Source organism: Chenopodium album, chromosome 2 (assembly GCF_948465745.1).
Source record: "Chenopodium album chromosome 2, dcCheAlbu1.1, whole genome shotgun sequence".
In the NCBI taxonomy this organism is placed as follows: Eukaryota; Viridiplantae; Streptophyta; class Magnoliopsida; order Caryophyllales; family Amaranthaceae; genus Chenopodium; species Chenopodium album.
The window spans coordinates 18,523,488-18,595,576 of record NC_137835.1 but is presented as its reverse complement, the minus strand read 5'-3'; the positions used below and the strand labels follow the sequence as shown (position 1 = coordinate 18,595,576).

The window sequence follows — 72,089 nt, the reverse complement described above, 5'->3', positions numbered from 1 at the left end:
TGGTGGCGTGTGGGTGGTGTTGTGGTGTGTTCGTGGCTCAAATCTCTGTTGAAGGTCGATTGAAGTGTTCAATCACAACTAACTAGCATTAGTGGAGGTTTAATCCATGCTCGTGGACTAAGTAGAGGAATCACGCTTGGGGTTCTTTATCTCCCATTGTTCTTGCTCGATCGCACGTGGAATCGCGCTTCAAAGGTACGATTATATGTTCTTTATGTGTTATGCATTAGATCTTGGGATTAGGTACTGTATGAATATGATTCATGTTTTTCCGCTACGTAGTACCTATAAATCCCTACACCTTCAACCATATTCGTATACAAAGGCCTATTATGTGGGCTATAAATCACAGTATATCCCTGGGATTCGAATGCCTCCATTTGAGATTGGATGCGCCTAGTAGCCACATAATCTGAGCAGAAGCAAAATTCTGAGTAATGGCCTACGCACCCGCACTTCTTGCAAAATTTAAACACGCCCTCATACCTAAAATAAATCCATATGGGATCAACTTCCCCAGGAATGAAACAACCAGGAACTAAGGGTTTAGAGAGGTCAACTAAAATTTGGCCACGAAATTCTGGTTCCTCAAGGAGGCCATTTCCATCATAATCAAGAATCTCAACCAAACGATGCAAGAGTTAGCCCTTTATTTTTCTTTGTAGCTCTATCTCTTGTGTTTGTAGGTCCAACATCCCCAAAAGCAATAGAACTTGAGGTTGAAGCAATTGCAGTCTCTTGAAGAAATACCCATTCCATCAATGTACTAAACAACCATAAACACGGAGAAAGAGGGGGTGGGGTCACTGGCTTCAGGGAATGGGTGGGGAAGGGTCACAGGCGCTGGGGGATGGGAGGGGGAGGGTGGTCGCCGGCTGCCGACAAGTGGCTAGGTAGTGGCAGTGGCAATGGGTGGGGGAATGGGTGTGTGTATTATAAACCGGACTTACGTGAAACAGTCTCGCGTAAAACCTTTTCTAAGAAAAATAATTTTGTTTGGGCCTAGTCAATGTCCTAAGCCCACTATAGCTGAAATGCCGAAAATACCCTCCATAATCCATCTCGTCATCTTTAACCATCCATTAATTACCATAAAGTACAGATTTACCCGGCCTAATTTGTCCAATCTATAAATTAATTAATTAAAGTAACAATCATTGATGTTATCATTATCTATGTGTCACTTTCTTATTAAACTAGGTTAGGTCTCGTGTCATGCACGGTATATTTTAATTTTCATTATTAAATTAGCATTAAATTTAATTAAAAATTTTCTAAAACAATTGTAAACAATTTTTTTTACCAAAATCTAGTTATTTTCTCCTTATTTCATGTCTTTAAAAAAATTTAAATATTGAATATCACGTGAAAGAGTTGTTTAATACTTTAGTCGAATGAATAATTTAAAATTATGTCGAATGACTAATTTTTAAAACGGGCGGTAATTAGCGACTGTTTTTAAAACCATTCGCTGATATTTCATTTTACCGACTGATTTGACACCCGTCGGTAATATTGATCGCTAAAAACGCGTTTTCTTGTATGGTCTTTGATCGTATGGGTAATTTTGAGTTTTCAAAGACAAAATTGATGTATCCTTTTTTATTTCTTACTATAAATCAAAGAAGTATTTATAAATTAGGAAAAATTGCTCCCATTAATCTGAACTTTTTTCCTCGTCCGCCCAAATTAATCCCAACTTTGGATTATCATATATCACTCTCAACTTTAGGGGGTATTAATTTCTATTGCACCCAACTTACCTGCAACAGGTTAATCTGGTCAACATTTGTGTGTTAGATTTTTTTTAGACACGTGTCACTACATGAATGGTCAAATAAAAAAACAACATTAACAAAAACAAATTAAAAAAAAAAAAAAAACCCCAGCCAACCAAAACAGCAGCCACCTGTAGACACCCATTTGTGTCTCCCCAAAACCAAACCCAATGATGAGTACCTTTTCACATCGAATTATAATCGAATGAGGTGAAAGTGTGGAAAGTCTAGTGTTGCGGATAGTTTTTAATTCTTTTCTTTCTCTCTGTTTTTGAAAACCAATTTAAGAAAACAGCCAATCCAGTTTGTTTTGGACCATAGCAAGGGTTCAATAGTAGTGTAGTTGGGTCGGGTTCGAAAAGAGCTTTCCAAAAATATATTATAAGCCCAATTCCGATGAATAATGAGGAAGTTATGACCAAATTACTAAACTGGACCCGTTTTGATATTTATATACGGCCCAATGATCAAGAGGAGGGCCTAATATTGATTTATCATTCCTAATACAATTAGAATTGATTATAGTCTTTTAGATTCTTCTAAAAGGTTCTTTTCATTCCTAATTTAATTAGCATTAATAAATTGACTTTAGTTGACTTTTTAGAGTTTTTATCAGAATAAAAGAAGTGTTTTTAAGGAAAATACGATTTTGCCCTTCTGTACGGCTAAAATTTATCAAATTAAGAAAACGCGTGGAAACTATTTTCTAGCGTCTGGCGTCAAGCTTGGCAACTAGCGCTAGCCCTGGCGTCTGGCGCCAATTTGTTTTGTTCTCTTCGAAACTCTGATTTAATTTTTATCACATCCGGCTGATTTTCTCTATAAATAGCCTCCTAAAACCTCCGTTTTCAATCATCAGTTTCTATCAACAACAATCAATTCTCAATTCTCTCTCTCTCCAACTCTCATCAAGAATCTCTTGATTACTCTCTCTCTTTCTCTTTTCTAAACTAGCCTTTTGCATACAAAATTCCGCATTCACAAGATCTACACACACTTAGCATTATTCGAAGTTGCCTTCTCCCTAAACGTGAAAGGTTTTAATTTCTAAGGGTTTGGTCCCAAATCTCTATTTCAATTATTTTATTTAATTCTTTAATTTTATTATTTTCCTTGAAGTTACTAACGCGTGTTTTTTGTTATTAAAAAGAGATACGAGGCATCCAAGTAAATACTTTAAATTGATTTATTGATATTATGATTTAGAAATCATGTCTAGGTTCCTATTTTGATTCCTAGTGTCATCTTAGGGCGTTTTGATCTTCCTAGTATCATGTTTAGGGTAAAGAATAAGTTCCTTAGATCAATTATGATTTCTATGATGCCTTTTATTGTCTTTCTTGATATCATGTTAGTATCATGTTAGGGCTAAAGCTTTGATTTTTATTGTTTAGTGACATGCTAGGGTTTGTTACTAATCTTGTTAGTATCATGCTTAGAATCTTGCTATTATTATTCTTTAACATGAATATTATGATTATAATTATTATGATGATTATGATCATGATTATGATGATTATTATTGTAATTGTAATTGTAATTGTTTTTATGATTATTATTATGTTGCTCGATGCTTATTATTGTTATTGCTTGATCACACCTTTTATGCATGTTTAAAGGGAATTCGTACTTGTAATCACGCTTTATAAGATAACTAATAATCTTGTTTAGGGTTAATATGATTATAATTCAAGTGATCGCCAATAGTAGTTTTATTTGTGCATTAATATTCAACCAACATAGATTAAACAGGTTTAGGGTTATTCCTATTGATTGCATGTCAGTCAGAAAGCGCACATGAATACGATCAGAATAAAGTAGAGTCCTATTATTAGGGCAGGTTCAATCTCTTTTAGGTTGCATTTGTACCTTCATCCCCGAACTACCAGTCATGGTTCCAGACTTATTGGAGTTAACAATCTCCTGGACCGTTAAGGGGTGTAACCTTCACCTCGTGAACGGTTTACAAGTTCCTAAAACTTGTTGGCGACTCTTTTTCTCTATCTTCTTTCCCTTTGGACGCCACCGTACTTTAGTGTATGATCACAGTGGGGTTCAATTTTGGGGTATTGCTTGAAATATTCCCTACACCACCCCTTAACGACAGCCACCGTTAATGGCAGCGGGATTGGCAGAGGATAAAGGAAGGGAGGCCGGATTTGGGTCGGAAACAAAGGGGAACGGGGCAAAAACGACGGAGAGGGGGAAACGGCGAAAACGAAGGGGAAGGGGATTCGGGTCGGAAACGAAAGGGAAGGGGACTTTAAACGGCGGGGGGGAGTGGCGGAGAAAACAGGGGTGGGGGAGGGGTTTTCGGGGGTGGGGAAAGGGAAAGGGTGAGTTTTGAGGGAAGTGGGAGGGTTGTGCGGCGGTTTTCGGGAGCGAGGGAGGGGTTTTCGGGGGTGGGGGAGGGGTTTTTGGGGGTGGGGGAAGGGAAGGGGTGGGTTTCGAGGAAGGGGGAAGGCTGGGCGGCAATTTCCGGCAGCAGGGGAGGGGTTTTTCGGGGGTGAAGGTGATTTTCTGGTGGGGTGAGGGTGGGGTGTGGTGGAAGCCGCTTGGCATGGGTGGTTTGTGGGGTTTTTTTTTAAAAAAAAAATTAAGTCAATCATACACTGACACGTGTCTAGGTAACCTGCTACATCATGTTGGATGACATGTTAGGTGCAACAAAAATTAATACCCCCTAAAGTTAGGAGTGATTGATAATAAACGAAAGTTGAGATTATTTTCGGCGGACGAGGCAAAGTTCAGATTAATGGGGGCAATTTTTTCTATAAATTATATATGTATGCTTTTTTTTCCCTAATTCAGTAATTATTATTCTTGTCAAGTATATGAAGATTATATATTCTTAAAAAAAGATTCTCAAAGATTGCCTTTTTTAAGTAATTATATGTGCCAAAACACATACCTATAGTAGTTGTATATCCATCTATAGAATGTAAAAGATATTTTACTTATTTTATACAGTTAACTATGACAATTATTATTGTATTTAATAATTTCATATAATATAAAAGATTTTTTTAATTAAATAAAAAAACTAAGGACACACCAGAAATTGACATGTGTCATTGATAATGTGTTTTAGATTAGATGTACAAATAGAATTATAATTTTATTCAAAAAAAATTATTAGATTATAATTCTTAAAAATTATAATATAAATTTATTTTTTATATCATAATATTTTTTGGAGCGATGGAAGTAGTTCAAAGCATAAAACATCCATTTATAATATATACTAATAAGTTAAAATAATGTACTTCTTAATCTAATAGAATTTTGTTACTATGTAGACCTGTCAATAGGGTCGGGTCATGAGTCATCTTGGATTAGTTCACTTCAAGAATGTTCAACTCTTGCCCAAAGTTTTGGGTTCGGGTCAACCCAATGGGCTTTGAACATTTATTTTATTTAATTTATTTTTTGCTGATTTTATTTAAAAGTATTAAATCGAATATTTCCACCAACATTATTATTAGTCATTACATGCCTGCTAGATAGAAAATCATCAAAAAAGCACATCAATTTATAATTAATTTTGTATCATTAGTATATTTTTAAATTGGAAAAATGGAAATTAAAAATCCAACCTTTGCGCGGTCTGACAAATAAAAATCCAACCTTCGTTTAATCTAAGAAAAATCCAACCTTTATACCCCACCTTTATCTAAAGATTCATTACATGTTGATGACTAATTTTTGTAAGTTATATGCCACGTGTCAGCTACTAATAGGTCAATTGTTTTTTTAATTATTAAAAAAAATTAAAACAAAAATAATAAAAAAAAAATTCAGATCCCCTTTTCCACCACCACCACCTTCCCCTGCCACCACTACCACCTTCCCCTACCACCACTCCCTCTCCACCTCCCCCCCCCCCCCCGCGCAACCTCCCCTCCCTTCCCGGCGTACAACTCCCCTTCCCCCGCGTGAGCAACGCGAGCCACCCATCTTACCCACCGTCAAATTCCAATCGTCGGCAACCCTAAACCAACCCTAATCCTCTACCCTGTCTCGACCCTTTCTCCACCTCGACCCTAAACCGACCCTCAACCCCTACCCACGGCCTGTCCCGACTCTTTTTATACCTCGACCACCACCTGAAACCGCATTCCGCCTGAAAACCGTAACCCATCCCATCCACTTTTGCTGAAACCTGTAACACCCAAAATTAGCCATTTACATGGGTTTTAATCCAATTTCAACAACTAACAACAACAACAACAAAAAAAAAACCAAACTTTACACAAATTAATTCATGGGAGGAGGGGTGGTCGAATTTTGCAAGGGACGGGGAGGGATGGTCGGATTTTGTAGGGGAGGGGTTAGGGTGGTCGATTTGGGGATTAGGGTGGTTGGGTTTTCATGGGAGAGGGGGTTGGGGTGGTCGGTTTTCATGGGGTAGGGGTTAGGGTGGCTTTAAAATTTAAAGGTTGGATTTTTCTTTTCCACTTGTCCTTTAAAATTTTACATATAGATTATAATAGGTTAAACCCCGTGCCAATGCACGATTATTGAATAATTATGATAATAATATAGTTACATAAAAATTAATGAATCGATTCATCAGGTATTAAAGTGCATGAAATATATTAAAACAATTAAAACATGTGAGAGAAAATATTTATAGTTATAATGTGCAAGTTGATAATTTAGAAATTTTATTTTAGAATTTATATAAAAAAAAAGTCATAACTAAATGCAATCTTTATTTTTATATAATAACAATTTTTTTAGAAAGTAATTTTGGCGGGAATTTTTTTTAATAATATGTTACCAAGTGTTCCTTCAGATTCGCTTTTAGTAGTATGTAATTGATAATTGATTGATTTTATCTCAAAATTCAATAAACAACCCGGGCATCACACGGGGCACAAAACTAGTATTAATATTATTTGCGATATTTCTGATATATTATAATCACATGATTTTAATTTATAATAGGAAATAAAAAAAATTACTTTATATTGCATCAAATTGACTTTAACACAAAAATCTATAACCATAACTATATATTTTTACTAGTTTTGTGTCCGTACGATGCCCGAGTTGTTTATCGTATTTTATTTTATAACTTTTAATCTAAAATGTATATGTTATTTGAATTTTCTACACATGAATTAATAATAACTTGACAATCATACTTGTCCGTTTATTTGTATTAATAATGTACTACAAAAAATGAACGGTCATCTGAAGTTGTGTTCACTTTTCATTTTCTCTAAATATCTTGGGAAAAACTGATTACCTGTTAAGACTTAAAGGAACGGTTATATATAATCATAGGTCTTTGATTTTTTTTTTTTCGTTTTGTACATCTCAAGATTTGTCATTTGTATAGAAATATTGGTATTTTATTGAAAATAAAATTCTAAACTAAAACTTTATTGAAAACAAAACTCTACGGGCTCGTTAACATTGTTGTGGTTTTCATTTTTTTGGTTTTTTGTATTTTAAAATTGTATGATATATGTCATATAATGAATCAAAAATTAGTCAAACTTATTAAAATCATGCTAATTTTGAAAATCTGACAACAGAATAAAAAAAACACCTTTTTCTTGTTTCTTGTTTCCTGTTTTTGGTTTTTTGTTTTCAAAAAACTGAAAACTGAAAGCAAAAAACAATGTCAAACAAGCTATAAACTAAATTTTTATCCTAATAATATAAATCCATCCAAATTCTATTGAAAATAAAATTCTAAAATAACTTTTTTATCCTACTGAACCTATTGAACTTTTTTTTATAAAATTCTTCAAAAAAATATATTCAAATAAATCCTACTTGTCATATGAATAATTAATTGTTGCCTATGTGGCCCGACACTTGGCGAAAAGTTGGAATGACAAGTGTTGTTGTCTTGTGGCCCGGCATTGGTATTCCAACTTTTCTCCAAGTGTCGAGCCACATTAGATATTTTTAGATAGATTTCATAGGATAAAAAAATTAGTTTAGAATTCTATATTCAATCAAATTTGGAGAATTTTAGGATAAAGTTGTTAGTTTAGAGTTTTATTTTTGATAAAATATAAATATTTCAGATGTGCAAATTGAATGATAATTTTATTCAAAACAAATTAAGATTATAATTCTAAAAAATAAACATATAAATTTATTTTTTATATCATAACATTTTTTGGAGCGAAGGAAGTAGTTCAAACCGTAAAACATCCATTTTTAATATATGATAATCAGTTAAAATAATATACTTCACAATCTAATATAATTTTATTACTATGTTGATAAATCTATTTTATACATTTTTTTACCCCCGTCCCTTGGTCATAATTGGTAGTGTTTTTGGCTCTTTAGAGCCTGTATATTACTAATAATTGGTGTTTTCTAGTGTTTTCAAAGTTTTGGTTGAGTTTTGTAGGGATTTGCACATTTGGAGCATTTTTCCAGGATTATATGAAGTCACTACGAGCATTGGAGGAGCACGACCACTATACCTAGGCATTTGGACCAAGAAGTCAAGCCCCAAGGAGGAAACCTGGATTAGGTAGAAGGATTGGAGCCCAATCAAAGTCCAAAGTTGCCCAAGTGGCCTTGCCCGGTGTAAACACCCATTTGTGTCTCCCCAAAACCAAACCCGGTGATGAGTACCTTTCGCGTCGAATCATAATCGAATGAAGTGAAAGTGTGGAATGTTTAGCGTTGCAGATAGTTTTAATTTCTTTTCTCTTCTCTCTGTTTTTGAAAACTTATTTTAAGAAAATAGCCAATCCAGTTTGGTTAGTCCATGATATGGGTCCAATAGTAGTGTAGTTGGATGGGGCTTGACAAGACCTTTCCAACGATATATTATAAGCGCAATTCCGATGAATATTGAGGAAGTTATGGCCAAATTACTGAATTGGGCCCGATTTGAGCCTTATATGCGGCCCAATGATCTAGAGGAGGGCCTCATACGGATTTATCATTCCTAATGCAATTAGGAATGGTTTTAGTCTTCTAGATTCTTCTAGAAAGTTCTTTTCATTCCTAATTCAATTAGCATTGATAAATTGACTTTTGTTGACTTTTCAGAGTTTTAATTAAAATCAAAGAACGTTTTTTGAGGAAGATATGATTTTATCCTCCTATACGGCAATTTTTATCTGATTTTAAGAAAACGCGTGGATTTCTGAGTCAGCGCCAAACGCCACCTATAGCGCCTGACGCTACGATTGGCGACTAGCGCTAGACTTGGCGCCTGGCGCCAATCTTAGTGTCTGGCGCCAACTCAGTTTTTTGCGTCAGAACTCTGTTTTGATATTTTATCTTTTTGGTTGATTTTCTTTATAAATAACGTCGTAAAAACTCCATTTTCAATCACCCACAATCATCAGTTTTCACCTACAACCACCGATTCTCTCTATTTTCACCAACTCTCATCAAAATTCTCTTGATTATTCTCTCTCTCTCTTTTCTAAATTAGCCTTCTCTCATATACAAAATTCCGCATTCATTAGATCTAGAAACACCTAGCCAAATTCGAAGTTGCCTTCGCCCTAGACGTGAAAGGTTTTAATTTATGAGGGTTTGGTCCCAAATCTCTCTTTCAATTATTTAATTTAATTATTGTTTTGTTTATTATTTTCCTTGAAGTTACTAACGCGTGTATTTTGTTATTAGAAAGAGGTACGAGGCATCATAGTAAGTATTTTGATGGTTTTTATTGATGTTATGATGTAGAAATCATGTTTAGGTTGTTATTGTTTTGATTCCTAGTATCATGTTTATGGTAATTTCTAATATCAAGCATGATTAAAAGTATGATGCCTTTTATGTTCTTCCTAATATTTATTGATGTTAGTATCATGTTAGGGTTAAAGATTTGATTTTTATTGCTTAGTGGCATGCTAGGGTTTGTTATTAATCTTGTTAGTATCATGTCTAGGATCTTGCTATTAATATTATGCTTTAATATGATTTTGATTATTATTATAATTGTTATGATTATTTTAATTATTATTATTATGATGATTATTGTTATGATTATTATTATATTGCTTGATGATTATTTATTTCTTGATCACGCCTTTTTATGCATGTTTAAAGGGAATTTGTACTTGTAATCACGCTTAATGAGATAATTAATAATCTTGTTTAGGGTTAATTTGATTATAATTCAAGTGATCGTCAATAATAGATTTATTTGTGCATTAAATTTAACCAACATAGATAAACAGGTTTAGGGTTAATCTTAATGATTGCATGTTAATCAGAAAGCGCACATGAATACGATCTGAATAAAGTAGAGGCCTATTATTAGGGCAGGTTCAATCTCTTTTAGGTTGGATTTGTACCTTCATCCCCGAACCCTATTTGGTTCAAGACCTTATGGAGTTGACGATCTCTTGGATCGTTAAGGGGTGTAACCTTCACCTCGTGAACGGTTTACAAGTTCCTAAAAAACTTGTTGGCGACTCTTTTGCTCTATCTTCTTTCCCTTTGGACGCCACCGTACTTTAGTGTATGATCACAGTGGGGTTCAAGCTAGAGGGTCGTTAACGCTTGAAATATTCCCTATAGTGTGTATTTTGTTATTAGAAAGAGGTACGAGGCATCCAAGTAAGTGCTTTAATTGATTTATTGTTATTATGATGTAGAAATCATGCTTAGGCTGTTATAATTTCTATTATCATGTCTAGGGTAACTTTAATATCAAATATAACAATTATGATGCTTCCTATGTTCTTCCTAATATTTACGATGTTAGTATCATATTAGGGTTAAAGATTTGATTTTTATATGTTTAGTGACATGCTAGGGTTTGTTGTTAATCTTGTTAGTATCATGCCTAGGATCTTGCTATTATTATGCTTTAACACGATGATGATGATTATGATTATTTTAATTGTTATTATTGATTATTATTATGTTGCTTGATTATATTTATTTTCATTGCTTGATCACACCTTTTATGCATGTTTAAAGGGAATTTGTACTTGTAATCACGCTTAATAAGATAATTAATAATCTTGTTTAGGGTTAATATGATTATAATTCAAGTGATCGCCAATAATAGTTTTATTTGTGCATTATATTCAACCAACATAGATAAACAGGTTTAGGGTAATCCTATTGATTGCATGTTAGTCAGAAAGCGCACATGAATACGATCAGAATAAAGTAGAGGCCTATTATTACGGCAGGTTCAATCTCTTTTAGGTTGGATTTGTACCTTCATCCCCGAACTACCAGTCATGGTTCCGATCCATACCTAATGGAGTTGACGATCTCTTAGATCGTTAAGGGGTGTAACTTTCACCCTGTGAACGGTTTACAAGTTCCTAAAACTTGTTGGCGACTCTTTTGCTCTATCTTTTTCCCTTTGGACGCCACCGTACTTTAGTGTATGATCACAGTGGGGTTCAAGCAAGGGGATTAACGCTTGAAATTTATTCCCCACAACTACCTCCGTTTCTTTTTAGTTGACATGCATTCCATTTTGGGAAAGTTTTTTTAATTGACACGTTCCTTTTGGGGTAACTTTTTTCTTGCATTTACAAGTTACCCCAAAAGGAACGTGTCAATTAAAAAAACTTTCCCAAAATGGAATGCATGTCAACTAAAAAGAAACGGAGGTAGTTGTGGGGAATAAATTTCAAGCGTTAATCCCCTTGCTTGAACCCCACTGTGATCATACACTAAAGTACGGTGGCGTTCAAAGGGAAAGAAGATAGAGCAAAAGAGTCGCCAACAAGTTTTAGGAACTTGTAAACCGTTCACAGGGTGAAAGTTACACCCCTTAACGATCCAAGAGATCGTCAACTTCATAAGGTCTAGAACCAAATAAGGGTTCGGGGATGAAGGTACAAATCCAACCTAAAAGAGATTGAACCTGCTCTAATAATAGGCCTCTACTTTATTCTGATCGTATTCATGTGCGCTTTGTGATTAACATGCAATCAATAGGATTACCCTAAACCTGTTTATCTATGTTGGTTGAATATTAATGCACAAATAAACTATTATGGGCGATCACTTGAAATATAATCACATTAACCCTAAACAAGATTATTAATTATCTTATTAAGCGTGATTACAAAAACAAATTCCCTTTAAACATGCATAAAAGGCGTGATCAAGCAATAACAAATAAATATATATATCAAGCAACATAATAATAATAATAATAAATATCATGATAATAACAATCATCATAACAATAATCAAAATAATAATCATAATCATAATCATAACAATAATCACCATAATAACAATCATATTAATCATAATAATAATCATGTAAATCATAATAATAATAATTATAGCAATACTAAAATTATAATCATAATCAAAACAATTATAAAAATAATCATAAATCATATTAAAGCATAATAATAGCAAGATCCTAGGCATGATACTAACAAGATTAATAACAAACCCTAGCATGTCACTAACCAATAAAAATCAAAGCTTTAGCCCTAACATGATACTAACAATCATAAATATTAGGAAGAACATAGGAAGCATCGTAACAATCATATTTGACATTAAAATTACCCTAGACATGATACTAGGAATATCATAATAACAACCTAAACATGATTTCTACATCATAACATCAATAAATCAATTAAAGTACTTACTTTGATGCCTCGTACCTCTTTCTAATAACAAAATACACACGTTAGTAACTTCAAGGAAAATAATAAACAAACAATTAAATTAAATAATTGAAAGAGAGATTTGGGACCAAACCCTCAGAAATATCAAACCTTTCACGTCTAGGGCGAAGACAACTTCGAATATGGCTAGGTGTTTCTAGATCTAATGAATGCAGAATTTTGTATTTGAAAAGCAAGTTCAGAAAAGAGAGAGAGAAAGATGGTGAATGATTAAAGAGAATGAGAGAATTGATGATTGAAAACTGGTTGTAAGTGAATGAAAACGGAGTTTTTACGACGTTATTTATAGAGAAAATCAGCCAAAAAGATAAAATTAACAAAACAGAGCATTGGCGCACAGAAAACCGAACCAGCGCCAACGCTGGCTGTTGGCGCCAGGGGCCAACACTAGCGCCAGGCGCTACAGCTGGCGTTTGGCGCGCTGATTTCAGAAATTCACGTGTTTTCTAAAATCAGATAAAAATTACCGTACAGGAGGATAAAATCGTATTTTCCTCAAAAATGCTCTTTGATTTAAATTAAATCTCTAAAAAGTCAACAAAAGTCAATTTATCAATGCTAATTGAATTAGGAATGAAAAGAACTTTCTAGAAGAATCTAGAAGACTAAAACCATTCCTAATTACATTAGGAATGATAAATCATATTAGGCTCTCCCCTAGATCATTGGGCCGCATATAAAGCTCAAACCGGGCCCAGTTTAGTAATTTGGCCATAACTTCCTCAATATTCATCGGAATTGGGCTTATAATATATCGTTGGAAAGGTCTTGTCAAGCCCCATCCAACTACACTATTATTGGACCCATATCATGGACCAACCAAACTGGATTGGCTGTTTTCTTAAAATAAGTTTTCAAAAACAGAGAAAAGAGAAAAGAAATTAAAACTATCCGCAACACTAGACTTTCCACACTTTCTCTTCATTCGATTATGGTTCGACGTGAAAGGTACTCATCACTGGGTTTGGTTTTGGGGAGACACAAATGGGTGTCTACAGTAGTAATACTTTTGTTCCTTCATTTGACTTTGTGACGTAATCATAATTATTTTATTAATCGTGCATGTAATACTTCCATTATATTTTCTTTAGAATGATATAATTTTATTTTTATTTTGTAGTTACGAATTTTTATCATATCTTGCAATATGATAATCATATTAAATATAGTGTTAAACTAATACTCCATAAATAGTGAAATTTACTGCATAGCACGGAATCTAATCTAGTTTAAACTAAATCAGACCACACAGATGAAATTAAACTGCATAGCACAGATCCTAATCTAGTTTAAACTAAATCGGACCACACAGATGAAATTATATCGGAGGTGATTAGTCTTTAGCAACATCAATACCTCCCCTTTTCCCTTACAAAGAACATTAACGGGGAACGGGACACTTCCAATCATGGAAAAAAAATGTGGTGGTGGTCGTGTTTGCGATAACGGTTGCGTTTTCGCGAAAACGGCTTATAACGGTTAAATAGAACGGATCGCGGATTTCGCGACGTGAATTTTTTTAAAAAAACACACAAGTATAATTTTTAGCTTGTTAATTCACGTGTTTTGTATTTATACCATATTATGCCCAAAACTATTACAAACATTAAAATTTCAATTCGGAGTAGAAAGCCCACATACGTTTTTTTATAAAAAGGGTAGAGAGGGGTAGTTAATGGGTCACAACTCACCATAAAAGGTAAAATAAATAAATGGGTAAAAAAATGATGGAACAAAGCTGTCACAAGTCTCACAACTGCAGTAAAAATGTTGAAAAAAGACAAAAAGTGGAGCAGCATGTGACTCTTTGACTCAACTTTTTTACTTATTTTTTCATAAAAAAATGTACTTCCTTCAACTTCCGTTCTTCAACCCCCGGTCCCCTGCTCCCTCACTTCTCTTCTTTCTCCATAGCCATGCTAGCACTGATACAAAGAAATGGAAGGCTGTTTCCGAGCATTTCAGCATGCCTAAACCGATAACTCACTAATGTAACGGTTTCAGAACGGTGTTCTACCGTTACGGAACGGCCAACTCGCCGATTTGGATGTGAATTTCAACTCAGCATTATATAACAGTCTTTTTTAGAACGACAAGTCTAAAACCCGTTACAAAACGGGCGTTACATAACGGAACGACTGAGTTTTTTTTTTTTTTTCCATGCTTCCAATCCAATTTGGTGAACTAGTTCCACACACAAAATTTGGAGGAAAAGTTCAGTTGATGCAAAAATTAAAATCAGTGTATTAGTTGTGGTAGTAGTGTGCAACTTGTCCGTAACCCAAAAACAAAAGAACCGCCAAAGATATTCCCTCTCGATCCTATTCTTTTGGTGCTCCCAATTTCATAATCTTCACGCTCTTCAATATCATTTAGCCACACAAATTCATTTGTTCTTCTCTCTAAATTCATCATTTACAGATATCATTTATGTACTAATTCTTCACTATCATTTGCCTTTTGCTTAAATTTCAGGTAATCAATTTATTTCCCTGAATTTGATTTTCTTGCTTTATGTTACATTTGGTTATCTATTTTCAATTGTTTTAGTTGAATTCGAACTTTAATTTCAAATTCATGCTCTTATTTTGATCATTTTTATCGCACCCATTTCGAATCTTCATGAAGTTGTTTTTTTTTTTTTTTTTTTTTTTTTTTTTTTGCTGAAAATCAATTTTTACGAATTTAGGGATTTAATTGGTTGTTTGATTTCATTTTTTAGGGTAATTTGTTGAAAAATGGATCGTCTTAGTTCACCAGCACGGCTAATGATAGTTTCAGATCTTGATCATACAATGGTAAGGCAGGCAGTTTAATGTAATCACTTAAAAAAATTATCAAATTTGGAGTTTTTGATCTGAAAATGAGTAATTTCTGCATTTTAGGTTGATCATCATGATGCTGAGAATCTCTCTCTTTTGAGGTTCAATGCTTTGTGGGAATCAAATTATCGCCACGATTCGTTGTTGGTGTTTTCAACTGGAAGATCTTTAACCCTTTACAAGGAGTTGAGGAAGGAGAAACCCATGTTGACTCCAGATATCACAATTATGTCAGTAGGCACTGAGATTACATATGGTAAATCTATGGTGCCGGATGTCGGTTGGTTCGATATTTTGAGTCAGAAATGGGATAGGAATATAGTTATTGAAGAGGCCAAGAAGTTTTCTGAGCTCAAGCCTCAGGTATATAGTTATGCTTATGATTTGTAGTCTTGTATTAGTTGTTTAAGCTTGGTGAATTTGCCTTCTTGAATGCAACAACAACAGCAACATAGACTTAGTCCCAAAGTGATTTGAGGTCGGCTAACATGAATTGTCATAAGAACCGTAAAGTGTAAGTGGATGGGTTATAGGGAAGTAAATTCATCTTCAAATGTTATTTGTAAATCAAGAGTATTTTTTGTATTAGTTTTATTATAGGGAAGTATCATAGTTTAGTCTATGTGCGGTTGAGGTTGAGTGTATTGGCTGGGAAGTGTTTTGACGTTGGAGAATAATGATCGTGTCTGAAATCTGATTGTTATTTCAATAGAGCAATGTTCCAGTCAGACCATTTCATGTAGTTAGCTATGTAGGGAAAGTAGCGTAAGTGAAATGGAAGAGTCTTTCTCTGCTCTAATTATTTCATGATCGTATTATATGATTTACTTTTCTGTATTTCTTAGCTTTTGAGTCGATGCAGGCTGAAACAGAGCAACGGCCACACAAAATTAGCTTTTACGTTGAGAAAGAGAAAGCGCAACAAGTGACTAAGGATCTTTCCGAGAGATTGGAAAAGCGTGGGGTAATAGCCTCTTATTATTGTAAAACAAGGTTTGATTTAGTTTTGGATTCTTATTTTTCATCTCTGGAACTTAAATCTCTCTTGTTTCTGAAATTGGTGGCTTTGATTAATTTCCAGTTGGATGCAAAGATAATATACAGTGGAGGGATTGACTTGGATATATTGCCACAAGGGGCTGGAAAAGGACAAGCACTTGCTTATTTACATAAGAAGTTTAAGTCCGAGGGTAAACTACCCATCAATACCCTTGTATGTGGTGATTCTGGAAATGATGCTGAGCTCTTCAGCATTCCAGACGTTCATGGTGTCATGGTTGGTTGCTAGATTACTTATTTATCACAGTTTCATATTTATTAAGGCAGATGTGGTAACTTTTTATGTAGTGAATGTATTGCAGGTTAGCAATGCTCAAGAGGAATTGCTGCAATGGCATGCACAAAATGCAAAAGGAAATCCCAAAATTATCCATGCAACTGAAAGATGTGCTGCTGGAATAATACAGGCTATTAGTCACTTAAACCTTGGTCCCAGCATCTCTCCTAGAGATGTTATGGATTTTACTGAATGTCAACTGGAGCATGTGAACCCGGGTCATGAAATCGTTAAATTTTACTTGTTTTATGAGAGATGGAGACGTGGTGAAGTTGAAAACTCTGAGTCGTACTATGCAAGCCTCAAAGCAGTTTGTGTATGTTACGATTTACCTTCACTATCCTCCTTTTGAATGTTTATTTTGCAATTACCCATGATTGCAATGCATGTCTTTTTTTAACATTAAATAATCTAAGTCTTTTTTTTAACATTAAATACTCTAAAGAGTCTTTTTTTCTTTCCTATGTGTCGTGTTCTTTCCTGAGACAATTCACTGACTTTACACTGTAGCTCTTTTCCTTATTCCACCTATTTAATAAAAGTATGCTTTGTATTGTGTTTTACATAATATCTTTCACCAATTCTCACTTATTGTGCTGTTGTTTTAGCCGACTGGATTTCTTGAGAATCATGTAGTTTCATTCTTTCCTAATATAGAGCATGATTATATTCTTATAACAAAAGGACATTTTTCTTTTATTGATCACCATCTTAAAGTTGAATTGAGACTTGACAACTAGCCAAAATTTTGAGTATTTGGTAGATTTTAATACTCCGGTATTTTTTTTTTAATTGAAGTTTCATGGTTGATGATGTAATCTACATTTAATGAATAAAACCAAAAAAAACTTTTAATGCTTTTGTTTAGTTCAGTGGAATTGGTTATGTTTTCTTTTACTTGAAAGTTTTTTTTTTCTTATGCAGTGATTTCAAAAATGTATTTTGCAAAAGCAGTGGTGGACTGTCCCATTTTAGTCCAAAGTTGGATAGCTTTGTAAATTGTATTAGGTTGAGAAGGTTTTGCAAGTTGATTCATTTATTTTTATGTTTGTTATTAATATTTCTTAGATCACAAAATCCGTGTTATGAAATGCTGTCTTTTTAAGGTACCCAATTTCCCAATTTTTCTGATACTTAGCTTGTTACCCTTGGAGAAAAATGAATGCTTACATGGTATACTCTTATGGTGCTTATCCCTGTTGAATATGCATTTGTTGTCTTTCTAAATATAAAGCCTTTTTCCTGTTTGCATTTGGTGGGTTGTGGAAGATATATTGAGAAAATCTTAATGAATTTACCATCTTTCTTTCTGATACATCTATAATCAATTTTCGTCTGTCTTCTATTTTGATCTGGGACAGCACTTGGTCAGTTGGTCTATGGATTATGTAACAGCTAAATGTAACCATATCGTTGGATTCTATCTTAATAGCATAGTGGATAGTACTTTGTTTCGTTGTGTTATTATTGTACTTACTAATATTCAAATCTTTGAGCTACGTATATTACTCATAAATTATTCTTGTTTCATTTCCATCATAACAGCATCCTTCAGGGGTTTTCATCCATCCATCTGGGGAGGAGCTCTCTCTTCATGACAGCATAGATAAACTTAAAAAATGCTATGGAGATCGTCAGGGAACAAAGTACCGAGTTTGGATTGATCGCCTTTTGCCAACAAGGATAAGTAATGATGCATGGCTAGTGAGTTTTGATAAATGGGAATCGACTGGTAAGGACCTTTTTTTAAAAAAAATTAATAAATTAAATTCACTAACCTTACTTTCATGCTGTATTAATTTTGCTCTGTTTTCATGGTATATTGTAGTGATATTAAGTTGTTTTCTACCCTAGAAACTTGTTGTCCTTTGGTTAGTTTTAAGGAAAGTAAAAATGGCTGGAACCGTGAACAAGACATTGACATTCTATGTATTTGATGCAAACTTAGATGATTTTTTATTCTTAACATGTGAATTGTGACAGAGTATCTGGTTAAAAATTCTGTCAGATCTGCTTTAGGACCAGTAATTTTCAGTTTGGATCTTTATTGTGAGTGATTATCCCAAATATGTAAAAGACAAGCCATCACTTATTCTGGAACAATAGCCAAAAGATAAGACATCACTCATAAAAAGAGAGGGAATTTCTTGCTCTAAGGCACTGATTGGTTTGAAGTTAAATATTTTCAATAAAGAACGAGTTTCATGGAAAACCACAATCGCAATTAGTTTCCTTCATTTAATGGTTCCTTACAAGAAAAGTTATAGAGATTAAAAGTAGGAGTGGAAAGGTGAGGATGTATGAGATGAAAGTAAAGAGGATGGAGGAAAATGTGCCTTCCCTTGTTTTGTAAAGGAAAATGTTTTCCAATATAGAGATTAATTTTCCACCCATTCACAAACCAAACAAAGGAAAATGCGGAAAAATCAGTTTCCATGAAAACATTATACATCAAACCAAACACACCCTAAACTGAACAAAGAGAGAAGAGAAGGTAATTTAATAGAATAAAGAGTGCTACAAGAGAGAAGGTATAGGAGATAGAAGAAAAGGAAAAGACAATTGATAAGTTTCAAGTGTGTAAATCCTACAAGTGAGAATATAAAGGAACTAGAAGGAGCTAGTTGGGTTGACCCCTTATTTATCTGCTGTTTAGGTTTGGTAAAATTTGGACATGGAGTTAAAGTTTTATGTTCCAAATTTATAAAACCAGTTGTTTTTCTGCTCATTGTCAAGACGAATAAAATCTAGTCAGGACTAGAAAGGACAAGTCCATGAAGTACCTTGAATCTTATTGCCGTTTTACTTGTCTTATGATATTGATGACTTGAGATGTCGAGTGGGAAGTTGCTGTGAATGATATTTCCATTGGAGCACGTGCTGTGAATCTGTGATTCTGTGAAGAACAAATGAAATGTTTGCAGCTTAACACAACTTTATCTGATTTCTGTTCTGAACGTTAATGTTTTTAATATTGATTATGAGAGAAACATCCATTTGGTTGTTGATGATTGATCGGGCTTCTATGGTGATTGACTTTATATATAAAGTAAGACACTGCAACAACCCAACCTTAATAATATTAATACCAATTGAATCGATAAAGGTAATTTTCATTTGGACGGACATGTACACCAAGAAATAACCCTTTTAAATCCTGACTTGAGGTCATTTGATGTTAGGCTTCAGCTTTTTATTTTATCTTCTGGATCTCTTCGTTTAACCAAAACAGTTCATCCATGAAAAGATTTTTGATTTGTTTTGCATGTAATTAACATTTGGCTTATGCTTTCAGGCGAAGAGTGCCAATGTGGTGTCGTCACAACTCTATTGAGATCTAAGGCAAGTGCAAGACTCTAATATATGTGTCCATTCGCGCTCTGTGTAAGGTTCTTTGAGTTTGACCATTTATTGTGCAGGTTGCCAACTCCTTAAGTGACCTGTTATGGGAGCATGTGCATCAAACATGGTTGGATGGGTATGCTGCGAAGGATCAGAACTCATGGATGTTGTAGATTTTCCCACCTTGTGCTGGATGGAGTGTTGATCCAAGGGGTGTATTTTTGTAAAACTTCAATACTGTTTTAGTTGTTGGGATGTTATCATCCTCGTAATAAACCAAAATGCTTTGCGACATGTTCAATTGCTTTCAACGCTCAAACAGATCAAATATAGCATTTTCTGTTTTGAGAAATAATTCGTGCATATAACAAATTAACAAACGTACTCGGATTTATCAGCTCCCTTTTCTGCATTCTCTCTAGTGAAGTTTGCCGAGGTAATAGTTTCAGCCTATTGAGATTTGAGACTATAGTGCTAGCCCACAAGCCTAGAGATTTCACGCTTCCACAATTCCACGACACAGTAGAGTTAGCTTTCATTGCATTTTTAATACAGGAAGACTTAAACAGGTAGGCTTCATATATTCTTTGAGTTTGACATGTATAGCACAGTTGACACCACCATTGTTGAAACTTGAAAGTACACTCTAGCATACGAAGTAATTTGTTTTTTTTTTTTTTTTGGACATGTAGTTGGGCATACAAATTATCATTATTTTACTTTTGTTTAATAAAAGTTGCTTGTAAGAACTAGTAGAGCTCATTTTAGTAGCTTCGTTTGCGCTAGGGTGATAAGCGCCCCTAGTAGCTCAAGTTGCGTTAGTTTGTTGTATTTTGTGTACTTTGTTTTTTTTTTTTTGGTGCACACGAGGGGCAAGCCCCTAAAACGAGAGAAAACTAGTACAAACTAAAAAAGAAAAAGCACGAAATAAAAAGACAGAAAAGAAAACACAAAAGCAAAGAAAACAACTATAACTAAACCAGATGGACACCAAGCCTACTAGCTGCCATTGGAAGGCACCATCCTTGGCCTCCTAAATCCTCCAATAAAACGACACAAAGATCCTCCGGGACCGCTTCAAAGAAAATTAGTTTCTCATTAGACACCACACCAATGTTAGTTAATTTATCTGCCACTTGATTAGTCTTCCTATAGCAATGTCCAATGGTCACCTTCCAGCCACTACGTGTGATTAGAGCTTTGAACCTACAAATCAAATGAATAAAAGGAGAGTTGGGAGGAGTAGGCTCCACCAACATTCGGATTATAGTCTCAGAATTGACTGTAACTTGCACCAATCTGTGCCCCCCATTCCAAGCAATAGCTAGGCAACGCATAACACCCAAGAGTTCAACTTTGGTACACTAGCAAATTCTACAGTTCATGGCAAACATCTCATGAAGTTCTCCTCGATGCCCAAGGATAACATCACTTGCCCCTACTGGCCCTAGGTTCCCTTTGAAGCCCCGTCAGTATTGAGATGCACCCAACCCTCCCTTGGAAATTCCCAACGCACAAGAACATCACTATACTTTCTTTTTCCTAGCACATTTCCCAAGAGATTACTATCAAAATCTCGCTTGATTTCCCTTACCCGAGCCATAATAAAACTATTTTGGTCGATTGGGATGGAAACATCTCTAGTAAAAGTGCGCTCGTTGCGCCAACGCCACAGCCACCAGCAGGTAGTAGTAAAAATTAAGGACCAATCATCATTAGCACCAGCCTCCTTTGAAATCAAATTGTCTTTTATCCACTGCCAGGTCGAGGCAGTTTGCCACTCAACATCAAATTGAATGCCAAAATCTTGTCCAAACCATTGTAGCAGTTGGACATTCACGCAATAAATGGCTTACATTTTCCTCAACAAACCGGCACATAAAACACCTTGGGTCTCCTGTCAAGTGTCAAAGAAAACGGGTGCATTTGTCATTAATTTTCCATGGCTAGCCAACCATAAGAAAAAACGAATTCTCTGCGGAGCTCTCAATTGCCAAATATGCTTCCACCTTGCTTTGTCTTCGGTCACATTATCCTGGCAATTGCGCTTTATTTGGATAGCCGACTTAATAGAGAATCCCCTAGAAGGAGTGCCCTTCCAAGAAATATTATTGATCGATTCCTCATCTACCATTAACTCATGGGATTCAATGACCTTTAAGACGTCACTTGGCAGAAAATCAGCAAAGAGTTCTAGCTTCCACCCCCTATTTTCATCCCACATATTGTTCACCTTATAATCAAGGATATCTTCCGGAGGTCTAGCCACTGTATACTCAATCAAGGGGTCATTTGTAGCCCATTTGTGCCACCAAAAATCTGTGGCAAACCCATTTCCAATAGCTAACTTAATCCCCTTCTTGAGAATATCAATATTCGATCTCCACAATCCCTCGCCACGCGTTCGATGCATCTTGTTTATGAGAGAACATGTCCACATCACATCGACCCTTACAATACTTGCTATGCAAAACTCTAGACCAAAGAGATTGCGGCTTCGTGAAAAGGCGCCACCCCAATTTACAGAGAAAAACATAGTTTACTTGTCTCATGGATTTGAAGCCAAGAACACCTTGATTTTTTTTGGTATAGTAGCTATTTCCCAATTCACCAAGTGTATCCTCTCCTTCTCATCAGAGCCGCCCTAAAGAAAACTCCTAGCTTTGCTATTAATTTTATCACATACACCCCGAGGAACACACGTAGATTGCATTGCATAATAGGGGATAGAAGATAGGGAAGATTGTACCAAGGTAGCCCTCCCAGCCAAGGAAAGAGTCTTCGATTTCCAGCCTTCAAGTTTCAAGTTGACTCTCTCTACCAAAAATTAATAATTCTCATTAGTAACGCGACCATTAATAGTGGGTACTCCTAAGTATTTGCCGAAATCTTCAGTTTCTTCCATGCCAAGGTCACTACACATTTCACCTCTAGACTCTAGTTTCGTATTTTTTAAGAAATAAATACGACTCTTGCTAACACTCGCTTTACTCCCCGAGGCTTGACAAAATTTCTCAAGACAACCCTTCATCAAATCGGCTTGCTCCTAGTAGCTTCACAAAATAGAATTAAATCGTCGGCAAAAGTGAGATTCAAAATTGGAGGACCGTTTCTACTAGCTCTCACCGGTTTCCAAGTGCCAAGTCTACACTCTTTATCAATCAAGTGGGCTAGACGTTCCACGAAAATAACATATAAATAAGGAGATAATGGATCCCCTTGTCTTATCCTTCTTGACGATATTATATCAACAAAATTGTCCAATACACTACCACGAGTTAAGTTACGGATTCTATGCATTCCATATTGAATGAAGCATTGAAAATTTGAACCAATGAGTTATGTGATTTATATTGACTTAATTCTATATAATAACTTAAAGGCAGACAAATTTGTTAAAAAAAAAAACTTTTAAATGCATCATTTTGTGAAAAAAAAACCTTTTAAAAGCTTTATCGTAAAAGAAAACCCGAAATTATTATTTTTTGTTTAAAACAACCTTGTAGCACTAATCCAAATAATTAACATCTAATTTCTTCGAATTACTCTATAACTTCTACTTAACTATTTAATAATTAAATTATTTTATAAATTAAAAAATAAAATAGAAAACCACCACCCTGCCATCAGACAGCCACCCTTTCCCCTCCCCTTGCAGTAGCCCCCACCCTCGGTGACCCAACTTCACCGCTGGCCGATTCCTCTCCCTGTCTACTTTCCCCCGTTGCAACCCTCCCTCTCCCTAAACCCTGGCAACTGCCCCCAATCACCATAACCGTCGCACATAACCCAATTCCATGTCTTCTTCGCCACAATCGCGACCACAAAAGAAGTAGAAAATCGTTGGGGTGTTCTTATGCACTTAGTTTCTCTCTCCTCGAGGTATATTCTTACCCTTCACTATTCTACAAAAAATTGAGGCTCTTGATAACAGAGAATCAGAGATGGTGGTTTTCATGGCTGAGGTGGTGCGTAATTGGAGGATTAGGGTTTAGGGATTTCGGTAGAAAGGGTTGGGAAAGGGGAGAGTGAAGGGATTGTGGAAGTAGCCGCCCTTGTTGAAGGCATTGAAGATTGAGGAAAGAGAAAAAGAAAGAGATTGAAGAAGAAGAAGAAGAAGAAGAAGAAGAAGAAGAAGAAGAAGAAGGGGGCTGGTGTTCGATTTAGGGAGAGGGGAGGTGGGTCGCCGGGTGTGGGGGTTGCTGCCAAGGGAGGGGGAAGGGGTGGTTGATTGGTGGTGGAGTGGTGGTTTTCTATTTTTTTTTAAAAAAATTTATAATTTAATTAAATTATTAAATAATTAATAAAGAGTTATAGAAAGACAAGGGTTTTTCGACCTCCTTCGAAAGACAAGGTTTATTTGCTCTTTTCGGGGGAGAGATTTCTTAGTTTTGAATCCATGATATTAGATCTAATGGAGACAGATGAATCAGAAGAAAAGCATCCTCACGGCTACAAAAGATCGTTAGATTGTCTCTCCAACAAGGATGTATTTTCCAGCAATATAAGCGGGAGATGTTCCAATGATCGTAGTTTTTATGAAGGAAAAATTTATTTGATTCAATATCTTATGTATTTGTTAACGTCGAATCTTATATTGTAGATGTCGTATGACTTTTAATTAACGAAATATTTTTGCTATTCAAAAAAAAAAAAAAAAAAAAAAAATAAATTAAGTGAATTAGTGCTACTAGGTCGCTTAAAAAAAAATAACTACGGGTTTTCTTTTATGATAAAGCTTTTAAGAGTTTTTTTTATCGTAAAATGATGTTTTTAAGGTTTTTTTTTTTTAACAAATTTGCCTAACATAAACGATGTCATTGTTAATAATGTTTGTATGGGTTGACTTGTATTGAAATTCTAAATAAATGTCGTAGTAATTGCGCACTATGTTATTTTCTTTAGAGCTGTTTTGGTGAAATCTGCTATGCTATGTCTTGCCCTCCCTGCGTATAACTCAAAAGAACCGGGCTAAGAGTATCATCAACACTGGGAGAGCAGCCTCTCCAAATATACTCTACCTCTCCTTTTTTTGGGCTTTTCACCATTAAAAAAGGAAAAGGCCTCCATTCCTACCTCTCTCTGAGTTATTTCATTGAAGCTCACTCAACGTTCTCCATTGAATAGCTCTCCGATGAATCCTGCATCCCCCATTGAAGCAGCTTCTAAGGTAAGTTGTTTGTTGTTGTTATCGTCATATCAATTTCACAATCTAATTTAATCATCAGTGCTTTAAGTTTAGGGTTCGTAAATTCTTAGATTATCAAACATCATAACCAAAATTATGAGATTATTGAATCAAATATCCCTAAAATTATTGAATTTAAAGTTGAATCTCTTTTCCCTGTGCGTAGGGCAAGCACAAGGGTAAACACGACAAGGACAAGCCATGGGATGACCCCAGTATTGACCATTGGAAAATTGAAAAATTCGACCCTTCTTGGAACGAATCCGGCTTGCTCGATGTCAGCTCTTTCTCTACTATTTTCCCCCAATATCGAGGTTTGAAATTTATTTTATTTCTTGTACAATTGTATGAATGAGTTACTAAGCTAATTTTTAAATTTAATCTAGGCCTATTTTCATGTTAATTTATACCACAAGTTGAAGTTACTGAGAAAATTTTGATTCAATGCTTTCATCAACTTATGGAGTATGCCCTTTGTAATTTTGTTTCAGCAAATTTGTGTCTGTAAGATACCATGACTGATATGGCTAGTGTGGTGTACCAAGTATGGTAGAAGCCATATCCTAAGTTCTTTACTCCCAAAAATGATTTTGGGTCAGCTAACCGGAATTGTCTCAAGGAAGTTTCCGCAAAGAAAGTAGGGTATAGCAAGATAATTGATTGAATAAAAGTGGGGAGAAAAAGCTCTGTAAATTGACAACCAAAAAAGAGTTGCTAGTAACTATCCATGTTTATTAAAGGTTAATCAATATGTTTCTAGTAACTATAAGAGATATTTGTCGCAAAATTATTTTCAAGATTTGCTATCTAATTCATTATAACATGAATAAGTTGGTCTTGTGTTTTCTTACGAAAGATCTAGTAGGGCTTAAACCAGTTGAGTTAGATCGAATTCTTAATTTCTTATCTAGTTGGTTGCCTAAATATATATTTCAAGAGGTACTAATGTAGACGTGAATATATTGAATGAATGACAAAACAGTTTTTAATCCCACGACTCACTAATCTGCAGTTTTGCAAATTTCAATCATTTTTCAATTATAGAGTAACATTGTTACATACTTCGTAATAATTAGTTGTGATTAGAGTTTGTTATTCATTTGTTGCTATGAGCATTAACAACAACATTAGACATATTAGAAGGAGTAAATTGTAACCCACAAATTACAATTTTTTTAATAACGAATTTACAAGATTTAAAGTTGACAGACTAAAAGTCTAAAACTCTGGAGGATCACTTCCCATGACCCTAATATAATTGAGCAAGTCAATCCTATTTGAATTACAGCTTTGGTAGATAGAACAACAATGAAAAATTACAGGATAACAATAAATGAGCAAAGAGCAAGAAAAAAGGTACAGAAAGCCTAAGGGTATGGTGATTCTCTTGATCTTTCATCTTTCACCTTCATCTCTTCAAAAGCTTTCTGATCCTCTTTTCTTCAGGTTCCTCTTCCCCTCAAGAAAGTCCTCTGGTCGTCCAAGGCCAGTTAATTATTGAGCTTGATACCCCTATCAATTGATTTGAGCACTTTGAGTCACCCTCATCACCACTGGAACTCATCATCACTTTCCTTTTTCTTTTTCTTGTGCTGTCAATTATTAGTTTAGAGAAAGCATCGAATCTAGCCTTGGTCTGATAAGCTAGAAGTATCTCAAAATTCTGATGGGAATCAGCCATAAGATTTTTTTTTTTAACCAATTCCTCTACCATAGTGATTACATACACGTGACATAATGGCTCATATCAACAATCATTTGCCTAAAATAAACAGCACACACATCTGATATCAATAAGCGACCTTGTCTATAAGCAGACAATAACCAAAGCTCATTAGCACAAAGCATATAACAACAGGAACTACTCACTGTAAGTCTGTAATAGCACAATCTAAAGCAAACCTTGAACTTACCAGCTATGCGTCACAAACACAAAACAACCACTTGAATATCAACTAAAGCAGCTCCTTACTCCAAATTAAACTCAACTTGAAAACACCTTCAATTTCAAGAGTAAATTTAATAAGAACACTAAATTAACTACACAAAACCCCCAAAAAACACATGAAGAAATGCAACATACAACTAACCTTACGCAAAAGTCCATCAACACGCTGAATTCCTCACTAAATTAACAATCCATTTGTTCTCTCTCTGCACGTATATATGTCAAGACTTCCCACTTTTATTAGTTTTATACTCTAATTGGGCTTACTCAATTATATATATGTAATATAATATATATGTAATCTATATATTCTACCAAAACAATAAATATAAAGTAAAAGCAAGGCTAAGTCACAGCTCTACAAACAATACAACTCAAGTAAGCGAAAGTAGAAGTACAGCCTTTTTGTAACTATTTTTTGTAATTACAGTATGTATATCAAATAATAGAATAGATATGAAACAATCGATATACACCAACTTTACCTGATAACCCATACCCTACTCTATACAGTCTATTCAAAAGTAACGTACAGTCTAAGAATTGCTGATATTTTGAGCCAATAAAGAAGAGTGATGCCTACACCAAGTTACTAATCATATTTATTCAATTTAATTGGAATTGGAATTATACGTTACCTAAATTTAGATCCAAAAAACCAATGAAACCTTAATAAGGGGCCGTTTGGTTGGGGGTATTCATCAAAGGGAATGGGAATCAATTGACCCGATTCCCTTTGTTGTTGTTTGTTAGACACTTTCTTTCATTCCCTTTACCTCCTCCATTACCCCAAATCCTTCTAACTTCATTCCCCATCCCCCCCTAGACTTTCCCATTCCCTTTCCTTATCCACCCATCCACCACCACACCCACACTAGCCATCACCCTTTTACCTTACCCTCACCACCCAACTCCCACCAGTCACACCTGCACCGCCATCGCTGCCCTTTCCCCGACCACCTCCACCCCTTCCCCGACCACCGCCGACTACCGCTGCCAACCGATAAGACCCAGATCTAACACCCTTACAATTTCACAAACCCAAACCCACCATCGCGGATCGAAGCTCACCATCGTCGACACCCCAGATCGACTCACCATCCCCGAGACCCCCACAAACCCAAACCCACCACTGCTAACACCCTCGCCGAGAGCAGCAGCGGGGCGAGGGTAGAGAGTAGCGGCGAGGGCAGAGAGCAGCGGCGAGGAGCAGCAGGGGAGCGTTTGGTGGGGGGTGAAGGGCGGTGAGTGGTGGTTGGGGATGTGCGGCGAGTTGGTGGGGGGCTGGGTGGTGGCCGGAATTGAAGAAATAAGGTGGCTGTGTGGTGGTGGGATTGAAGATAGTGTTTCCCTTTGTTTTTAAAACAAACAACTTACAAAATTTTGGGTAATTTCATTCCATTCTCTTTCTTTCCCTTTGTTCATTCCATTCCGTTTACCCCGTGTAAACCAAACGGCCCCTAACAACCTCACAATTGTCAATTCAATCAAGCAACATAACTATTTGACAAATTCCCCAATAAAGATAATCTGAATTACCTTCACAAACAATTTTTAAAGTTGCCAAGCCAATTTCACATCAAACCAAACTTTTGGAAAAGGTGCTAAACCAATTTCAGATCAAATAAACTAACAAATTCCAGTTCAAATTAACTAAGTTACAATAGCACCACACAAATTTAAGATCGAAAAAAACTTACTAATATTACATCAAATTACCAAACTAAATTACGATAGCAACACACAGCTACTTACGTAACACCGCGCACACACTTAATTAGCTATTTTTGTAATTGCTAAACCAAGTTCAAAACAAATTAACTAACTAGTCTACAATAAGAACACACAAAGACTTCCATAAACACACCCGGCTTCTTCTTGATTCCAACAGTTTTTACACAACCCAAAAAAAAATGTCAATTAATAAAGCTTACTTTAATTGGGCCAAATTTTTTTTTTTTGAAGTAATTAATTGGGCCAGTTCAAACTAAGAAAATTAATAATACATATTCCACAATTAAAAGCGCAACATAACACTACAAAATCACAATAATTAAATTAATCCAAAACAAGAATAACATCTCAACCAAAATTAAAACTGGGGGAATTCAATCTGATGAGATCCAATTGCTATTGCAGATCCATCATGGATGATGAATCAAGTGCTTGTTGTTCCTTGATCAATTGATATGATGAATACTTCGGATGATTTTGACATTGTTTGATGATCTCTCTCCTTCCCTGTTATGATTGATTCAATGGGAAGAAGATGGAAGATGAATTGAAAAGAGGGGGAGCGTTGAACCGTTAGAGATTAAATTACGAGAATTGAGCGTGAAATTTGAGGAAGGAAAACAGAGAAATGAAAAGAAAAAAAAAAAAATCAACTTTTTAGACTTGTAGAAAATAAATTTAAATCAAATTGAGATGTTAAAAATTCTATAGAATAAATTGTACATACAAAAAACTGAGAAATTAAAAACCAGGAATGAAAAATTCCCATGTCCGAAACAAATATGAACATCAGATTGATTAAATTGTAAGCAAAAATAATCAATGAAAAGGCCAAAAAGAAAGATTAAATCTTGGTTGCTTTTGAAGAACAGCTTGTGCAGCCAGCTTTATTAGCTCCCAAAATATCGAGAAGGAGATGAGAGTGCAGAGTGGAAAAGATGGGAGAAGAAGAGTGAGGAGAGAGATTGAATGAGATTCTTCAATAGCAAAATTAAAGGTTTAGAGGAAAGCCGGAAGGGGCAAAATAAACCATCATTTCACTAAAGGCAGGAGCAATAGCATCATTGCATTATTCATTTGAATAATAGCTTATAAATAATGTTTAATTGAACATTGCTGGAACTATAAACTTTTATATAAGGGTTATAGATTAGTATGAACTATAAACAACCAATTATTTTGAGATGACTTTAATTTTTGGTGCATTAATCATTCTGGCAGGCTAGTGTCATCTTTCTTTCTCTCCCCCCCCCCCCCCCCCCCTCCTCTGTATTACTTATAGTGTTTAGTTATTCAGTGCTGAAATTTCTTTTTTATATCTTTCAGAAAAATACCTGCAAGATGTTTGGCCAACGGTAAAGGCTGCATTGCGTGAGCATGGTATTTCATGTGAGCTTAATTTGGTAGGGTTTTGCTCTTTGACCTTCAAAATTGGACAAGCTTACATTTGATTTTTTGACAAACTAATAATTTTGAGTATTGACTATATATCAATGGCTGTTGACTATTGATATTACTTTTTTAAGGTGGATTTATATATGTGATTGTTGACTGTTGATAATAGTTTATAAGGTGGATTTATAATTAGTCCCCCCCCCCCCCAAAAAAAAAAAAAAAAGAAAAAAAGATGGTTGTGATTGTCAGATGTCATGCTTGTGATGGTAACAGAATTGTCACGGTTGGCTAACCTATGCCGCGTGAAGGAATGACACTATTAAGATTAAGGATGTCATTGACAATGTTTACCATTGAATTGTTGAGAATCAATCTATTGTTGATTACCTGAATTATCTCCTCATAGTCTCAGTGGTATTTTAGTTTGCACCAACCCTTTTTGGATAAGCTCTTTGATAAGGTTGAGGATTGCCAAGTGCTAACGCTTTATGTTATGCTGCTGGAATTCCCCAGTTTTGGATCCTTTACACAGCTATCATCTGGTTGGGTGATTTGAGTCTAAGAAACCACCCATCTCCACTTTGGGAATTAAAGTAGTGTTGGCTTATTGGGCATTCACCTTGGTGGTGTACTGAAGAGAAGAGGGGTTTTGTAGAGGCTTACCTTTTGCTTCTAGTGCTGTTTTACTTGGGGTCTTGTGAATACATGTTTGTTATTATATTCAAGTTCATACTAATGAAAGGTTTACCTCAGCTAAATCTCCACTTATCCTCATTTACGTTATTGAATACAGAAGTTATGGTTCCTGTAATCCATTCAGGCAGTGTAATGGAAGTTTTCACTTGGGTATATAGACCAAGGTAGCTTAACATCTGGATTTTGGAAAAGTGTAAGCCTTAACACATGATGGGATCAAGTCTAATGCCTCTTTTTTTAGGATTCTCATTGATTGCTATAGCATCACTTATGAAGATATTCTGCTTGTGAAGAAATGAAGAATATCCAATAATTTATATTCTGGAGCTTTCTTAGATTGGGAAATTACTAGAGAGTTGACTAAGAGTGTAGATAATGGTCTCATTAAGTGGCATAGCTTGACTTGGAGGATTGTATAACTCTATCTATCTGCATTCTCTTCTTGCAGATTTTTCTAGGATCTTGTCTTTTGATTTTTGATGTCTATTGTTAAAGTAATATTTCAAGAGTATGTTCTAGGGGATAGAGGGGAATTAATGTGATAAGGGTGTTTGGGGGAATGAATGGGGAGGATTTTTTAATCCACAAAAGATATATGAAAAACAGTTGGGCCATCCATATAAGTGGGAAGGAACATTTAGTGACAAAGGGAGTAACTGTTTATCTATCTCTTTCTTTTTGTTCAGGTTGAAGGTACCATGACTGTTTCAACAACTAGAAAGACCAGAGATCCATACATTATAGTGAAATCAAGGGACCTAATTAAACTTTTGTCAAGAAGTGTTCCGGCACCTCAGGTATGTCTTTAACTCTGTTTGTAGTTAATCCTTATTTTGCTAGTATCATCTCCCCACAATTAAGATTCTGTTTGAATGCTTATGCAACACTTGTCTGTATCAAGCCATCCTCATTTGTATGGAATCCTCCATTCCTGTTTTTAATTGTAGTTTTTGATGCACTTTGATATGGTTTTCTTATGTGTTGATTTCACAGGCAATCAAGATACTCGATGACGAAATGCAATGTGACATTATCAAGATTGGTAATCTTGTGAGAAATAAGGTGTGGTTCATTCTGCTGAAAATTGTTTGTATTTTTTTTGCAATATTTGTCATTGGCGGAGTGTTTTTTCTACAAATTGTCAATTTATGTTCCTTACTTTTGATGCATTTATAATTTAGTTGCTTTTCTAACATTCATAATCATTTGACAAACAAAATTGAAGATATAGCTATGATTTGTCCCTTAAATGTTATACGTAGTACTTGTTTGTTTTCAGTGGGTTTAGGAATTTCGTAGCCTAAGCAAAAAGTTTAAGAGTAGAAAATTCCTGGTTAAAAGCTATGCTCGAAAACTCAAATCTTATAAGACTAACCTTAGGTTGACATTGTATATGGTGCCACTTTCCTTAGAAAGTAGTAGTCAAACATCCTGTAATGCTCTAGAGAATTTAAGGCAAATGGTCAAATTCAACTGATAAAAGCATAAAGCTTGGTATTAATTACAAAGATGAGAACTGTTGAGAGGTTCTCTTTTGATCTTCTCTCCCAATATATTTTTCAAATTTCTTCACACCTCTTGTATATTACAATTGTTCATAAATAATACCAACCTCTTTGCCTTCCTCTACCCGTTTCCCAGATAGTGCTCCACCTAGTGTTTTCTTCTTTTGTCTCATCTTCTGCTGGCCACTGCCTAAAGTACTTATGAGCACAGGTGGCCTGATTTAGTTTATCACATTGTCGTACCCTCAAGTCCAAATCCTGTATTGGACACACTTGTGTCCCGGTGCCTATGAAGTCAGAATTTCCCATGTCAAACTCTTGGATCTCATAACTGAGCCAAACAGCTGATAGGCTAAATATCATAGCAGGCTTCTACCTCTAAGTAATGTTACTTAAAATTTTTGGAAGAATTTAGGATATGCAGATTATACCATGAGTATCTTTTTTAAGCTTTCCGATTCTTGATCTTATGGGTGCAATCACTTAATCAACTATTAGTGAGAACGGAAACTTTTCCAGGAAACTGAAGAAGACTCAGTATGTTCGACAAAATTTTAAATTCTTAGGCAAATCAAATTTCTCATTTGGGACTAGTTTCAGCAATTTTACTAGAACTTGCTGAACTGGAGAAAGGAAGGACAGTTTGAGTTTTGGTGTTTCAGCTGTTTCCTTAAATGTTGAAAGTCCTAAAACACATTTGTATCCATCAAAAGCAATGCTCCATTTTGTCCTTTTTTTTGCTCTCTCCTTGTACCTTGTTCAAGGTTGCAAGGCTCAGCCTTTTTTTTTATCCGAACTGGTTGATCTTGATATCCTTCCCTTATTTTGGTTGAAGGTTTGTCAAATACATACTCAGGCACTGTCCGCCTGGGAACAGTTATTAACAGCTTATAATGTCTTGGCCAAGTCAAAACTATACTTAAGGTGAATTTGGTGAATTTTTTTTGATATAGCTCTTAGAGATTGAGAATTGATTTGTAAAGACTAAATGTGATTTATTTCTGTCTGTAACTGCCTTCAAGATTGAGGCTGGAGGATATGTTCTGCTCACTTTTATAGGAACTTATTCGTTGTTTTTATTAGAATCAGTCCAAAAAAAATATTAAACCAGAAAATTTATGGCCAACTCTTAATTTTATTTTCTTATTGCCGAATTTCTAGAACTTCATATTATTATGAAAATTAGATAGTTAGAATATACACAATTAGATAGATTTTGTTCCTACTTGACAGTCAAACCAAGAGATAAGATCAGACCAGACCACAAATTTACCGACCAGGACATCCGACCTTAAAAAATTTAGATCATAAAACGTTATTTCAGTTGAAAAGAAAATAGCCTTAGTTACTAGTTATAACTTGAACTCTTGAAAGCCATTCTAAATCAGCTTAAGTCCCTAGTTCCATATTAACAAAAGGAACTATTAATAAAGATGAGCCCCCGCTTGCAAAAGAACCCCATCTAATAAGAGCAACTTTAGTGATGTGTCATGCGCACAAATTAACCATCCCTGAAGCAAAATAATAGCGGTACTTTCTGCCAGGATTGTTTGGCTACAGTTGTAGAGCATTTATAAGTTCTTTTAGTACACTTTTTTTTAAAAAAAAAATGTGTGGATAGAGTTACGTCTTCACCCGGACATTGTTTGTGTGATGAAAAACATGTAAAAGAAAGAGGAAGAGAATAGACGATTGGGATGGGGGTGAAGAAAGGATTTTATTGTACATTCACTAATACAACTCAATAACATTTCTCCTTTGAGCAAAAAAACAAAAATGTTCAAATAGGAAATAATCTCTTTCTACGGTCATCTCATGAAATGTTCCTTCTTGAAGACTTTATTTGCATGTGCTTAAGCTCAGGTTATATTACTAGTAACTCACAACCAACCCATGTCCTTATGTGCATATTTCGTTTCATGTCTGATTCTCTGTCCAAAATTGATAGTCTGTGGCTTTATGTGTACGGCGAATACATTTCTTTGGAAGGATCTTGATTGGTTTGTTTTGCTATTGTAGGCACGCTTTGTCAAAAGGAGACAACATCTTCTAGGTCCCAATAATTCTACCTTGAAGGTTTGTAATATTAATCTTATTCTGGAGTTCTGCTTTTAAGAAAGTGAGAGAAGTGAACTGTGTGGATCTTGTAGGAAGTTTTGTGCTATGCTGGACTGATGGCCAAAAGAATAGCTTAAACTTTATTCCATCCCCCCCCCCCCCCCCCCCCCCCAAACACACACACACACTTTTTTTTTTTTTTTTAAAAAAAAAAAAAAAGGAACCCTCCCCTGAGGTTGACAAAGCTTTTTAGGGATTTTGGATATGAAGTTGGTAGGTGTATCATTGGGAACATGCACTTAGTTCCTTCTTGTTTTGTACTGTATGCAGGCACTTGAAATCTTAACAGGCTGCTACATCCTTGTTCAGGTATGCATCAAGATCTTATTAATGTTGGAGATCCTTTCATTTCGGAACATTTTTTTTGTTGTACCAGTCCTCTTTTAAGTAATACTGACTTTGGTGTGGCTGTATATCCAAAAGTAAAAGTGTTAATCAACCATCAAAAATAATTTTCTATTATTTTCCCAGAGATTCCATCACTGAAACATTCTTGCAGCCCTTGCCCCAAATTCTTTGTTTTTAGGAGGGTGAGGCTGCGTTCACCTGAGTTCAGATACCCCCAAAATATGATTATATTTTAATGCAAAGTTGGGATTATTAGGACTGGCCTTTTTTTTTTTTTTTTTGTTTAAGATCATTTTTATAAATTGTTGATCCCTTTTTGCCATTTATGCAGGGAAACACAGTTGCAGCCATGGGATCTTTTAAAGGATTGAAACAAGTGCGGAGAATTGTAGAAGACTGCATACAGAATAAAATGCATCCAATATATCACATCAAGGTACACAATACTCATCTGCTTCTCTTTTTGCTGGGTGTTGTAGACTTACAGCAGCTCTGCCTCAAACAGGATCTGGGTTTTGAAAAAAAAAAAGGGGGTGGGGGTAGGGGGGGGGGGGGGGGGGGGAGGAGGTTTTTTGTTACTTGTTGGTATTTCTCTGTTTCTCAACGACAGAGGTAATATTGCTCGCTGGCTGCTGAAAAATTGAAGCCAACATTATTGAATTAAGGCATTTGCTCTTGGAATTTGGGAATATACACTTGTCATTGAAGTTATATACTCAATTACTCACTCTGTTGTCCAATTTCATTGACAGATTCTCATGATGAAGAGGGAACTTGCCAAGGATCCCGCCCTTGCAACTGAGAACTGGGAAAGGTTTCTGCCACAGTTCAAGAAGTATGATTATTTGGATTGAAATTTATGTTTATATTTTAATAAGCATTATATATGTGTGTCATCTAATTTTTTTTCTTCTTGAACTTCAGGAAGAATGTTCAGAAAAAGAAAGGCAAGGGTAAGGAGAAGAAACCTTATACGCCATTCCCCCCTCCACAGCAGCCTAGTAAGGTGAGAACTACAGTCCTTGTAAATCTTATCTATCTGGTGTGGGAGTTTCTAGCTTGTAGATAATGTGGTTAACTTATATGGTTGGATGGCTGATTTAAGAAACACATTTGTGGTTGATGTTGAAATTGTTATGTTTGGACAACTTTTTTGTTCTTGTGAGCAATATTAACAAGTATACCCTGTAGATTGACCAACAACTGGAAACTGGAGAATACTTCTGGAGTGAGGAAAAGAAGTCAACAAAGATGCGGCAAGAGAAGGAGGAGAAGCAGGCCGAGAAGACAGCTGAAAACAAACGAAAAAGAGAAGCTGCATTTATTCCACCTGAGGTTTGAGTTGTGCAACTTTTCAGTGGTAATCATTAAAGTTATTTGCTAGAATTTGACACCATGTGCTATTTCATTACAGGAACTTGTGATGCAAGGGCATAATAGTGCAACAGATGGTAAAGGTGATGTCAGTTCCATGGCACTATCATTGAAGGTAATTGAGCAGATTGATTTCATCCTTTTTAAACATTGCTTTGCTATACTTGGCTGGTTTGTTAAATTGGGGTTGCATAATTCTGCAGCAAAAATCAAAAGAATTTAAAAAGCAAAAATCTGCCAACCACGTGGATCCTCAAGCATATATCGCTGAAGCACCTGCAAAGAAGAAGATCAAAAGCTCCAAATCTTGACCCCTCAAGCATATATCGCTGAAGTATGGGCAAAGATGATCAAAAGCTCCAAATCTCAACCCCTCAAGCATATATTGCTGAAGCACCGGCAAAGAAGAAGATCAAAAGCTCCAAATCTTGACTGGAGAATCTTGGACTTGCCAATTGAGCAAGAACTTGCTGTATCATCATAATTTTCAACAATCCATATTTGCCAATTTTGATGTTAGTGAAACTGATTCCATTAGGTTGATATGGATTTCTATTACCATGAAGTTCAACATAATTTTCTTGTAAGCTAATGATGTGTCTCAAAGCTTTGGGTTCAATTTTGGTTGATTTTTTGGTCCTAAGAGTATCATTTGTGAGACTTACAAAAATAACGTATAAAATTCCTTTGTTGTAAATAATAAGAAATAGAGCCAATATTATTAAAAGTTGGATGCATGAGTAATGTCGTAATAATGGGTAACTTACAACCATTACAACTTTACAAGTCACCTCATTTATGTATCTCTATTTGAAATCATTTTCCACCTCACTTTCTACTATCTTGGTATGATAAGAAATATGCTCCATCTATTATAACTTCTTGGTATTAAATGGTTAAATTACCAAATATTTTGGATCCAAAGAGTAAAACTGTTAGTGCCTTGAGATTTGGGGGCAAATAAAATTGACTATATCAATATTAGTCAGGAAGTTTCTAATTATTCATACTTATTAAAACTATTTATTGCTTACTTTTGAAGTAGATAGTTTACAAGGTTAATTTAATACATGTTCGGCTAATATCCTTCACAACAAATGAGTTGAAATTAAAATGAGCAAAAACACTACAATAAAAATGCATAAAAGAAAATGAACAAACTTATATTAGAATCTCGAAAAATTGCTCCATATTATTATCACATAATACAAACTCATTAAACTCATTTTTTATCGCCGAAATCTTTCAATTTCACCGGAACGCACGACGACCATAATCGTTGTTAAGTGGAGCTCGAAAATGACATAATTGGTCTGAATTTTAAGCTTGATTTCTTTGTTATTGATGTTGCAAAATTAATAACAATGATGTTAATAGAGATGTTGTTGACGGCGAAAATAATCGTCACCGATTGGAGCTCGAAGACGCAATTTATTACAGCTTAAATTTCTTGTTATTAATGGCGCGAAGATGATAGATGGTGATATGAGCACAATACAAAGACGGCATGGTTGATTAGAAATTAATGGCGTGAAGTTAATGATGTATATTGAACAATAGGTCTTATTATCTACTTCTAGAATTGATTATTGCATTTTACAGCAATTAACAATCTAACACAACCTAGCTACAGTAACAAGACAAGAAAGGATCATTAAGGCTAATTATCTTGAACAACCAGGCAAGGTGCATCAACTTCATTCCAAATATCTCGTTATACCAACTCAAGCAAGCGATCAAGCAAATATACAAAATTAATATTCAGTGGGCCAATTAATTCCTAATACAAGTAAACAACATGTAAAATCACATGCAAGCCAATCCATAATTATCCTTCATTTGCATCTATTGAAAGCCAAGCTATTGATCAGTAGCGATACCTAATTCACAGGAAAAGTTTGATGTAGGGCTGTGCAGAGTGCAGTCTAGACCGTACCAAACCGCAATTTGCGGTTTGGAAATTACGGTGCGGATTTCAAATTTGACCAAACCGCGGTTTTGCGGTTTGGTGGGGTTTCAAAAAACTTTCAAACCAAAGCGCACTGCAAACCGCAATTTAAAAATAAAGATACTTCGTACTAAAATTTAAAAATAAACTCAAAAAAAAAAAAAAACTAATATAAAAATAAAAGATTCTAAAATTTTTTAGGGTTACTAATTTTATTTTACAATACCATAGTAGTCGACATCTTCATCTCTAATTCTCATCTATCCCTCCTCTCCCTCATTTTTCTTCCTCTCTCACTCTTTATGTCAATTTCACAATTTCTACATCTCTTTCTCAAACAATCGACCACCAAATACAATCAAATTGTTAATTGTGTGGATCATTATTAAGATAACCAAAAGTTTTCCTTTCTTACTCTACGTTTCCTGTGCTTTGGATTTGTAAGGCTTTTTCATTTGTGATATAACTTTTGGTTCTTGTATCAGTTAAGTTATAATGTAGTGGTTATGGTTTACTTAATTATTTTGCATTACTTCATGTTTGCCTTGGCATGTTACTTGAGTTACTATTAGCATTGAAGTAAATCACTACCTCTAATTTGTATTGAATCATCTGCATAGTTGTACAGTATTCAAGTAAAAATTTCGTAGGAGAATATTAGCAAATAAGCATTATTTGTGAGGTAAAAAAATTGTGGAAAAACTGCAAACTGCACCGCACCAAATCGTATATTGCGTTGCGGTTTGGTGCGGTTTGTATATAATTGCGGTTTGAAATAAATCACAAACTGCAATTTTGCGGTTTGGTGCGGTTTGAGATCCAAACCGCACCGTGCACAGCCTTAGTTTGATGTATCTTGTAGATATTACTAATGTATGGCTAATATAGTAGTATTGTATCTCTAACGTACTTCTAATGTATCTCTGTTATTCTAGCAATAAAATGTATTTGTGATACAAATTTGAAAAGAAATTTGTGAAGTTACTATGTCTGCTAGCAAACTGAAGTTGACATCGTGTCAAAGGGTAAAAGAAAACCATGCCTATACATTTTTGTTATACTTCTCATGCAAAGGGTAAAAGAAATTATGCACATTCATTTTTCACCTATTTTTCCATTGTTTTTCTGGTCTGTTTCGACACACCTAACTATATCTCCTCCTAAAGCTTGTTTAATGTTCTAACTTTAGATTATTAATCAAAGATGAGAAAGTACTTGCGGTCATGAACGACTTGTGAGTAACAAACCCGATATTAGGAATCTCTAGACTTTAATACTCAGAAGGGTTATGTATTGGATTGCATTTCCGAAATTATAGCATCAAATATTTCATGCATCCCATTCATAATATATAAGGATGCCTTACCCTGGAAATGATCCATCTTATAACTTAACAGCAATGGATTATAAATTCATCAATCAATTGCTCGAAGTTTAAAATTTAAAAACACATACTTATTTAGCTCATCTGGAGAAGTATCAACAATATGCACATTTAATTAAAAAAATTATGTAGCTTTAGGGCCTGTTCTCTTCTTTTCAGTTCAGATCAGCTCTAATAAGTTTAGTTTAGTTCTCATAAAAAATAGTTTAGTTCTCATAAAAAATTTAGTTTAGTTCACCTCAACTCTAATAAGTTCAATTCAGCAAATCAAAACAGACCCTTAGAGCACTATCAGCAGAGATAAAAAAAAAATTCCTTCACCACTCTCTCTCTAACTTTCCCTCTCCTCCACATCAGATTTTTAAAGAAAGAATTTTTTCCATCCCACCAACAACAAACCAAAAAATTCCCTCACCACTCTCTTTCTTACTTTTCACTATACCCCACTATATTCTCTCTCTTACTTATTTTCAATTATTATAATAATTATTATTCATATACTTGATGATAATTAAATTGTGACTTTAATTAATTACGAACTAATTAAATAATAATGATTAGTGGAAGACATAAGTAATAAAACTAGAAATGCATTACATTAATAAAAAGTAAAATATGATTACGATACATGATGATTAAAGCGTCATTAGATTTTAAGGGTTATTGTCACCAAACTTTTCCCAAATATGCTCTATCAAGTCATCTTTCAAGGATTGATGAGTTCGTCTATTTTGGTGAGTTGGTGGAGTTGTTTCTTCTGGAGGTGGTTGTTGTGGTGGAAAATTAGGAAAATTTGGAAAATTACCTCCAAACATTTGAAAAAACTGAGAAAATTGTGGATGATTCATAAGTGATGAAGGATCAAAGTCGTTCAGATTTTGTGAACGATTGGGATTACTAGGATCCATTTTTACTTTTAAAAAAGGGAACAAAATATCAAAAAAATTTAGGGGAAAAAAAATTACACACTTGAATGATACAATTATGAAATTTAAAGAGTAAAAAACGATATTTTCATAGTATCAAAATATTGAAAAATGGATGTCTATTTATAGATCAAGTTTTTTTTCCGTTGGTAATTTTAGTTTTTTTTTAAAAATAATTTACTGTATACAAAATAGCCGTTTTACACTAAAACGGTAATATATTTACTGTTAGAACAAAGCTCTTCCAAAAAATGACACGTGTAAGAAGATCAATGGCTGACAATTAAACTCACCACAACATTGTATTTTTACCGTTGAAATATTAATTAATGTTAACTTTATGGTGGGCCCCACACAAAATTAATAAAAAAAAAAGAAAAAAACACAAAAACCTGCGCCATACCCCACCAAAAGTCAGCAACAATCAAGTTGAGAAAATTTTCTCCAAGAGAAAAAAATCTCATTTTTTCTAGATTTTTTTTGAGAAATTTTGTTGGTGGGATACTTTTTTTGGGGGAAAAAAAATTCTAGAGGAGAATTTTTTTCTCTATTGCAAGTGCTCTTAGTATTGATGATTTGCACATTTGACTCAACAACTATGCACATTCAGTACATTATGCATAAATAATAGGAAAATTTGACTTTTGCTACCTCACAAACACATCAATTTCACTTTTGCTACCTCGGAAAAAATTTATTTTATTTTGCTACCTGACAGTTACACTTTTTTTAAGTTTTGCTACCTTTTAACGGTTCTGTTACTGTAGACGTTAAGTGGACCCCACTCACCTAACTAACCTCCCTTTTCTGTCTTCTCTCTCCACGAATGTCCCCCCTGCCTCCCATTTACTCTCTTTCTCACTCCATTGAATTCTTTCACCTTCTCAAATTGACTCCATTGAAGCTTTTCCTTTTTTTTTCACCCGACTCTTTCTCTCTCATCTGTCAGCAAGGTGACTTTTTTATTGAAATCTTATCTTCATTTTGGAGGTTGAGCAAGCTTGCGTGGAAGGATTTAACTGGAACAGCAAAGCAAGGGAGGAGTCTAGGTGGAGCGATTCGTCATCACCATTGTTGGAAGATTCTTCTGACTAGGCTCGACTATAAGGTACGCAACTCCTATCCTCAAAATGTGGTCCAAAAATGGTGGTAATTGTGCTTTTACTTTTGTAAATTGAGGTTTAATTGGGGGAATCTGCAGTAAACCCTAGAATTATGCGATTTTGATTAAATTAGGATAAATTATGCTGTTTGACCTAATTAATTGATTAATTTAATTGCTGCATGTCTGATTTGTAAAGTGGTTGTCTTACTTTATGCCCTGCTTGGTTAGTTTAAACATTGTTGTAATTAGTGGTTGATTAGTGTATTTGTTTATTGGTAATGTGCTGTAGATTTAACACATGGCAACTGAGGATGATTTTGTTGGTGATTTAGTTGATATTAAGCTTAGAATATTTGGGGGTTTTGTGTATAAAACAAGAAATGGTGTGGAGTACCTAGTCTATGAGGCTGGCTTCACTTACTGGAAAAGGGAAGTTCCTTTGAGGTGGGTAACAGTTGGCTATTTAAGGTACTTGTGTGCTCAAGGTATTGATGACATGGGATGGGAAGTGCCTAACATTTATGTGCTTTGGTTCAAAGAGAAGGGTAAGACATGGATGACTGGGAAAAGGAAGTTAGAAACTGTTGAGGACCTTCGAGGTTTAATAGAAGCTAAGCATAGGGATGGGTATTTGGAGGTATTTTGCACTGTTTCAGATGACCCTTCCCCTAGTCAGGACCCACAAAGCACTCTAGTTGAAGATAATAACCCAAACCCCAACATCATCAACTCTAGTTCTAACCCCAACTCAAACACAACTTCAAACCCCAACTCCAAGTCAAGTTCAGCCCACATTCTAACTGGATCTAAGCCATCCCAAAAAAAACCTAGGCAAAGACAGATTAGTTCACTTTCAAAGCCCATCTCCCCTCAAACTCAAGAAAATCCAAACACAAAGAGAAGGAGCCCTAGATTTACTCAGTTTCCTGAAATTCAAGAGACAGTGAAAGAGAGTTTGGTGAGGAGAAGCCCTAGGTTTTCTGCTTTGAGTGTTGTTGACAGGGGGGAGTGTAAGCTGACAGAAGCAGCTGGCAGTTCTGCTTTGACTGTTCAAGATCCAGGGGCAAGGAAGGGGACTGGGAAAGGTACAGGGAAGGCAAGTAAAGCAAGGAGGGTTTTGAATTTGGATGATGATGAGGCATCAGGGTCTGGTTCATCTAGCTCAGATGAGTCTGATCTAGACATAGACTGGGCTCCAGGAGAAGAAGAGGGTGACAGTGGTGATGATGAGGATGAGAGGCTAGGAGTTGGATGTCTATTAAGTGAAGTGAATAGGAGTTTAGGGATTGTGCCACATGGGGAAGAAGAGTCTAAGGAGTTAGCTTTAGAGAGAGAGGAAAGACTGAACCAGCTTGTTAAAGATTTAGGTTGTGAGGAGCCTGATTTAAAGGATGAGGGTTCTGATGAAGATGAGCTGAGAAGTTTGCATGGCTCAGATGAGGATGAAGACAACAGTCCATGGTTTCATGAGGATATAGATTTCCAGAAACCTATTGTGCTTGTGAACAAGCTGCAGTTCACTAACAACACAGTACTCAGGAAAGCATTGAGGGTACATGCCATAGAGAATAGGTATGAGTATTATTATTTGCATAATGGGGGTGATAGGATAACAACTTATTGCAAGAAGAGGTGTAATTGTTTGTGGACTTCCAAGAGAAGTAAACTGCCAGGTGAATGCAACTGTGGTCCAAGGGTGAAAAAGTGCCCATTTAAGGTACTTGCTAGGAGACTGCATAACAGCACTGACTGGCAAATCAAAGAGCTTAATTTGAACCATAAGTGTATGAGGAGTAAGATGAACTCCAAGGTCAATGCTGAGTTCATTGCAGAGAGGTATGTTGAGGAATGGAGGCACAATCCAGACTGGAAAATCAAGAGTCTGCAGGCTAGGGTGCTTAGTGACTTAGGTATTTCTGTTAGTTATTCCAAGGGGTGGCTTGCTAGGGCCAGAGCTAAACTCAAGATTTATGGATCATCTGCAGAGCAGTATGCAAGAGTGTATGACTATCGGAAGGCTGTAATCAAGTACAGCCCTGGGTCTGGGGTGTGTGTTGTTGTGGATGGTGATGCAAACAGCCCTGAGAGACCTTTGTTCATGAGGATGTACATATGTCTGCAACCACTAAGGAGTGGGTTTATCAAAGGGTGCAGACCTCTGCTAGGAGTTGATGGCTGTCATTTGAAGGGCTCCTACCCAGGACAAATCCTAGTGGCAGTGGGCAAAGATGGAAACAACAACATTTACCCTGTAGCTTGGGCTACAGTTGAAGTTGAGAACAAAGAGACTTGGTGTTGGTTCCTAAATTGCTTGAAAAAAGATATTGGTGATGTGGCTGATGGTGCTGGTTGGACATATATGTCTGACAGACAAAAGGTGAGAAATTTATAGATTACTTATGCTTCATTTACTAAATAGTTGAGTGTGACAAGCTTTTAATGTTGTGTGTATGTTGTTGTTTTCAGGGCCTACTAGAAGCATTTGAGTTGGCAGTACCTCTAGCTGACAAGAGGTACTGTGTGAGGCATATTTGGGCCAACTTCAAGCTGCAATTCACAGGCTCAACCTTCAAAGAGCTCTTCTGGAATGCTGCTAGGGCAACCACTGCTGTGAGTGTCTTCAGTTTTTGAGTTTTTTTTTTTTTTTTTTTTTTTTTCCATTTTGTTTTTTCTGTTGCTTATATGTGTGTTATGATGGTGTTGAATTGTTTGAGGTTGGGAACTGATTTGTATGGCTTAAATATGTGTGTGTCATGGCCTGCAATTTTCTGTATTTTCCTGTATATAATCAGGTCTCAGTTGTGTTGAACTATGGGCTTTGATGTGGTTGTACTTACACCATAGTTCAAATGTAATATTGGCTTTGTTGTGTCTGTATGCAGTTCTGAGTTCCCTCAGAATCATTTGCTTGATGTGTTTTCATGTGTTTGTTGTAGTTATATGCATAGATGATTCTAATGTGATTAGTACTTAGTTAAGCTTGTTTGTTTTGCTAGATTGATTTTGAAATAGCAATGGAGTCCATAAGGTTTCTTTCTGAAGATGCTTATGTGTACCTAGATAATATACCTCCTAGGCATTGGTCTAGGCATGCTTTCCCATCTCAATGCAAATCAAACATGCTTCTGAACAATATTTGTGAGACATTCAATGCTGTAATAAGAGATGCTAGGGACAAGCCAATACTCACTCAGATGGAGTGGTTGAGGAGGTATGTCATGAAGAGACACAATGACAAATGGGAGGCTGTACAAAAATTGGATGGGAAATTGATGCCCTATGTGTCAAAAAATTTTCACAAGATTGAGAGAGTTGCAAGGCACTGTATAGTGCAAGTGTCAAGGGGAGATTCATATGAGGTTGAGCTGAATGGAGACTCAGTGCTTGTGGACTTAGCAATGAGGAGTTGCACATGTTACCATTGGCAACTCACTGGGATCCCATGTGTACATGGGTTTGCTTGCTTAATGGACAAGAGAGTGGACCCTGAAGACTTTGTGGATATGTATTACCATAGGCAGACTTACATGTATGCCTATGAGGAGCCTGTGAAGCCAATGCCAGGACCTAAACATTGGGAAAAGCAAGGATTCAGAGAGCCACTGCCTCCAGCAATCAGAGTAATGCCTGGAAGGCCAAAGTCCAAGAAGAGAAAGAAGGAGAGAGGTGAGGGAGAAGCTGACAGACCTGCAAAATCTCAGAAAAACCAAAAAAAGTGCAGCAACTGTGGACAGGTTGGTCATTATGCCAAGACTTGTGCCAGCAAGACAAAGTGCACTCCTAAGGGTCCAGCTACCAAGCCTGTTCTGAATGATCCTTGGAACATTGAGCAAAGGAGGAAAAAGGAGCTAAGGGCTGCTAGTAAGGTCAGACATTCACAGAAGTATACACTAAATTTTCTATGGTGTTGACTTGTTTGTATTTATCACTACTGTCTTTTAATTTTGATTTGTGTATATGTGACAGACTGGTGGAACTCCTGGACCTAACAGCATTGCAACCAAGAATCCCAAGAAGCCTGCCACTATTACAAAGCATACAACCTCTCAAGACAATGCAGCCTGCACCCAAGCATCACAAGCATCAACAACAGCAGCATTACCTAAGCAGCAGACTAGCCATAAAGGAAAGGGGAAGCAGAAGAAGAACTAGGCTACTTAATTGGTGTTTTTTTTTTTTTTTTAAAGTTCAAGTTGTAATGACAGAACAATTAATCTCCACTTTTAATCATGATAATTAGCTCTGTCATGAGCAGGACAAGTTAGTTTGAACATTACTTTTGTGCCAAGTGCAGACTTGGTCTTTTGTATCTAAATTTGTGGTTATTTGGATATGACCAGAACTAATATTTTGCATGTTAACTGTGCTTCTATGGATATAATCAAAAGCAGACTTTATATATTTTTTTTTTGTGTTAATAACAGCTTCTCAGCTTTTCATTCCTTAGATATTAAGAGTTTACATCCTAGGCTTAATACATGATTGAGGGATTTTTTTTTTTTTTTTAAACCCACATACATCCAAAAGGTTCATATATAACAGCAAACATAATCTCATTTGCATACAAATACAACAACTATGGCTAATACAACACAAACAACACAACCTACAACAGCTTTGCATCCACCAAGATTGATTTTTTGCCCATCACTGCTGTACATCCTTCTGTCAGAACTTAGAGCATTGCACTTCAATAGGAGGTTGTCATTCTCATTTAGCAAGCACCTTCTTTGGCCTCTTAAGTCTTCAAGCTCAGATTTCAGCTGCAAGATCTCTCCTTTCATCAGTTTCTTGTCCAACAAGAGTTGATTGATTACGTCGCGTTGCCAATCAGTGCCATCTTCCTCATCAACCCACTCAAAACACTTGCAACCCCTTGTTTCTGTCTTGGGATCATAAAATTTGCATGCTTTGAACTTCCGACCAGGATTCTCTCTAGTCCACGATGTCAACTTCCCCATAGGAATCCCACAATCACATTTCCTCTGTTTTGAAGGAGAAAATCTAACCATAGACATTGCAGCCTGCATTTACAACAAATTAGTCAACAATTACCTACACAATGACGTTAACAATCACAATAGGCCTCAATTTAACCCAATCACATCCCTATTCAAAACCCCTAAATTGGCTGTCAAACAAGAACCCTAATTAATTCCAACAATCAACTATGCAATTAACAACAAATTAAACCTATTACAAACCAAATTTAGCTGCAGATACTATCCTAACCACTACCAAACACAATTATCATGCCCAATTGAGAGTACCAAATGCGAATCGACCAACCCCTAAATATCCAATCATCAATTGAATTGGGAATTGAACTACTCACCTTGCTATGCAGAAGAAATCAACAACAATGGCAGCAACAACCCTAGCAAACGACAAATTTCTCAAAACAAAAAAAAGGAATTAGATTGATTTGGTGAATCGATTGAATTATTCTGAGTGAAAAATTGAAGATTGAGTTCATAATTTTGCCAGAATTCATTTAAATAGAAAGAGAGTGGGAAATAGCCGTTGGAGTGGGGCCCCATAACGTCAACAGTAACAGAGTTACACACAGGTAGCAAAACTTAAAAAAAGTGTAACTGTCAGGTAGCAAAATAAAATAAATTTTTTCCGAGGTAGCAAAAGTGAAATTGATGTGTTTGTGAGGTAGCAAAAGTCAAATTTTCCTAAATAATATTTGACCTGCTACTTTTTCTCATGCAAAATTGAAACTGTGTACACATTATGCATAAATAATATGCACATTGAAAATCAGTGAAAGAAATTTTGCACATTCAGTTTAAAAAATATGCATATTCAGTACAAGAAGTATGCACATAAAATCTTTCTTATTTTTCTCAATTTAAGGAACTTCTCATTTGACCCTAAATATATTTAAGCAACATCCAACAACACTAGATTGAAATGCAAGTAGTATTAGAACTGCTCATGATCCATTTACTTCCCAACAAGTCAAAATAAATGCTAGTTGTGACCAATAATTTCTTAGATTTAAGTTCGAATAGATTAGGGCTAGTCAACCTCGCTCAAAAGGTTAAGCTAGGAATGAAAAACAGTAAAAGTAATTGAAAGGAGAAGACTTATTTCAAATGTTATGAAGAAGATGATACATTTCACCGGTTACTGAATGTTTAAAGATATGATCTAAAAGTAGCACATTATGTGCCTTATGTTGCGGGACGAGTACATATCACCCGTACGATGTCTGATTTCTCGAGGCTGATCCAAATAACTGTCCCTATATGTGTAACAAACATTATAAACGCAATTAAACTACGATAATAATATGCAATAACATTAACTTGTACCAAGACAAATGCATCAATGTAGACTCATATGCATATAGACATCCTCATATAGTCACATGAGACTTATTGTGCTATAGCATTCATGTGACATTTAGCATAATCACACCGAAGTGACCAAACTGATGGTTGCATATATGAAGGTTAAAAAAGAAATATTAATTACATTGATCCATAATTTTATTTATTTATTTATCATAAATTTTCAAACTTATATAATTCCAGGAAATATATTCTATAGACTATAGTACAACACCCATTTCTTTCTTTTTTTCCACCCTTTTTTCTTATCAAAACCGCCATTAATGTTAAAAATTCCACTTTTTTTTTTCTTTTTTTTTTTTTCTTTTTTTTTTTCATATTAGAATTGCTAATCTATACCGAGTGTAAAATAGCACAAACCACAAGTATCTTATATCCCGACCCCCTTTCATTTTTTTTTTTCAAATAAGAAAATAAAAGTAACCTTATTTTAGTTAATTATACGCATGTTTACTTTATATCATATCCCTTGATTTACTACAATTTATGGGTGCATTTGAAAGCACACTTTATTTTCCAATTTTATGAATAATATATTAATAGTTCATGTGTCGCAAGGGCCAAAATATTAGTTGTATTATTTCATATTAATTTATTTATACTTTTGCTATGTTAGGCCTTGTTCACCTTTCAAAAAAATATTTAGTAAAAATAATTCATTTCAGTATAAATAGTTTTTAATCAGTAAAACTTAGTAACTCAAAGAACAAATTTAATAGAGATGATAAGTAAAAAAAATAAGCTTTAATTAATAAAAATAATTTCAATTTTCCTAAAAAAAAAAAAAATCAATTAAGCAAATATTCAGTTTAACAAAACATAAGATGAAAAGAACCGGAGCTTATATCACAATGCTCTATTATAATATCACTCTTGTTTGTGTTTGCTTGATAAATTTCAACTAGGGGAGCTTATGAGATGAGACAACTCGTATACTACTCGAACTCGACTCGGTTAAAAATCAATTCGAGTGAGTTCGAATCAAGCTCGAGATTGACTTGAAATATTAATGAGTCGAGTCGAGCCTAGTAGTTCATTACTTGACTCGAAAACTCGTGGAAACTCAAATTTCTTGATACAGTATTATATTTAATAAAAAATAATACTTGTAATAATAATTTGATTTAAGAAGTTTTCATTTAGAGTAATACTACGTATTTAATAAATATACAATATTTATGTACTCATATCATCATATATATTTTTCTCAAAATACAAAATTAAAGAGAAGAAAAAGATACTTCGTATTATACTCCGTACTAAATATGGGGCTCTACTTTTTTTTTTTTTTTAAACCAAGCTGCGAGAATTCCATTAAAGTAAAACAATTTTCGCCAGGGAAAAGGACAGAGAAGAACACGTTCATTACAATCTCTAACATCCCATCTTGCAACACTATGGGCTAGAGTATTACCCGCACGCTTAATATGAGATAACAAAAATCGAAACAAAACTAGATACTAACATACTAATATCATCAAAAAGCAGAAAAATAGGAGCAAATCCTTCAGATTTCGACAAGATAGCCTTCACTACTACTTCAGAATAACTCGAGCTGTACCTTTGTAAACCCCAACCTCCTTGCTAGCAGCAACCTAAATCGGCAGGTAGCAGCCTCTGCCAAGTCAACGCCCCACCCTGCACCTTCAGCACGTACAATAGCAGCCAAGAGACCTCCTTGGTCGTTTATCAGCACCACACCAAGCCCTACTATAGCACCCAAATGAGCATCACAATTTATTTTTACCGCACCTTCATTTGGACAGCTCCAATTGCCAGGGGACCTGCACACTTGGGGGGGCAGACTTGCCTATCTTCGCACTATATTCACTGCTATCCCTCACCAAATTTACCCAACCTTTTTCCACCTCTACAACATTGAAATTGGCCTGCTCGAAAATGTTCATGTTCCTGCAACGCCACGAAGCCCAAGCAAGAGCATCCATAGTAATAAGCTCCTCCTTCGACACCCTTGAAGACAGCCACAATAACCTTTCGTAGAAGCTACTTGTAGATGCATCACTTATGCGATCAATAAAAGGGCTGGCAGCCCATATATCCTTTGCTGCAACACACTCAAAGGTGGCGCGGATTATGGACTCCTCGTGGTCATTACAAATTGAGCTAGACTTATCTGGAGTAATATGGTGAAAGAAGAGGCGCTCCTTTACAGCAAGAAATCCTTTACAAACTCTCCATAAAAAGTGTAGCAACTTTGGAGGACACCTTAAGGATCAAATCAAGCACCACACATCATTCACATTCCTATTTTGCTCCATACTAGGCTCACGTTTACTCAACCAGTATCCTGACTTCACATTATACATCCCACTCTTCGAAGGCCACCAAAACATTCTATCCAGGGGGCTGTTAGGAGATAATGGTATGGACAATATTTTTGCAGCATCATCAACATTAAAATTGCAATTAATAACACTCATATCCCACGCACCACAAGTATGGTCAATTAAGTCACATACGCTCAAAGTCATATCACTCGTGGGCATAGGAGTTAGAACAATAGCTGATGAATTTTTGGGCAGCCACGCATCACTCCACACGCTAATAGCACACCTCGTCCCCACTCTCCATTTGAGACCTTCAAGGAGCAGCTCCTTAGCACCCCACATACGTACTCCTCCATGCATAACTCGGGTCGTAACCACTACTAGCTTCAAGAACATCACAATTTGTAAAATATCTCGCTTTCACAATTGTGTGAATAAGAGTACTCGAATTGTGATGCAACCTCGCTCCTTACCTGTTTTGCAAGTAATGCCTTATTAAAGAATTTTAGATCACGAAATCCTAGCCCACCACTTGCTTTGGGACGACATAAGAGCTCCCACCTTTGCCAATGCATTTTGCTAGCTGTATTTGAAGAGCCCCACCAAAACCGCACGAACATAGCATGAATTTCATCAATAAGACCATAAGGGAGCTTAAAAATACTCATCATATAGGTTGGGATTGTCTGAGCCACAACTTTAATCAGAACTTCCTTCCTCGGCCTAGAAAGCAGTTTCTCCTTCCATCCTTGCAGTTTTTTTCCAGATTCTCTCTTTCAATCCAGCAAAAATCGCCTTCTTTGATCTCCCAATTATAGTGGGTAATCCAAGGCACTTCTCATGACGATCCACTTCCCTAACCCCCAAAATATCTATAATCTCTTGTCTCCGCGCCTGACAAACTATTTTGCTAAAAACGACCTTAGTCTTGCATAAATTGACATTATGACTCGAAGCTCTTTCATATTTGCTGATATTATCAACTATAATCGAGCATTCTTGCACATTTGCTCTAGCAAAAAGTATACTGTCATCTGCAAAAAACAAGTGAGACACTATAGGAGCAGCTCTGCAACTCGCACCATGAATAAGATTACCATTAGCCGCCTTTGATATCAGAGTCGAGAAAGCATCCTCACATAATAAGAATAAGTACGGGGAAATAGGATCACCCTGCCCTAATCCTCTTGAAGGAATAATAGACCCCGAAACCTGACCATTTATCTTAAAAGAAAAGGAAACACTTTTAAGACAACCCATAATCCGATGAATCCAGTGAACCGAAAAACCCAATTTTATCATTACTTGCTTCAAAAACACCCATTCTACTCGATCATACGCTTTACTCATGTCCAGTTTCAGTGCAATGTTGCCATCTTTTCCATCACCCCTTCGCTTCATGTTATGAAAAATTTCAAATGCGATAATGGCATTATCAGTGATAAGCCTCTGCGGAACAAAAGCACTCTGATTTGGAGAAATGATTACACCCAAGAAAAATTTCAATTTATTTTCTAGCACCTTCGAGATAATTTTATAAATAACATTGCAACAACTAATTGGCCTAAATTCCGAAATTAAAGTTGGTTTTTCACATTTTTGAATAAGCACACTGCAAGTATTATTAATCCCCGCAAGATCAATATTATCCCTCCACCAATTATGAACATAAGCTATAATATCCAACCCAATAACATGCCAAAATTTCTGAAAAAATAAAGCATGCATATCGTCAGGACCCGGGGCCTTATGTGGATGCATATGAAACAACGCTTGTTTTATTTATTTCCCCCGTCGACTCACGATCAAGTACATCATTCATTTTCGGAGTAACCAAATTTTTGAGTCCTTCCATGGCTCCCTGAAACCCCGTAGGTGAACTAGTGGAAAAAAGATTAGAGAAATAAGCTGCAATTAATTTCTCCAAGTCGACCCTGTTCTTCCAATCCCCATGCTCATCAAAGAGGCCATTAATTCTGTTCTTTGCTTTACGTTGGCTAGCTTTATGGTGAAAGTACTTCGTATTTTTATCTCCATCCCACAACTCATTTGCACGAGCATGAGCAAACCAATACGACTTCTCCATCAAATACAAAGAATCAAGCTCCGCGGACAAATTGTTACATAACAACAACTTCTCATCACCATCCATGGCGCTTTATTTCAATTGCTTCAGAGATTTTTCGGCCTTTTTAGTCTTCTTCTTGACAGAGCCGAAGGTTATAGCAGCCCAACTAGCCAATCTCTCCCCACAAACAACAATCTTTTAACGCATCCCAAGACCCCAACATCATCCCACGCACCCTTAACCACCTCACCGCACCCATCATTCTAGAGCCAAAAGTGCTCAAATTTATAAGCCATGTTGAACTTTTCATTCGAATTTTTGTCTTAGTTGTTAACACAATTGGTGCATGGTCGGGTTTCAATATAGGTGAATGTCAAACCTCAATCTCAGGGAATAAATCACACCATCCACTATCTGCAAGAAAACGATCAAGGCGGTCCTGGACAAAAGTTGCCATAGAGTTTCCCCTCTCCTAAGTGAAAATACTCCCCTTATACCCCCATATCATGTAAAGCACATCTATCAATTGCATCTCTAAAAGCATCCATCCACCTCTCACGTACTCCGTGGAACACCACCCTCCTTTTCAGACATACTCACAATTTCATTGAAATCTCCAAACATAACACAAGGAAGTTGGTTTCCAGCTTTAATCTGAGACATAAGAGTCCAAGTTTGATGCTTATTAGCTTGTTCCGGGCAACCATATATCATGATAGCTCTCCACAAAGGAACATTATTGTCATCGAGAACATGAGCACAAAAATGATGGATTGAATAAGAGACAATTGAAAGGTTAATATCCTTCCACCACAGGCCTAAACCACCAGATCTACCAACACTACTTAGACAGAAACCATTCGTATAACCACAACGATTTTTTATTTTATTGAGAATTTTTTTGTCAAACATAGTCTCCATTACAAAGACAATATTCGACCTTTCCCTCCAACACAAATCTTGGAGGGTCCTAATTTAACTGCACACGGGGCCAAGCCCGTGGTAGTTCCAGCTTAATATTTTCATTGTTTTTCGAGGGCTTGTTCAATACCAAGTCCCTCTACGTGAGAAGAGATAGAACAATCAACATCAGATACAATATTTTTCAATTTTTTCTTTCCTATCCCACTCCCCATACACCCTTCTGACATATTATTCAATTCCCCACCCATTCTTTTCACACCAGAAATATTAGAACTTTAGTCACACATAAGCACATCATCATCACAATAAGATACACTCCTATTAACTCTTTTCCAAGTACCTAATGCCTTTGTAGGAGATTGTTTCGAACACACAGTCATATTCTCCACATGAACTATATATTGAGTCAGTCTCGGTTGTGGTATGGTCAATTGGCGAGGTCAAAGCCATGAGCATAGGAGAAGAGCGAAGCACCTGCTTCTTACTATGGGGGTCAGTCACTACCATTAATTGTGCTTCTCTAGACTTAGGAGATGAGACATTCTCCCCGCGAGGAGAAGAGAAAAGAAGCTTGCGGGCTGCACTTGGGGGGCCTAGACGAATAACATGAAGGTCATTGTAGAGAGCTCTGCGGGACACCTTTCCTTGGGATAAATTTGCCATCCATTTCTTCTCCCTCTCACGATCAGCAGCGACCATATGGGGTCTTTGCAAGGGGGGATGCCACAAGAAAAGGACCATATTGGAACACTACCCTGGCTTCATCATCAACAACTTCATTATGAAGGCACTCGTTATCAGTATGCCCAATTGTAGGGAATATTTCAAGCGTTACCCCAAACTTGAACCCCACTGTGATCATACACTTAAGCATGGTGGCATCCAAAGGGAAGGAAGATACAGCAAAAGAGTCGCCAACAAGTTTTAGGAACTTGTAAACCGTTCACAGGGTGAAGGTTACACCCCTTAACGATCCAGGAGATCGTCAACTCCATTAGGTCTAGAGCCATGACTGGTAGTTCGGGGATGAAGGTACAAATCCAACCTAAAAGAGATTGAACCTGCCCTAATAATAAGCCTCTACTTTATTCTGATCGTATTCATGTACGCTTTCTGACTAACATGCAATCAATATGTTTAACCCTAAACCTGTTTATCTATGTTGGTTGAATTTAATACACAAATAAATTATTATTGGCGATCACTTGAATTATAATCAAATTAACCCCTAAACAAGATTATTAATTATCTTATTAAACGTGATTACAAGTATCAATTCCCTTTAAACATGCATAAAAGGCGTGATCAAGCAATAACAATAAATATCAAGCAACATAATAATAATCATCATAATAATAGTCAAAATTATAATCATAATTAAAATAATCATGTTAAAGCATAATAGCAAGATCCTAGGCATGATACTAACAAGATTAATAACAAACCCTAGCATGTCACTAAACATTAAAAATCAAAGCTTTAACCCTAACATGATACTAACATGAATATTAAGAAAGAGAATAGGAAGCATCACATGAATCACAATTGTCATATTTGATATTATAACCTTTTCCCTAAACATAATACTAGGAATCAATAAAACATTCTAATATGATACTAGGAATCAAAATAACAACCTAGACATGATTTCTATATCTTAATATCAATAAATCAATTAAAGCACTTACTTGGATGCCTCGTATTTCTTTCTAATAACAAAATACACGCGTTAGTAACTTCAAGGAAAATAATAATCAAACAATTAAATTAAATAATTGAAATAGAGATTTGGAACCAAACCCTCAGAAATTAAAACCTTTCACGTCTAGGGAGAAGGCAACTTCGAACTTGGCTAGGTGTTTCTAGATCTCGTGAATGCGGAATTTTGTATGCAAAAGGCTAGTTTAGAAAAAAGAGAGAGAGAGAGAGTAATCAAGAGATTCTTGATGAGAATTGGTGATTGAAAGAATTAGAGAGTTGATAATTGAAAACGGAGGTTTTAGGAGGCTATTAATAGAGAAAATCAGCCGGATATGATAAAAAACGAATTAGAGTTTCGAAAAGAATAAAACACAACCCTGTCGCCAGACGCTGGAGTGCAGCGCCGAACGTTAGGTCTGTCGCCAGACGCAGGTCCTGTCGCCCGACGCTGGTCCTGTCGTATGGCGTTGGAAATAATTTTCCATGCGTTTTCTTATTTTGATAAAATTTAACCGTACGAGAGGGCAAAATCGTATTTTCCTTAAAAACACTTCTTTTATTCTGATTAAAGCTCTTAAAAGTCAACTAAAGTCAATTTATAAATGCTAATTAAATTAGGATTCAAAAGAACCTTCTAGAAGATTCTAGAAGGCTATAATCAATCCTAATCACATTAGGAATGATAAATCAATATTAGGCCCTCCTCTATATCATTGGGCCGCATATAAATATCAAACCGGACCCAGTTTAGTAATTTGGCCATAACTTCCTCATTATTCATTGGAATTTGGCTTATAATATATCATTAGAAAGCTCTTTTCGAACCCGACCCAACTACACTATTATTGGACCCTTGCCATGGACCAAACTAAACCGGATTGGCTGCTTAAAATAGGTTTTCAAAAACATAGAGAAAGAAAAGAAATAAAAACTAACCGCAACACTAGACTTTTCACACTTTCACTTCATTCGATTATGATTCGACGTGAAAGGTACTCATCACTGGGTTTGGTTTTGGAGAGACACAAATGGGTGTCTACACCAATTCTACCACAAAAGTAACAAAAGTCGCCCAGCCGTTCATACTTGAAACCAACCCACTTAGTATCGCCACCACCCATTGCAATTTTCTTTCCTCTCCGTAGCGGCTTTTCAATATCAATTAACACCTTAACCCTCACAAACTCATCCCATCTAAGCGAATCAGAATCGTCTTATTCAACAAAGCCGCCAAGACACTCACCAATCTCCTTTGCGAACTTTATATTGCATCTCCTAAACGACACATCTAGCATCCTAACCCAGAAAGGGGAGAACTGAAAAAGACTTCACAAGGTTATTCGTCCCCTTTCAGTTCTTGGAGGAAGAGGATCTGATTATCAAAAGCCCAAGGTCTGCCCTCCATTACCCTTTCTTTGTTAGATTCATCAAAGAATTGAAAGACGAATAAGTTCGTCTCGATCATACGGATGGCTACATTGCCCACAAGGCGTCATATATTCTTCAAAACCCTCTTTATGGCTTCAACAGCGAAGGGTTTTTTTGTCAGCAATTTGACTACCAAAGAGAGAGTAATTCGTGTCTTAGAGGCACCATCATCATCCTCATCATAGTTACTACCATAAACCCTATCTTCGTCCTCGGTTAATTTTAGTTTTCCCCAATCCTTCACTAAATCGTCATCCATGATAACAATTACGCAAAGGAATACACGGAACAATGGGACAGAGAGCAATTTTAATGGAAACAAGGAGTTCGATTAAGAGTCAAAAGCTTGACGAAACGCCAAACACGAGCAAACCCTGGCAGAGACACTCACCCTACTTGAGGGACTTTCATAAATGGTATTAGCAATGTGGGGCTCTACTAAGACATACTTTGTATCAAATAACAAGTTACTCGAGCTTGACTCAGTTTAAACTCGACTCGGTTAAACCTCGACTTGATCAAAACTTAAATCGAATCGATTAAACCTCGACTTGACCGAAACTTAACTCGAATCGAGTAGACATACCCCAAACTCAAACTCGACTTGCATCATAAGCTCCCGTATCTATAAGTGTTGGCATTGGCACAATTATACAAGTACTCTCTTCAAAACCCTCCAAAACTCGAAGTTTAAGAATTAAGATCATCATCGTTCACCTAATCAACATCACTGCTCAAACAGAAGTAAGGAAAGAGAGACTTAGAGAGAGAAAACAAACAATGGCGAGGTCAACCAGCAAGGATGCTCAAGCCTTATTCCACACTCTCCGTTCTGCTTACGCCGCCACTCCCACTAATCTCAAGGTCCTTCTCTTTCTCTCTCCTCATTTTGATTTTCCGATTAATAATATTGATTTTTTTTTTTTGAATTCTGTAGATCATCGATCTCTACGTCGTTTTTGCTATCTCCACTGCTTTGATTCAGGTAATTTTTTTGTAGATCTGTTCCTGATTTTGCCTTGTTTGATTTCAATTCAATTGCATTTTCATCTTGGATTCGATCTACTTCTCGATCAAATTTTGCGAACTGTTATGCAATTAGGGTTATACTGTTGATTGGAAACGTGATTGAATGATTCGACACTTTGCTACGAATTAGGAGTGATAGGCTTTGATTGATTTGATGCATATGTTTTAGTCATTGTACTTCGTCTTTTTCTTTTTGGTTGCAACATTTGCTAATTTACAGTCTACAATGTGCAAATTTTACCAGTTTTTTAAAATTAATTTTAAAAATAAGTGTGCTTAAAGTTTGTATAGCTTGTAAAGTATGGCAAATGTTGCAATTAAAAGGAAACAGAGGAATTATGATTGAGGTGAAGCTTTGCTCAATATTTGTTGAATGGTAATGGATATGGTCACTTGCGTACGGAGTATGATGTTTATAAAATTTGATGGAATAATACTTCATGCATGAGGCATATATCTGAATTATAGTGATTTTAAGGATTAAATATATAAAACAGCTTAAATTAAGAAAAAGAGATTTTAAGGTACATCACAAGCAACAACAGAAACTACACTATGGGGGACCTCCCCTCAATCCACACCCTCATCTCATCATAATTTCTACTTAAATTAGCTAATTTATGAGCAACAACATTTCCCTTTCTCCCAGCATGTGTTAATTGCTAGAGTACTTACAACCTTATGACATAAGCCAAGTGATCAGTTGTCGATGTTGATGGTCGATGTTGATGGCTATCGATTATGGGATGTTATGTGGCCAAGGATGTATTATAGCAGGATGTGAGACTTGTGCTATTTTGGAGTAGGTTATTGGTGGTAGCAGCTAGCAGCAATAATCTTTATTGCCATATGATGGATGATGGTAGCACATTGTTTCTTTTAAAAGAGTCCTGTTGGTTTAGCCTTTGCATAGGCACATAATTCCTTTAACAAACTATTGTAGGTTAGGCCTAGTGACTTATAGATTTACAGCCATAAAAACTTTCAAGGATACTTAGCGTTTGGCTAAATTTTATATCTGAATACTGCTGAATTCAATTTTGTTAGGGCTCCTCATTTTGCTGAGAAGTGCATCTTATTTTGACATAATGTTTAAGGAAAAATTATTAAATTGAGATTGGTTAGAAACTGAAGAAAGATTAAGAGAATGGAGAATTGGAGAGTGATGGAGAGAGAAAAAAGGTTGATGTGATGGAGAAGGAAAATCTTTAAGTGAAAAGAAAAATGTGAAAGATGAATTGTGACATCATTTAAGGGAAGTGTGAAAAATAGTCTGGGACAGAATATTATTATTTTTCACTGATTTATCTCCATCTCATCGATCTTTTTTCACTCTATATCCTTATAGCTTCTCTTTTTTTCTTTCTTAATCCACTTATTTATATTGTATTTACCTTCAATAATTAGTCAACTACTCTTACTCTTAAAATTTGCGCCAATATCAAGTAGGAACTTTGATAAAGAACAAAGATAGTTTTCTAGGTTTCACCTGCAAATGACTTATGTGCCTTTTTCTTTGTGCGGAAATCTATGCATTAATTCTTTTGTTTCTAGCTGGTCGATCAGGTAAAAGACACATTGATCATATGTACAACCTTTTTGTATGATTTCTATTAGTGTAGTCAAAACAAAAGGTTTAGTTATGTAGATGCGAGGTTGGTGTTTTTGGGTTTAGGATAGTACAATATAGATTTTGATAATGGTGATGAACATTGATTTTAGTCAAGCCTATATGATGTAAGATAATGAAGGGAGATGGTAATCAAGTTCTTGTGTTATTTGATTAATATTTTCCCATGTCCATATGAATGTATTAGGTAATGCATTTCACTAGCAAGCATGTGACCATGTGTGTTTTTATTTTCCCTTCTTCATTGCATCCATTTCCATCTTTAGGTGCTAAGTATTAGGTATTGAGAAATCTATGAAGATATACTCATCTCTGTTTGTCATGACTTTATTATCCTGATCATCCATATGCAACATTGCTATTTCTCGTTTTATTACCTAGCGTCAGTATGATTTAGTGTATTTATGGAAAACCACTATGGGATGCATGACCTGACTTAGTGTGTTTGTACCATGAGTGTCATCTTTGTACTACAATACTATTTACTTTATATTTGGCTTGGATTTCTAGCTGATAGAAAGAGTTCCCTTTTGAGGTCGCAGTTCCCTCTGCATTTTCTGACTTTCATCTCAGCCAATGTTTCTTTGCTTTCAGTTTATTGTGCAGGGAGAGTAATATGTGTTCATGCAGTCATGCTTTATATAATGTAATTCATTATGATAAGTAACTGGAGGGGATTACTTTGCTAGCAATTTGTGGATTTCAAACCATAGCCTAGGCTTCTGATATTAGTGAAAAGCGGGTTTCGCATTCTAGTGGTTTAGTATTCTATTTTTGACCAAGAGATTTGAGAATCAAACCTTGCCTCCCCCCAGCCCTCAACTGTTTGTCCAAGATCTTCCATTGATTCGGCTTTGGTCAATTGGTAGAGCATAGAATCAAATATAATGGACAGAAGAAAGATATCTATGCTGTGCCGCTGTTATAGCCTTTGTTTTTCAGCTTCTTTGTTTTTTTGGGCAGCTCAACATCTAAACAAAGATCCTAAAATAAAATGGCATTTTATTTGTTGGGGTGGGCCTTCATGCTGTTATTCTTTTGTGGAGAGATGTCCTCTTTAATTTCACTTCTTTAGATGTATTTATTTTTGAAGATTAAAAAAAGTGGTATTTTTAAGTTCTTATCATGTGAGATTCTTCAAGTAACTATTAAAGACATATTTATTAGTGCCTGTAAGCAGACAAGAGATTTGTTGCGCTATGGCACTGTGGAAAGTGTCAGTCGTGACATGCTGCTCAGATAGTTTGCATTTTATGTGATTTGCTGATTTAGCATGAAATTACATCCTTTGTGTTTTAACTTCTTTTTGTTTATCATCGAACATTTGTGACACCTAATACCTTTATTCGGTCTCCAAACAGGTGGCTTATATGGCAGTAGTTGGATCTTTCCCATTCAACTCTTTTCTGTCTGGTGTACTTTCTTGTGTTGGTACAGCTGTTCTTGCTGGTATGTCTAAACATCTATCGATATTTTCCATTTTGAGTTCTTTTTAGGTTGCTTTGGAGCTTAAGCCTTATAAATCATTTTTTGCTGTAGTATGTCTTCGCATTCAGGTGAACAAGGAAAATAAGGAATTCAAGGTATGGTGTCTTGCCCAATTTCTCTTTTGGAGTACTTTTTTTAAGGAATTGAGTCATCTGTATTGTTAAAAGCCTCTTTTTCTAAATTATATTTTTTGAGGGCAGGTTACAGCAACTTTGAACATTCTAATGCATAGTTTGGTAATTTTTTATTAGACAAATCTTACTTATGCCTCTGAGATCAAAATGAAACATCGCTAAACTTAATGTAATAAGGCATTCGCCATGGTGTGCTAAAAAACCTCTGCACGTGTGTGTGTGTGTGTTTTTTTTTTTTTTTTTGGGAAATTCTCTCTCGTAATCATAAACTTTTTTTTTTCTTAGTGGTAAAGCCTGAAACTTTTTATTATCAATGGTAATCACGAATTAATAAAACTAAGCTAATGGTAACATTAATGATATGAAAACGTCATTAAACGATTAACCAGGGTTAATCTTAAGTTAAGTAACAATAGATTTACATTAATACCCTTCAAATTATTTTTTTAAAAATAAAAACAAATAATCCAAACCCCTCCCCAACCACCAGCCCTCCTTTCCTTGCCGGAGCTCAGCTCGGTGTGCCGGACGACGTCTTCAACCCTTTACCCCGCCGGAGACCCCCACCACCAACACCCCAATCCCAAAACGAGAACCCCTCCCTTGTTCCCAACCCACCCTCACTCTTCTTTCATAACCACCAAATTAAAACCGCTTGTCGGAACGCCGAAATCAGCCATCCTCCCTAGCCGAAATCAATCACCCTCCTCCTTTCCCCGATTCCCTCGTTTACTAAATTTGGGTTGAAATTTCTAGGTTCTTTTTGGTGATTTTGGGGTCGAATTTGTTGACTTTAGAGGGTCGAATTTAACGAAAATGCTGATTTTTGGGGTCGAATTTGTTATTTTTGGATTCGAATTTGTTGGTTTTTGGGGTCAAATTTGTTGGTTTTGTGGTCGAATTTGTTGATTTGGGGTCGAATTTGCTGATTTTTGGGGTCGAATTTGTTGGTTTTGGGTTCGAATTTGTTGGTTTTTGGGGTCAAATTTGTTGGTTTTCTGGTCGAATTTGTTGATTTTTGGAGTCGACTTTGTCGATTTTGGGGGTCAAATTGTTGATTTTGGGGTCGAATTTGTGGTCGGAGCTAGGTTTCATAGGTTTGATACGTGTGGAGGTGGTGGCTAGGGTGGTTTTCGAGGAGGGGGAAATGGGTAGGATCGGGTTGGTGTCGATGCATGAGGTGGTTATGCGTTGGGGTGTTATTGGGGAGGGGGAAGAGGGGGAGGTGGTGGTGCTGCCGCTTTTGGTGCTGCCGTTGCACTCCCTTTCCGACCTTAACAGCAGTTTAACAATGGTGGTGGTGGCTCTAATGGAAGAAGATGGAGGAGGAAAGACATAAGGGTATTTATGTCTTTTTACTGTCTAATAGCTAAACCATGGTAAAGATTTTAACAAATTGTTTAACTTAAGTTACCATTAGCTTAATAATATTAATATGTGATTGCCATTGATAATCAATAGTTTTAGGCTTTACCATTGAGAAAAAAAAAAAAGTTTGTGATTACCAAAGAGAATTTTTTTTTTTTTTTTGGGGGGGGGGGGGGGGGGGAGTGACCCAAAGTTGAAGTGTGTTAAGAAATAGGCACAGAGGGATGCTGTCTAAGCTACCTAGAAACTTCTTTCACCTGGACAAGTCTTCCATGTTTTACGAGGCTTCAGTTTTATTACTTCTGAATTCTGACATAACCACTAGTCAATACAATAACCAGCAACTATCATTATCTTCCTACATGTTAGGTCCCATTTTTACCACCCTTGAGTCAGTGTAGTTGCGCACTAGGAGTTGTAGGAATGCATGTTGCTTGTGAAGTCTTCCGACTTTTGTGTGTTCCTCATAGACTGTTAGTGAGGAGTGCAAGTATAACCAGCTACTATCACTAGTGCTTCTATATTATAAGATTGCATGGCTTTAGAATAACCACCCAGCAGCAACAGTTGCTTAGACTCTCACTCTCTCATGACATGTTACTCGGACTCTTCATTTTACCTCAAGACCTCAAATACTCGTGTCGGACCCTCGACACTCAGACATGGGTATGACACTTGGACACTTCATTTTAGGGATTTGCTAGTTGTGTTTTTGCAATGTCACTATCCCATTGATCCACAATCTTCATGGTAACTACCTTTTGTTCATATCTTGCTAGTACACCAAAATTTGCATACTCGTGCTAGACCTTTTATGACCTAACAATTCCATTCTTCAAGGCCTTTGGATTAGCCAAGTCCAAGCTATGCCCAATTGCCCACACTGAACTCTCCCTAGATGTGCTATATACCTTATAAGCATCCTATGCCCAAAGGTCACACCCATAGCCTAGCCTGTGGCCCCTATTGCCTCCCTGAACATGGTCAGCAGCTATCCCCTATTGCCTCCCTGAAGATGGTCAGCATCTATCCCCTAATGAGGTTTATTTTGGTATAGCTAAACTCCACAATGAAAATCCATTGACAATTACATGATGATGAGACATATAGCCCAACTGTAGTCTTTTATTATTGTGGAGTTTATATCACAAATGTGTAATTAATGTAAATAAATATAGGTTTTTTTTTCTTCAAATTATTATATCTATGTTTGTATGTTGTGATTTAATTAGATTTGTTTTTCTCAACTTGTTGAGTTTATTGGGTCTTGGCTTGTGGGTTCAATTTCTTTGTGAGATTGGAGGGCCTTTCTTCATTGTATCTATCCAATAATTCACCTATTTTACTTGGAGTTAGAATTGGGAAGAGGCCAATTCTGAAGCTTCAGATTCATAGTGCTCTTTCTTCTACTATTTGTCTCTTGAAGTGTCTGTAGAGGTTATCTGCCTGTTTTACTCTTCCTATATATATTTTTTAAAAAGTTGGTCTTCACTTGTTAAAATTTATATTCCCTGGGTAAATGATTAAAACAATGGTTGAGATCAAACCTCTTATTAATATCAGGCATCAAATTTTTTAAAATGTAAGATTAACTTTCAAGATATGAAGAATAGCTTATGATTTGGAAAGTAGCAAATTAGGAAGAATGTGGCCAATTAGTGTGGGATGACAGGAGTAAAATATCTAATTTCATAGATGGCTTTTGTTTACCATCCAATCCATTTTATCATTTACTTTTCAGAAGGTAGAAAATTTGAGTAAGTAAAAATAAAGATTGGAAATTCTGATTATTTTGGTTCATGTATTAAGTTACTGGTTGACTACTTGACTTGCCCCGTTTGTCCTCAGACCTCAGACAAATAGCAAAGTAGAAATGGAGTACCTGGTTTTCTTGAATAATACCCCAATAGCCTAGTTCTATATGTTATCTTGCCTTGTAGTATAGCTACATAAGTCTTGACTTTACTAACACTTGGGTTTGTAGCCTGCTCTATTGATCCATGTCTTTGTTAACCAAAATATCAAATCACCCTGAATCAATAGTGCTACTTATTTCTAGTACTAGGAATTACTCGAAAAAAAAAACAAAATAATGTGGAATTCATATTTGATTTCTGAACTTTGCCGGCTATCTAATGATATCAATTTCATTGCAGGATTTAACCCCAGAGCGAGCGTTTGCAGACTTTGTTCTTTGCAATCTAGTTCTCCATTTGGTTATCATGAACTTCCTGGGATAAGGTGGGACAACCTGGATTAGTCGAATTGTTTTACCTTATTGTGCGTTATGAGTATAAAACATAGGATTAGTTATAGGTGGTTTTCCTGTTTGCTTTTCAGAAGCCTAAGCAGTTAGATATATGGATGGCAGGATGAATATGAAGTAAGACTCAATTTTGCAGTATTATGGTTAGAACCTAAAATCCTTCTATTATTAAGGATGTAGTTATTTGTCCTCACTGATGGTTATTTTTTTGAAATTTTACGAGTACTCCACCCCCTTCACCCCTTCATATATTTTAAAAAAAAATTATTTATGTTGCCCTAAGCTAATTTGCAAGCAGCAGTACTTATTACTTCTTGCTGATCATATGGTAAAATAATTGAAAATAAATGTAGTGATTTTGATAAAAGGATACAAGAGTTGCGTTAAATATCAATTGTAGTATAAGAAGTAAAGAAACTATGAAGATTGTACTTGTTATGGACAACTTTCATCAAAAGTTCTTCATCAGTAATGATCTAGCTTCAACTTGCAGTTTCTAATGTTAACATTGTGCTCCGAAACTCTCTTTTGTTTGTCTAATTGTGTGCATAATAGCGTTATTTTGTAGTTTGTACCATAAAATTTGCTTGCATGATTAAATTTGAGTTGCATTTTGTGCATCTTTTGCGGTTAAAAGTTTGTGTTTTGGGGTTGGATCATCATTTTATTTCATTTTTATACTAGGGCTAATTATTTTACTCTGCTAGCCGGCTGAAAATATTTGCTTTGTTCCGCACAAATTGACATAGATAAGCACCCTAAAATTATAATTAAACATCTCTCAAAAAAAAAATTATAATTAAACAAAAACGCAATCAATATCTTTTAATCCTCTTTAAAAGTGTTGATTTAGGAGCCATAATATAGAATAATGTTACTTAAATATACTTACTAATACAAGTACTTTGTACTATTATGCAACTCAAGTTGGTCTTATAATTTTATATTCTGAGATTTGTATGAAAAGTAATTTTGTGCTCAACATAATTAGGGTTGCACCCCATAATTGTTTTGTTTAAACAAGGGAACAAGACTTGTTGATCCAAAAAATTTGTTAACTACTCGAGTGGATTGTGAATCTTTCTTTTGTTAATGAGCATCTATTAATCTATTAGTTACCTCTATAAAAACCGTGACAGATAAAAAGAAAAAAAAAAACCACTATGTATTCATCGCAAAATATATACAATCTCATGCTTTAAAAGAAATCAATTCAGTTTTATACATCGAAAAATTAGTAGCTATTAGTATGAACATAAGGTACATTTCTTCCTCGTGAGACTCCATATTCCGACTTAGGAAATGACATCTTATTCTTTATTATGCCTCTGTATAATGCCAACCTGTTAAGAGGCATTGTACCTTCTCCATTGTAGCTCCTTGCACAACATGGTTTTGCCGGGTTAGTTTCACATGATTCCTTTTCACATTCAATGGGTAATGGCTCTTGTACATTATCCGCGAATCGAATTCTTCTCTTGCATTGACACTTTCCACATCCTGATCAAAGATTAGAAACAGGTTGTTATATTACTTATATACACCTATGCTGCTATGCATTGACACTTTCCATATCTATGTCCTTAGCATTTTGTCTAGGAGAAATCGAGGACTTGAGAGAATTCAATAATCAAAATTTACGAGTAGTGCAACAATGTAACAAAAATGTCTAATAAGCCTTGATCCCAAAATGACAGGAATGACCATGAACAAAAATGTTACATACAAAAGGATTAAGATTCACAAACATTATATTCTATGATATAAATTTACCAAATTGGAATTCAATTTTCTTCATAAAATCCGAAAGGAGGCGATTGTGGACTTGGAGTGCAAGGAGTGCTACACTTCCTGAGACGGCGAAAACAGCCATAACTCCCATGCCCATTGAGCCATCCATTTTCCTTAACTTCCTCTCCCCTTCTCAAAGAGATTTATATAACCAAAACTCAATACATGGCCTTAAAATTTGAACATGAAGATGAGAAAGATATTGAGGAAAGAGAATATGAGAGTGGCATGATTTTGTGTATAGTTACAAATCAATGTAATTTGTATACCATGGAATGTACATTAGAGTTTTTTTTTTAATCCAAAATATATTCATATATTAGAGGAAGAAATTATGCAAACAATTTGGATGCCTCACAAAGTTATATATAGTGGTGTCTATATTTGGGGGTTATCTAACGGCTTCAAACAATGTCGCCATTTTTTCTTAGTATTAATCTCTATCTTTTTTTCTTTCTAATTAAAGGGTGGCCAACTAAATATAGGATATGATAGATAGATTTATTTTAGTGGAAAGATTTCAGTATTGGTAATTAGAAAGTTAATGACTTTCATCAAATTGCTAAGTTAAAAAGGATAAGGATGGCTAATAGCATATACTCCTATTTTTTAATTTTTTATTTTTAAAAAAAATAAAATTATCACTTGAGATTTTGAACTATTCGTCATATACTACCTTGACATTTTTTTATTTTATTTTTTTTTACTATTATAATTTATAAACATGGTAAGGTAATGTATTGTTGGATTTGTTACAATATCTACTTTCATAATACTACCTCCATTTCTTTTTTGTTGACACGTATTTCTTTTTAAAAAGTATTTTTTAGTTGACACGTTTTCTTTTGGGTTAACTTTTTTACCTTGTATTTATAAGCTACCCCACTTGATTTTTCATTCTCTCTCACTCTCTCTCCTCTCCTTAATATATGCGCCTAAATCAAACGCGTCAACTAAATAGAAACGGAGGATGTATAATTTTGTTATAAATTTTATTAATATCTAATTAGAAATATTGATGGTCAAAGTTATGCCTCGACAATGTTCCATTAAAAAAAAAAAAAAGGAGTACATGACAATGATGACATAATTGCAAAATTATTTATTGAGATGAATATATAAAACCCAACATAACTATGTTATGGTTTAATGGTGAGAGTAATTATTTATTAAAATATTGTCTCATTTTATGAATATTGTCAAGATTTCAAATGGGAAGAATTAAAATGCAAAGAATTGAGTAATTGAACACTAAGTTCTAAGTTCTACATACATATATGTAATAATAGATTTTTTTTTTATTTTTAATACCTCTAAAAAACTTCAAATTGTCTTTTTACAAAAACGAACTATTAACTAGTTTGTGGCTCGAGCGATGCCCCAAGTTTTGCTTAAATACAAAATGAAAAATTACCTTAATTTTGAAAACATTACATTAGATTAAAATAAAATTTGAAAAAAGGAAACAAAACATATATGGGAATAAAAAGAGATGCAATAGTATACTTGTAAATGTTACTTTGTCTTATTGCTAAGTTGATATTGAATCTAGAAAATTAGCATTTTAGGAATCCACAACCATTAGCATATGATTAATTTGTTACAAATTAAATAATGTTATAAAATAGGGAGAAATATAAGAGAGATTGATAGAGAATATATCAGTGTATTTCTATTCCATATAATGGGGTATATATATATACAATATAATTAGGGTTTTCTTAGATAAAAATATAAACCCTAGTTCTATCTAGAATATTCTGGAATGATACAAGAAGTATAATGGGCATCCACACAATATTTCATAACACTCCCCCTTGGCTGTCCATTATCGAAGCTGTGCCTCGTTAAAACCTTATTAGGAAAAACCATGTGGGATCCTAAGGAAAAAGAGTACAACATTCTTCGTAATACGTTAGAAATGCTGCCTCATTAAAAACCTTACCAGGAAAACCCAATGTGGGACAAAACCATGGTCAAGGGAAAAAGAGTGCAACGCGAATTTTCTCCCCGTGATGAATACATAACTTGAGATCTTCTAGTGTCGCAGCAATGAATCCAATATGTTGGATATCTTCTAATAAGTTGGTAAAATATCACTCGTTGATCTTCGATCCTCCTAAATTTGAATTGCATCTTCAAGTCTTCATGTGGACATGTAAAGTGTCTTCATTTCACCATATATGTATTTATCTCTAATATCACCATTCCAAATCTCTATTTAATAGTTGATTAAAAAGGTTAAACTCATGCGGTTATGACTTCTTCTGGAAGTCGTTAATAATAAATATTGGTGATCATTATTTGATTTAACATTCATTAATGATAATTTGATGACAAAACTTGATATTATTAATGTCATTCTTCAATCTCATATGAATTATAATATAACATATGTAATTATGTACGCTAATCATGGTTCATCTGGACCATGAGAAAACATTCTCGCGCATAAGTATTCTATTGATATTATTTAGATGTTTCATGATTGACATGATATCTCTCTTGTAAATACAAATAGTAAATCTTACTAACTCTCATATGCTCAAACTTCAGGCTGAGATGTCAATAATGTAGTCACATAGACTTTTCAAGAGTTTGATAATAATTGCAATATTCAAGACATAAAAATTTATAGGGTTGGGCATTTAATACGTCATATATAAGTTCTTCGGGAACTCCTTTTACATGATTCATAACATGTTATTAAATAAGTGTCATCAATAATTTCATTACAATTATAAGCCCATTGGAATATAAATATCTCTTTCTAATTTTTCATCAAAGTTGTAAATATGTCTTACTATATTTTGATTGAACATTCACATACACCACAACCATTGTAAAAAATTAATCCATGCAATATGAGATATATAAAACATGATAACATATTAAACAAATTATACAATGAGTAATGCATCTAACTTTCTACATATGCAATAAGCCATTAACCTATAACTCACATGCACGTGAATATAAGACTCAAAATGATGCAAAACAATGTACAGTGTGGATTTAAAAATCCATTTTTTATTGGAGTTCGGGTCCATGATAAACTTATGATCATTATCATTATGTCGACATCAAAATGTACAAATATTTCTGATCCCTTACTTATTAGTCCATTCCATTATGCATATGCATATTATTCATCGGTTCCATTATGTACCAGTATCATAAAATTCCTTTAACTTACATTCCGCATGCTATTTTACTATGATATCTGAATACATTTCTCATTGGTACCATCATAACTTTTCTTAAATCATAGGCCATCTATTATAATAGCTATACCACTTTAGGGTATTTCATACATTATGGTATTTATATACTATTACACTATTAGTGTCAACTGCACTATCTTGCCAAATATCATATCTATTAAACATATCTTTATTTTGGAACTGATCATATACAACCTACACATCAGGTGTAGTGATTCAAGTACAATTGGAAAGATTTTATCTCAATGTATACACATAATTAATATGACCAAAATGTATCTTCAACGCTATGCAACATGAGTCATAACTGAATACAAATCAAATCATAAATGTGCAACATATCTTGATAATATATATACAAAAATTGGCATATATATAACTTTTCAAACTACCATTATAGGGATCATTTATTTATTTATTTATTTTTTTTTTAATTTTTTTGTTTTCCCAACTTTTGCTATTTCCTCTCCCCCTAAGTTGGTAAAATATCTCTTTTAGAGGGCCGTGTAATTCTATACCAACTTAGTATATTAATTTGCATTTAAAATTCATTTCATTGGGAGGATCACAATCAAATTTTATCTCTTCTGGAGAACAATTTCGATGAAGAATCATTTATTCATTAATTTTATATTTCATGTGTATTTATTATTAAATTTTCAATAATTTTTTCTATTCTGGAGATCAATGTCAATGGGAAGACATATGTTGTGCAGTTGTACGTTTTTCTTTCTTCTCCTATTTCATATGTGCTGACATATAATAGCCCCAATCAAAAGAATTGTTATACAAGCATAAATCACTTGCTCGTAATTCTAGTAGGTGATGATCTTCTGGATCTTTAAAGACTTAAATAGTGTATTTGGTGAGCTTCTGATCACTTAATAGTTGACAATAATATATAAGTTATTTTGGTGAACTTCTGGTCAGCCATTACTCCTTTATATAAAAAAATCAAAACATATTAAATCTTTAAATTTTCATTAGTACAAATTATTATAACTCACAATCCAAATATACCTCAATCTCAATGTTACGTCTTGTCATTCAATTCATTTTATATATTTAACATTGAGAAAGCGTCAGCACATTATCAAATGAAATTTCAGGTTTCCATTACGGGTAATTATTATTAAACCCGGATGGCCTAATTTAATTATCACATCCAATCACTTCTCTAAATTTGAACTCTGGTCAGTTTTCAACACTAGTGATCACTTTATTAAACTTACTATATACATGGCCATGAATGTGATGTGATATTAAAACACCAACATGTGTTTCTTTATACAATTGGCAAGACAATCAATTAATATTTTATCCAATAATTACTCATACTCTATTGGAATTTAAACTATAAACTTGATACATGTTAATCTTGTTGGATATTTTATACTCTTCTGGAGTTTTTTATATAATCGTGAAACATATGAACTTTATTAAAAGTGATTTCTTCTAGAAATGTAATGATATTCACCACTTCCTCGAATTTGTCATTGTCAATAGTGACTCCTTTCCTTTTCAAAAATACTTAATTATCTTTAGAACCTATTGATTTATCACGCTTCAGGCATGCTATAGGCTCATCAACAATTGATGTTGTACTCTTAGGACATCAGTTTTAAATTAGAGCATTTACAACTAGTATAAGATAAATGTCATTTGTTTATATCCATCTTCAGGATTGTATCATTTCAAAAAATTTAATTAACATGTGGCCACTTCTATTAAATAAATCGTTGATATTTAAGTTATTGCATGTATCAAACTGACCATATATATATTTTATTATTTATATGCAAGGATTACATACAATCTCCCCCTAATCCTTGCATATGGGGGTATGAAATGAATCAATCCAACAACCTTTAAAATCTTTGCAAATTTTAAGTCATAAATTCTTTTGGCAATGTCATGTATCAAGTAACGTGTTCCTTTTAGCAAAAACATGCTTATATAAAATTATACTTATAGAACATTTATCATGTTCCTCATGCCCAATTACATTCATCTTAAAAAAAAAAAAACCTCTTATATTTATGGGCATAATAAAACGTTGATTATGTATAGTTTCTCATCACAATGTCATGTTTAATTACTTGAACTCATAACACACTTTTTGCTATATATTTAATTAATTAAGGAACTTCAAGTCCATATGTACGAGAATATATACCAATCCATCTACATTTTTCAGAAAGAGAAGGTAAAAATAAGACATGACATAATCAGTTCGAGCTTTAATCAAAACATACCTTATTCGATCCACTCAACTATACTAGCCAAATTAAAATTAATCTTTGGAAACATAAGTAAACATGACGTTTATAGAATCACGTTAGTATGCAGTGGATATCTAAGCAATATGCTTTAGGTTTGTAGATCATGCATATTTCTTTGTATTATCCTTAAGGGTTTTGAGCCATTTATATGTTCAAGCTAGTGTGAATACTCTTTATAAATATAAGGAACTTCAGGTCCACACATCATATTCAATTTACATTCATTCCAATAATCTAACTTCAAGTAGGTACATAATAATATAATTGAATGAGAAGGTAATAAAAATATGAAAACCTACTACTTCACGCTTTAATAAAAACATACCTGAATCGATTGAATCAACTATATATACTGTCGGATCAATTATATCAATATATTGCCTGATAAAGCTTAATTAGAAAATAGAAACAATTGCATAAGCAACCAAAATTAACACGTTCACGTTAGTGGAAAATCACATGTTTCATATCATACTTGAAATATAAAAACATAATTCAATACATAAATTATAAATAGTTTCAAATGTACCTTAG

The 72,089-nt window shown here is 35.1% G+C and overlaps 4 protein-coding genes across 5 annotated transcripts; all 4 read left to right on the top strand.

Moving 5' to 3' along the window:
* Positions 1 to 14,689: 14,689 nt before the first annotated feature.
* On the top strand, positions 14,690 to 20,197 carry LOC145597036 (sucrose-phosphatase 2-like). Its single transcript, XM_081653219.1, has 9 exons — positions 14,690 to 14,878; positions 15,126 to 15,201; positions 15,289 to 15,588; positions 16,088 to 16,189; positions 16,307 to 16,501; positions 16,587 to 16,877; positions 18,107 to 18,293; positions 19,857 to 19,903; positions 19,981 to 20,197. The coding sequence occupies exons 2-9, from the start codon at positions 15,142 to 15,144 to the stop codon at positions 20,074 to 20,076; spliced, it is 1,278 nt and encodes a 425-aa protein (XP_081509345.1). The 5' UTR covers positions 14,690 to 14,878; positions 15,126 to 15,141; the 3' UTR covers positions 20,077 to 20,197.
* A 4,644-nt stretch (positions 20,198 to 24,841) lies between these two features.
* Positions 24,842 to 36,936, top strand: LOC145584036 (KRR1 small subunit processome component-like). Its single transcript, XM_081640979.1, has 13 exons — positions 24,842 to 25,073; positions 25,258 to 25,405; positions 30,100 to 30,176; positions 31,551 to 31,661; positions 31,858 to 31,926; positions 34,389 to 34,445; positions 34,758 to 34,796; positions 35,167 to 35,271; positions 35,588 to 35,670; positions 35,760 to 35,841; positions 36,027 to 36,170; positions 36,250 to 36,324; positions 36,413 to 36,936. The coding sequence occupies exons 1-13, from the start codon at positions 25,038 to 25,040 to the stop codon at positions 36,518 to 36,520; spliced, it is 1,134 nt and encodes a 377-aa protein (XP_081497105.1). The 5' UTR covers positions 24,842 to 25,037; the 3' UTR covers positions 36,521 to 36,936.
* A 7,633-nt stretch (positions 36,937 to 44,569) lies between these two features.
* On the top strand, positions 44,570 to 45,748 carry LOC145584030 (uncharacterized). The gene is made up of 2 exons (XM_081640974.1): positions 44,570 to 45,438; positions 45,539 to 45,748. Exons 1-2 carry the CDS (start codon positions 44,587 to 44,589, stop codon positions 45,722 to 45,724), a joined length of 1,038 nt encoding a protein of 345 aa, XP_081497100.1. The 5' UTR covers positions 44,570 to 44,586; the 3' UTR covers positions 45,725 to 45,748.
* Positions 45,749 to 57,033: 11,285 nt separating this feature from the next.
* LOC145584020 (dolichyl-diphosphooligosaccharide--protein glycosyltransferase subunit DAD1) lies at positions 57,034 to 64,477 on the top strand. 2 transcript variants are annotated; one of them, XM_081640967.1, is made up of 6 exons: positions 57,034 to 57,207; positions 57,281 to 57,328; positions 60,364 to 60,451; positions 60,542 to 60,585; positions 64,149 to 64,233; positions 64,333 to 64,477. In XM_081640967.1, exons 1-5 carry the CDS (start codon positions 57,124 to 57,126, stop codon positions 64,230 to 64,232), a joined length of 348 nt encoding a protein of 115 aa, XP_081497093.1. In that variant the 5' UTR covers positions 57,034 to 57,123; the 3' UTR covers position 64,233; positions 64,333 to 64,477. The 2 variants fall into 2 exon arrangements, with proteins under 2 accessions (XP_081497093.1, XP_081497089.1); XM_081640963.1 differs by having other exon boundaries at positions 57,037 to 57,207; positions 64,149 to 64,477.
* Positions 64,478 to 72,089: the final 7,612 nt, after the last annotated feature.

Excerpts from the sequence above, each read along its gene's own strand:
- LOC145597036 (XM_081653219.1), top strand. The coding sequence starts at position 15,142 with ATGGATCGTCTTAGTTCACCAGCACGGCTAATGATAGTTTCAGATCTT. Across the intron at positions 16,190-16,306 it reads AGAGATTGGAAAAGCGTGGG|TTGGATGCAAAGATAATATA; the intron begins GTAATAGCCTCT and ends ATTAATTTCCAG. Across the intron at positions 19,904-19,980 it reads CAACTCTATTGAGATCTAAG|GTTGCCAACTCCTTAAGTGA; the intron begins GCAAGTGCAAGA and ends TTTATTGTGCAG.
- LOC145584036 (XM_081640979.1), top strand. The coding sequence starts at position 25,038 with ATGAATCCTGCATCCCCCATTGAAGCAGCTTCTAAG. Across the intron at positions 35,842-36,026 it reads CTCCACAGCAGCCTAGTAAG|ATTGACCAACAACTGGAAAC; the intron begins GTGAGAACTACA and ends TATACCCTGTAG. Across the intron at positions 36,171-36,249 it reads CTGCATTTATTCCACCTGAG|GAACTTGTGATGCAAGGGCA; the intron begins GTTTGAGTTGTG and ends ATTTCATTACAG.
- LOC145584030 (XM_081640974.1), top strand. The coding sequence starts at position 44,587 with ATGGAGTCCATAAGGTTTCTTTCTGAAGATGCTTATGTGTACCTAGAT. Across the intron at positions 45,439-45,538 it reads AGCTAAGGGCTGCTAGTAAG|ACTGGTGGAACTCCTGGACC; the intron begins GTCAGACATTCA and ends TATATGTGACAG.
- LOC145584020 (XM_081640967.1), top strand. The coding sequence starts at position 57,124 with ATGGCGAGGTCAACCAGCAAGGATGCTCAAGCCTTATTCCACACTCTC. Across the intron at positions 57,329-60,363 it reads TCTCCACTGCTTTGATTCAG|GTGGCTTATATGGCAGTAGT; the intron begins GTAATTTTTTTG and ends GTCTCCAAACAG. Across the intron at positions 60,452-60,541 it reads TGGTACAGCTGTTCTTGCTG|TATGTCTTCGCATTCAGGTG; the intron begins GTATGTCTAAAC and ends TTTTTGCTGTAG.